This window comes from Meleagris gallopavo, chromosome 2, assembly GCF_905368555.1.
Source record: "Meleagris gallopavo chromosome 2, MGAL_WU_HG_1.1, whole genome shotgun sequence".
NCBI lineage: Eukaryota > Metazoa > Chordata > Aves > Galliformes > Phasianidae > Meleagris > Meleagris gallopavo.
This window is the reverse complement of record NC_139405.1, coordinates 22894759-22958921: the sequence shown is the minus strand read 5'-3', so window position 1 is coordinate 22958921 and position 64163 is coordinate 22894759. Positions and strand designations below refer to the sequence as shown.

The following is a 64163-nucleotide window of genomic DNA, read 5'->3' as shown; positions in this document are numbered from 1 at the left end:
GTGATGATTTCTTATGTCTTCAGTATTTTTCTGGCCCCTTTTTATCAAGAGTATTCTCTCAATTGTTTTTCCTTTTCAGTTGTGTGTGTGTAAATCATCATGGCTGGCACCTTCTTGTTGACCTTATCTGCACTAAGAAGTCTCATGCAAAGTAGTTCATGATATGGTGGCAACATCTGAACTGTATTTTACATCAGTGCTCATAAATCATCATTTGTAGCACTGTGAGTGCGCTATTGCTGGAGACAAGTACAAATTACCATGCTGGAAGGACAGCTGGTGAGATTTATGTTGTATCGATGCCTGTTCTTCCAATAGAAAGTTCTCAGTGGTAGAAGTATGTCCTCTCTGTTGAGCAATATATTACATGGACAGGCATATGGAGTCTAGCCTTTGTGCCTTTATGGTGCAATACAAAAATATGCTACAATACCTGACATAACTCCAACTGAAACAGCTCCAGAACTGGGAACAGTCTAGCTGGATCAGCACAGTGGTATGCCCAGGATAATTAAATTAGGACAGAGGCTACACTGATGCAGCTAAACTGTTCCTGAAACCAAGATAATATCTCTGAACAGAGCTGCACTGTACAGTATGGCTAGACTGATGAGAAGTGTGTGGGTATATCCTTTGAGATTCAGCGATGAACACCCATGTAATACCTTTCATCTTACTTACCTGTTTTTTAAATATTGACACTATCCTAAATGATCTTCAGTCTTCCCCAGTTTTCCTCTACATTGCAGGAGCTGCTGAACTAAAACAAAAATACATCAACCAAAAATGACTCCAGGAGAGAGTTCAGAAAAGCCCTCAGCAAGCTTTCATAACATTTACAAATACAAATTTTCCAAGCCTTTCCACTGACACCAGACATTTTCATGCATTCACTACTCTTGAAAATTTGACCATTTTTTCAAAGCTGAGCATTTTTTCAATCCATGCATTGAATAACTTTGTTCTTACACTGTAATATGTCTTTCAAAATTCTTCCTGCTCTCCTTAATTGTGTTGGCCTTAATTTTCTTTGTTTCCCTGTTCAAGTTTTTACAATGCTCTGTAAAATGTATTTCCAATGTGACTTTATCATAAACTACCTTTCTTTCTTTTCTTTCTTTTTTTTTTTTTTTTGCTATTTTTAAAAATTTAGGGCTGCCTTCTATGCTGCTGTCTCTCCTTGAGTCTCTCAGCTGCATAGAATTTTACCTAGTTCTTTTCTGCTCGTCAAGTCTTGCTGGATATTTTCAGCCTTCTGCTGCACAAAGAGTAGGCTCATGTCCTAGATGCAGATAGCTGAGCTTCTCCACTGATTTGTTGCTGGTCAGTTCTTCTTATATTGCACTGAGGCAAGTGATGCTTCCTGAATATTTTTGGTAAAGTCTAAATCAAAACTGAGAACCCTCAGTTGCTCACAGGTAGTGTTGGACCTCTCCTGTGGATCACCATAGCCACCAAGAACTGGCTTCACGGAAACTAACTCTCCCATCCACTCTGAATGTATTCATCTGAACCAAATGTCCTTTCTCTTTAGCTAGGCTCAGTAAAAACAACTAAGATATTCTGTTTTCGCCCTTTGTTGCGTGAAATGCAAAATCAAAGAAGTACTTCTAAATTCATAATCAAAACAAGTTTAGAAGAGTTGTCATCTGGAAATGGATAGTATGTAGATAGGATAAACAAGCATGAAGTGTTTGTAGTAAGTTATGATCTAATTTATTTGTCTTCACCTGCCTCCCTGTGATACTTCCATAGACAAAAATTGTGCAAATGGAATATTTCACAACAATGTGGAATGAAGGGAGAGAAATATTTTTCTAACTCAGACTCAGACTCTCTAACTCAGAGAATGAATCTTATGGAATAGCCATTTTAATAGGAGTAGTGATGCAGTTGCCTGTTCCAGAACCCCCTCAAAATTTGCAGCTGTATCCTGGCAGCACACCAGGATGCCTGAGCCATGCCTTACTCGCATGTGTATTTGCATACTTTCAGATTTAAAAATAGCACATGGAATTGTGTCTGCCTGTACTTTAATATTCTTGGTAAGGTTAGATAGTGACACCCCTTGCTTGAGAAGATAGGGGCAGAAGGCATCCAGCTCCATGTCAGATGCAGTATCAGAGTCACCAAGCACATCCCAAGTGTTACCAGCCCAGGGCTGCACACCCTCTCCCATAGGCAGTCAGCTGACAATTGCAGGATGCTCAGTGCACAGTAACAAAAGGCAGTATTCCCAGGGAAAAAAAAAACAAACAAACATACATATATGCAGCATAATGAGAATGAATTTCCTGTTGCTTGATTTGCTTTCACCATCATTACAGGGAGAGAGCTATCTTTCTCTCTGTATTGTATCTTTTATTTCTTATTCTTAAGAGAGAGAATGGTCCTTTCTATCTGATTTTCTGATTTCTTGAGTTAGTTCTGTTCTCAAATAACATAAAATCAGGCTTTTTCACCTCTTATTTTAAGGAAAGCTCAGAGGTCTGCAGAAACTTCTCTTTTATTTCAATTTTCTGCCCTCTGATTACAAGAAATATAGTTTATTAACAACAAAAACATCAGGAATAAAGAGTAACATCTCCTGTCATGCATAATAACACTTGAGGTCATTTTCAAGATAGAGTTTTTCCTTTTTTCCTTTTTTCCTTTATTCCTTTTTGCTTTGCCACTCCTTAAGGCTTTTTTTTTTTTTTTCCCCAAAATTTAATTGATTTTTTTTACTTATTTACTTCCTTTGTCTCAAACCAAGGGACATTTTTCTGATACAGATTTTCACTTAGATGAGAAAAAATACCCAAGATGCCACAAAAGAGCAGCTTTACAGCTATATTTGACCCACTCTACAGTAACTACTGCCAAAAGTAACTTCTGTTGTGCAGCCCAGTAATCACAGTCATGCTACAGTATGTTCAAATTGCCCTGCAGATGACGGGTAAAAATAAGTGAGCTAGACATAAAAGCATAGGGTGAGCGAAAGAGCAGGCAGGAGAGAGATGTCCTCAAATAGATTATACGGGTCAAGTCATGCAAGTGCTTCTATTACTGCTGATTAACTTTGTCAGCTGTTATGTTAATGTGTAACATGACTTGAGCGTGCTCAGACCAAAAAGTACAAGGAAGCTGAGGCTGTTCTCTAAATAAGGATGCAGCCCAGACTGCTTGAAATGGTGTGTGTGTGTCTGCTTCTAACAGAGTGCTGATGGATGCTAACAGGATGAAAGTGAAATCTCAACAGTTATTTTTTTGCAGTACAGATACATCTCTTTTCAAACCCAGGAAATTAAGAGGCACATTTTCTTTTGCTAGCCCCAAACCTGCAAAAATCTCAAGCTGTTCTAACATTACATATTTTTTAAAACTATATCCATGGTTTTGGTTGTCCTTTATTTTTTGGATGATCAACATTTCATTTTCAAACCACCTCTTTCTACCTCCATGAGGGCTAGAACTATACCTAGTACACAGAAAGCCCAAATCTTGCTGTGTACCAAGTGCTGAGATCTCTGAGCTTCTGAAAACAGTATGCAGGCTAATGTTTCTCTATGGTCAGACCATGCTTCTCAGAATGAGAAGTACAGTAAGAAAGAAAAAGATGCACACAAGTTTTGGCTGCCTAATTTGTGAAGACTCAGCATTCAGGAAAAAGGCATCCAAAAGACTTTGGGAGATGACTGCAACACAAATCATTTAAACAAAGAATGTATTTGAGAGAAGGTGAGGACTGTTAATGGGGTGGACAGAGCAGCGCACAGCCTCCCCTGAAGGAAAGAAATGCATGCAAACAGTGATGCGACATCTTGCTGGGATGGCTTCCTGCACAGCGTCTGGGGTGACTGGTAGTTCCACCCTTGTGAGCTGTGTCCCTTGCTGGGGAGGTGCTGGATGAGTGATGCTGAGTCCTTCTGGCATGGCGGCATCTGCCCATGGCTGTCACCCATGGCTAGTGTCACATGTGTCCTCCTTTCCTCTTGTCAGCGACAAGGCACGTACATTGCTGCTGCTGCTGGAGACCTTCCACCACTTCAAACAGTTCTTTTTTTCCTGAAGGTAGCACTCTTTCTCATCACTGAGCTGACAGCATGAAGACAGCATTAAGCACAGTTGAGTGGGCTGTGAGTTGGGCAGGCACAGGAAAGCCCCTGGTGCTTTTTCCCTGTGCTGAACTAGGTTGTGTTTCAGACCCCTGGAAACCCAGAGGAAGAGGGGTAACAGTGGGGAAAAGCCACAGAACGTGGTCCTCCCACAGGCTTCTGGGCTGGGAAACCCCCTTGTCATGCCAGCATCACCTATCTCTTGTCCCCTGGGGTGTCCCTCTTACTACAGCCTCTGAGGTGCTGGCTTCCAGAACAGGGCTCTGCTTTCCTCCAGCCTTTCCTCTGCTTTCTGCACCAGGAGACACCAGGACTACATGATACAAACACACTTGTGGTGTAAACTGTCAGATCAAATCCTGCGAGAGGATAACTTGTGCAGTGTCCCGATGAACTTCCGCAAGCAACAGAAGATCCAAGAAGTGAGGAGTGACTGGTGAACAGACATGCTGAAAATGGTTTCAGACGGTGCCTTGCAGTAGAGTCTGTGTTCCTCAAAGCTTGTTAGTTTCTTCCAAATATGCCAACTAGTCTAATAAAAGAAACTGTTTTTTCCTAGAAGCCTCATCTTGCTTACATCCGTAGCGATAATCATCTGCTAATGAGAGATACTATTGTGATGAATAATGTCGTATTATTTGAGTGTCTGCTTTGAGGGCGCCTGGTTGCTGCAGGAGACTTCTCCCCTGCTCTTAGTAGCAGTTCGCTTGGGCTCTCAGCAGAACACAGTGATGGCTTAAGGGCTTGCTTCTTTCTCAATTACTGTTTGTTTAATAAAAGATGCCTCACATCCAGCGTGTTTTTTCAGCCCAGAGAAAGGGCATCTGGTGAAGTGGTGTAGGTGGAAGTTTGGAGCATCTCAACTGCAACTAGTACAATTGTGTGCTGCTGTAGTGAGCAGAAGACAAACAGATGTCAGCTCAAAAGAACCTGTTTTCATAGCACTGGTGCTATTTAAAAGGCAACCTTTTTTTCTTTCCCTGTGGGTATAGGAAATTGTATTCTTTTCCCTATTATTTTGTATCTGTTAAAACCAAGGTCTGTTTGTGAATCAAACTAAAAATACTATTTAAAATACTGATTGCTCTAATTTTCCTTGAAGGAAGAAGAATACCAAAATGGATATACAGCAAATGTGACAATGGAAATACAGGCAATATAAAAAAGATCTATTCTTTCTGAGTTTCCTTGAGATAATCTATATTGTGTCTCAATCTCTAAATGGAATTCTTAGATGTGGGTAGTTAATTGTCTGATATTTGCAGGTAAGTTTATTCTCCATGAATCTGTCAAAGGCTATTAGGGTGGTTCCATTTCCCTCTCATTCAGGGGGATGGGAGGCTTTGAGTGGCAGGAAATGCAAAACTGGCTGAAGAGGAGAAAGAGAGACTGAAGGCTGAGAATATGGGCAGAAGGTTGAATGCTGACAAAAACTGGAAGTAACCATATGTGCTGGCAGATACTTGAAGAACTTATTTAGCAGCAGTTCTCCAAATTTTCCTAGAAATGAGAATCCATATTTGTTCAGCAGACAGGGGGAAGTGGCTCCAAATTGCTGGAGCAGGAGCAGCAGCAGCAGCATGTTATACTCACAGGGTACAGGATGGAGAGCAGAATTACAGAACAACCATGTAAAAGATAGAATTATGTAGGGAATATATCAGAAGACAGAGGGAATGAAATGACTCAGGAGACAGCCTGCTCCTCCTGCTGTCTCCCCCTGTCACGTTTACACTGCTCTGCATTCACCTCAGCAAACTTTCTGCCTTTCTGTGCCCAATGAAGGGAAAGCGAGTGGGATGAGGAAGTAGTGGGCCTGCCCAGATGAACTGTGCCCTCTCCGTCTGCATTCTGCTGCCCTGCAGCCTGTCCCCCGGCAACCTGTGCCTGTGTGGCCTGCTGCCCTATAGCCTGCTGCGCTGCGGCCACCCACTCTCCCACAGCAGCCCTATCCAGGAGCTGTGCTGCTGGCACCCAGCCTGGCACAGGAAAGTCTCACATCACTAGCACTGCTATGGGATTTGTCTGTCCCTGCATCACCTGGCTTCCCTTAATTTTGGCAAGAGATGGTCAGAGATAGCTGAATGTAAGAAATTAAAAGACATTGTACTTGTACTGCCAACAAAATCATCTCACTGCTGATCCTTTTTGTCACCCACTGATAGCATAAAAACTTTTTAACAGCCACTACGCTTTTTCAAGGTACTTGGCACCCTTCTGTGAGCATACTGTTCTGTGTTTCCTTCCTTCCCATGCCCCCTTTGTAGCTCCATTTCTAAGACAGCCAGGCTTGAGTAACCTTGATCTCATACTGTCACATGTAGGAGAAAGCCTTTAAACCTGGTCTGCTGACAGAATACATGCCCTGGCACTCAAAAATCATCTCACAATATGGACTTCGAGGCCAGCCAGTGGAAGAATTACAGAAGCAGAAGGGAAAATGGGTGCTTTAAACAAGCAGCTTTTGTGCTTTATTCCTGATGCAAAATAGAGGAATTATTACAGGAGTGAGCATGTCGAGGAATGTGACTAATTGTAAATACTGTGTACTCACAGCAAGGGGTGCTGTGGTTTATTGTCTGGACAATTCTATCTTTTTTTTTTTTTTTTTTTTTTTTTTGAACAAAAAAGTTGTACCTTGCCAGACAGCCAGGCTAGGTGATGTACAGGCAGATTTTTTTACCTAGCTATCTACTTGCTTAAATATTCTGAGATATAAAGTTTGCACCTACAGTGACACAGTCAGAAAAACATCCTGAAAATATTTGGGACCACAAACAGAAGGACTTTTTTCATGCTGCTTCAGAAACAGAAGGCCCATTACTGCTGTGCAGATTTAGCTTGTAAGTGATTGCAGTGGATCTAACACTTTGTCCGCTCAAGAAAAAAATCCTTTCAAGGTCATCTCAATGAGACTTGTTATCTCCTGCAAAGGAAAACAATATTAGTAATTACTAATGAAACTTGTGAGAGGTAATGCTGCCATGAGTCAATGTGTTGAATTTTAGAAAGTGTTCGTTTTAGGTGCACAATAGTGGAACAAAGAAGTTTGGCTCAGCAGACATCTGAAAAGGCTGCCAGTTTCTAATGTCAGGAATATGATTAATAACATAGATAAACAAAATAAATGGAGTTGATCAAAACTAACACTAATGGAATCAAGAGCAGAATATGGAATACACACACCTACAAAAAAAAGAGGCCAAATATTTTCCTTCTCCAAACAAAGAGGTAGAAGAGCAGTATCACAAAAACATTCAGTTCTTACAATGTTTTCAGTGCTCATCCTTAAAAGCTATTTAATTATATAAAGTTTTTAAAATATGTATAGAATGAAGCTACTATAACTAGATGAATACAAATCTGGGAAAGAAATCCACTGAAACTAGTGGATGGAAATTAGAGCAAAAAAAAAATGACGTGGACCATGGAGTTTTATTTTCTTTGGTCACACTGCTCCATGCTGCTTCCCGAAAAGATGATGTCCATTGACTTTCAAGGACATTTCAGAAATACATTTAGCTCACTGAATATAAACTGTAATTTAGTTTCCCTGCTAGTACAAAGGAGGAAGAGGCAAACCCTGTAGAGTAAGTGATCTTAGGTGCTGGCTGGTGGTGTTACTTACAGCTACAGTACAGACTTTTGCTTTGATTTTGTCACAGAGGCTCTATTCGTGGCAATGGCCTTTAGCAGAATATTATCATGATCATGAAACCAATTTATTTCAGTTATTTCACTGCAAAATCACACTATACTGCTGAACAGACCGACGCAAGTTTCACTTGTGGGACATTTTCTCTGATAATTCTGGTGGCTTAGCTAGTAAAAACTGAATTCTATGATATATAAGACAAAGAGAAAACACCCAGTAAGCAGACCCGATTTCTCTTTCTGTAGGATGACTTTTGTTCTTCTTGAGCCTTTGCCAATATATCAGTAGGGTTTCTTGTGAAGATTTGAATGGGAGTTTTCAGGGAAAACCCCGGGTGCTGCAAGCAGTAACCCGAGTCAGTAGATGGCATGTTTTCCTCTGAGTCAGCCCTCCATCACACCTCCAGAGAGCCTGGAGGCAGAGCCCACAGCCCTGTCTTCCCACTGGTGCTGCCACAATGCCCGACCACTTCCGACCACAGGAGCCAGGACCTGACTCACTCCTGCTGCTGGTGGGTGCATCTGTCCTATGAATATATTTTCCTGTGGAAATAAGAGATGTTAATGCTGTGCTCTAGCAAAAGATCTGATTCACCCATTGTGGTTTTCTTTGTGGAAAGATTTAGATGATGTAGTAAATTAGAGATTGGTGATTATTTTTCTATAGTGCCTACAACTATCCTTTCAAAAGTATGGGGCAATGCCTTCCCATACTATTATTATGTGGTGCTGGACTGGTTATTATGCTCTAAGCAAACAAGTGCCAGTCAAGAATTTCCATCTATTATTTTACTGAATACTTCAAGTATTTCCTTGGTATTAGCAAAGACAAAAGTTTTGGCCAAAGTTGAAAGAAATCATGTGAGATTAAGCATTGGTATCTTGAAACAATTTCTCTCCTTTTGCATCTGTGCTTGCATGTGTTTCACAAATAGAAGTTAAGAAATTTTCTAGACCTACAGGTCAAACCCAAAAAAGAATCTAAGCATTCATCACTAGTGACTGCAGTTTTGATTTTCTGAAGTTAATATGGTTCAGACAATAGATCTTTATTGAGATTTAAGCAGTGACATACAATGAGCTTGGAAAAAATAGCATAAACAAAGATCCTGATTTATGTAAGCATGGCATAAATAAATAGGCTGGAGAAGAGTTTTGGGCTATATCATTCAATAAAAATGAAAACAATAAGTTAGAAATAAGGACCAAGGCATATTTTGAATGGTAAGACCTGAGATGTTCTAAACAAACTCTGCTTAAATTCAAGACTTTATTCAACAACTTAAAATTTGAAAACTGGAATATATCATTCTTGATTTCTGCTGGAACTGACTGCTTCTTCTTCTTTTCACCTGTTGCATCTTTAACCTTCTATTAGTGGATAATTAAGACATGGTTTGTAGAAATGGAAAACAAATAAAAGGTATTCAGATGTTCAGAGTGGAGGAAACCAGAGTTCATTTGTTTCTTCTTGTAACTGCACCAAGTCTAATAAAATGCTTTGCTTTCACTTACCACCCTTGCTTCAACTACCACAGTATATGCTCTATTAACATCTTAGCCATTTCAGACTGCAATTATTGTTAAAAATGAAGATAATCTATCATTAAAGGAGGAGAAATACATACTTTTTTTGATTGTGCACGTTTTTTTTCTGGCTGGTCTTGGCATATGCACATTTGTTGAAGACTTAATGCCAGAAGTGGAGATAAATCTGAATTTTGTCACAGTGCCACGGAGGAATCAGTAAGGCAAAATGCTGAAATCAATACCACCCAGCAAGAGGCAGTTTCCCATCTGACCATTATTTATTGAGGCGCAGGCAGTTCTCCACCCTGCACGTCTCTGCATGGGCACACAAATCACCTCCTGTTGGGGACAATCAGCCCAGGCAATTGTCCTGGAGGGGAAAAATGAATTCCTCATTAGTCTGCAAGTGCTACAGAATTTCCTAAGATTCTGAGGTTTTCTTTCTGGTGCTCCTATACAAGATCTAAGTTGGGCTCAGATCTACACGTATTATCCTGTGTGATATCCCTATCCATTTTAGTAAAAGGAGAAGCTAAGGAAAACTGTACGGTGACTAAGACAAAGCTCCCCAAAAAAGATGAAGTAGTATGCAAGAGTTGTGGCAGGGGGATGATCTGCCCCCTGTGTTGTGATCAATGTACTTGTTGACATTGAAATTGTAGGAGGAGGAGGTGGCTTTGGCTCATATAAGCTTCTTTCCTTACAGCTGTGAAGTACTCAGCTGGCCATATGGGGCTAGAAGTACTGATGTGAAAAGCAATGGAGAGACCTTACTAATGAGGGAATCTCACGTGTCTACACTAAAACTGATAAAATGTTTATGGAAAACTTCTCGATTATCCACAAAATTGTTTAATGTACTTTATACATCTAGGGTTGTAACATCCAGTCTGAAAACTGACTTAATATGTGGGGTTGTGAGTCAGAGACTGTATCTTGCATAGCTGTACAGAGTGATGACTTCTATTGCCCCTTCTGGAGGGCTTGAGAGAAATGCCTTTGTACAATCCTCAAGGTTTTGTGTTCTGAGACCTTCAGAGAACAGCGCGTGCTGATATCACTCTTTTGTCAGAGAGAAAATCCACCCAGTATTGGCCATAGCTGCTGCTACAAGTCTATTTCATAAACCTGCTGTCACTAGACAGGTTTTTTTAAAAAGCAGAAGCAATCATTTTTCTGAGTGTTTAAGCTTGGGAGATTTTTGTGGTCAATGTCATCTTACGGGGGCTGAGATTTCCCGGATGTTATTACTGGAATGCTGCAGCTGCATTTTTAACTGCTGATGGTCCGGAAGCACTTAATTTTGCTGTCTTCCATTAGGTAGCTTTCACATGACACTGGATCACCAAGGTGCAGTAGAATCCTCTCACGTAAAGGAGACAGCAGAGCTTTGAAGCTCTTTACTTAAGTGCTTTGTTGGATTAAGATAATGCCTAATAACCTCTTGAAGAATTGCATCCCAGTTGCCCTTCCCAGATAATAAAAAGCAATTCAAGAAATCAAAAATTTCCACTCAGTATCAGCCTTTTAACCAACTTTGAATAGTTTCTATGCACAAATGTATTCAAGCATCGTGTAAATATCACATGTTGTGGCATCAGACCATAAGCAGTAGTGCCATAAATGCATTAGCCATTAGTCACTATGTTATCAGTTCATCATTCTTTTTCCTGAAGTCTTTAGTCATCCAACTGGGCAGCAAGGGTAGTTCAATGACAATTATTTAAGGCCTTTTTTTTTTTTCAATTGTAATTTTTCAATGACAATTATTTAAAGGAAACCCACTGAAAAGCAGCACCTGGACAAAGTGAACTGGTCTTACATTTCTTTCTCACTTTACTGCTAGATCACTGAAACAACAGTGCTGGTATTTCATTGTGTATAAACAAATATAACTTTCTGCTCATTCTTGGCACCTGGAATCGAGCCTGGGGACGAGCAGGCTCCATTTATTACACATATCTCTAAGGGAATGTTATTGGTCTTGCTTTTTATAAGCTTTAATTCACTACAGGTCTACAGAAACTGGATGATTCTTACAGAACAAGTCGATATTATTATCATTTAATTGCATCTCAGATTCTTACTTAGAAACCCAAAGCAGCAATATAAAAATATGTGAAATGTCATAGAACGGTTTGTAATTTAAAAGAAAGCCAAGCATTTCTTGTACTAGTTCTTCTTACAGCCCCTCTCACATCTTCCGTTTTTTTAGTAAGAAAAACAGATGATCTTGTTTTAAGGGCTATTCATTTAGGCTTGTCAACAAATCTGATAGTTAGAAAGTGAACTTGTATTCAATTAGAGGGGTGAATTCCAAAATGAATTAATTAAATTGAATTAAACTGCTCTGTGGACTCTGTTAAATAAATCACTGTGGTTGCCAGTGCTTATTCCATTTTGATGAGTAAAAGCATCTATGTTGGAGTTTAATTTAGTTTAACCAATCCACTTTAAAGGTTAATAAGGATTAGCTTTCCTAGGTGTCCTCATCTGTATTAGCATGCAGCCTCCTGGAGGCTAGCCCTCACTTTAACAGTGTTGGGCAGGGCTGTAGTGACTCCCTTGTTGTGGAAATACTCTTATGCTGCTCAGATCCTACCCACTCTTTTCCAGCAGGGACAAAGTCTAGACCCAGTTATGTCTAACCACTGCTAAACACAGGTAGTGTCAGAGTGTTTTCATACAAGGAGAAGTAGCAGAGGCCAAGCAGCCTGCCTCTGCTGGAGCATGATCAGGGTTCCCTGGGCAGCCCAACAGGAGCAGAGGTTGAGCTGCAGAGCCCTTCAAAAAATGAGTTTCAGTAAGCCACGAGACATCATGGAAGAATGACAGGGAGTTTGAAAACAGCCTCACTTTAAAATAAAAAACATACTTGAAATGAAAGTTGACGTGCTTGACCATCATATTGACATGTTCATCAAACCACTCAACAGACTGCAAATATCCATGCAGACTCAGTGCCAGATATCAGCACTGCCAACCAGATGTGGAGCAGACTACAGCTGGGCCTGGTTGCTTCCCCAGTAGGGAAGTGGAGAAGCTGCTGCTGCACTAGTGGGACCATGGTCCATCGGTAGTGCCTGAGCTGTCCCTAGCATGGAGATCCCAGGATCTCATCTTCTTGTGAGGTGTTTCAGGGGGTGGTTTACTCTGTCTCTTTTGGGATGGGGATTTGGCCGTTGGAAAAAAACGATAGGGAGAGAGTTGAAGTGGGAACAAGAGCGGTTTTAGAGTGGGGAGTGGCATTCTGAAATACCCATGATCTACAAATATTTATTATCACAGAAAAGCGTGAAGCCGTGAAGCTGAGCGTGTTTGCAGGATGTGAGTGCTCCAGCACATTCCTTGATCAGATGTCCTTGATCAGGGAAATGGGCTCCTAGCAAGATTTTACACAATACCAGTTCAAAAGAGTTCTATAAGAGCCACTTCAGACTTGTTTTAGTTGAAGAATATTTGTGCCAATAAATTCACTTGCGAAGAGATTGCCAGGAAGCAAAAGCAATAGCTAGTCAAGTCCCGAGCAGCCTGAAAATCTGCTACGTATGTATTTATATAATGTCTGCGTGCAGATGCCAAGACATAGCTCAGGGCACCAGCACAGGGATAATGGACTTGATTACCACAAAAGCTGCAAGCAAATATGCTTCAAAATCTTAGGAGAAAGTTTACAAAGGCCCCATTTTTCACATTTTATAAATGTAGCAGATTCTGAGGACTAAACACCCAATGCAGATTACCAGTTATCCCAGAATGCGCTGTTAATCACTCACTCCACTCAGACAGCTCTGAGCAATGCTGAAATGCTGTGACACATTCTTCAGTGGCCCAGTTAAGTAAAATAGAGGCTGATTTCAGATCAAAGGGCCTGTCAAGAAGCAATAATTTCTTGAGGACACAGTATTACAACCTGCTTAATTCTTGGGCAGCTAACGGTGCGTGAGTGATGTCATCAAGCCCCTGCTAACAGCACATGCACCAAGAGAGGGCTGTGGGAGGTGGCACTGCCAGCCAAGCAGGCAGCTGCTCCAAAAGTGCTGTTCTCATGTCCACGGCTCTGTGCATCCAATTTGTGTGAGAGCTGAACCGTGGTATGTCAGCTGCTTTCTTTGTCCATCATTTGAGAGAAAACGAGATAGGTTTGAAAAGTAAAGGGAATGGGAGCAAGCTAAAGAGAAAGGAAGAAAGAACTCAAAATGCTGATTCTAAGGGAAAAAGCAAACCTTCTCATGAACATTGATTTCATGATTAGTGAAAGGAATGCAAATAGTGTTCTGCAAGTATTAGTAAGCACTGCAATTCCAGTGATGGAATAGTCATAAGAATATATTTAATTGAATCATAGAATCATAGAATCATTTGAGTTGGAAAGGACCCTTAAAGGCCATCGAGACCAACTTCCCTGCAATGAACAGGGACATCCACAGCTCAGCAGGCTGCCCAGAGCCCCAGCCAGCCTGGCCTTGAGTGTCTCCAGGCACAGGGTATCCACCACCTCTCTGGGCAACATGTTTCAGTGCCTCTCTTTTTCTAATAGATTAGAAATACGTTCCTTACCACAGATTTATCTTACCACTCACTTAGGGAGAGGGAAGTTTGAACCAAAGTGTAAGAACTGAGTTGGAGAATTGTGATCAGTAAGCTGTGGACTTGTTCCTGGGCCACCAAATGGTGGCACAAGGGTTGGGTGACACGTGACATAGAGTCAGAGAAATGGAGTGAGGTTCCAGTGTGACTGCAGAGGGCTTTGCTCTTTCACAAGTTTCCTGTGTGATGCTGAGTGCTCTCTTTATGTCTCACTATCTCACCCTCAGCTGCTTGTATGCTTAAATTGAAAATTCTCCCATGGATCTGTATCTTTCTGTGTATGCTCTGTTAACTCCTGTCTTAGATTTATTCATCTGCTGCTAGGAATCCTTGGGTTTTGATTAACTTTGAATTTGCATAATAAAAGAAACTGAATTTTAGACTGGATATATCTCTGCCTATTAAGGGAGCTTATGGGCCTTCCTGCGGTATACAAATTCTTTTCCCTTTTTCCACACCTACTGCTGTAATACCCTAAGTGGCCTTCCCTCTTAGTCCAAGACCTTGCTGCTACGCTTTCTTGCAACAGCAGCTTTTAAGGGTCCCTTCCAGCTCAAATGATTCTATGAATATCCCATTGGGAAAAAAAGGAGTGAGATATTTGGGCTGCAGCTATTGTTCTGCTTTGACCTTTTGGCAGAAAGTTTTGCCCTGTCTCAAACGAAAAGCAATTATACATCCATCAGTCATAAACTTCTAGAATAAAGTGTGATGCACCCACCCTGCAGGCAGCACGTGGATTCAAGAGCCAGCGCGGAAGCAGCAGTGTTATTCATAGGCAATTGCAGATGTAGCACTGCTCTTTGATGAGCTTCCAGGTGGACAGCTTGTACCTCAGGGCCAAAGCACAGGGAGCAGAAGGTTTTTAGCCTTTGTGGGCTGCCCTGAGGAAGAGTTTCATGGTAATTCACAGAAGATTATAAAATATTGCCCAAAACTCTGCATGCAGTCTGTGACTAAGGTCCAGAGTGAATAAAATTTGCTCTTTCTGAAAGCTGCTGGATTTCTTCTTGCCCTTGAAGTCACGGCCTCAGACCAGCTATGAAGAAACATAACTTAATGCTTTTAATTTCTTGTGCAGTGTTATAAAGGGACAGATGAGGGTGGGTAAATTTAATAGTGGAGTGAAGAGAAGCCCTGCTGCAATGCTCTGCTCCTGCAGCCCTCTGAAATCCACCAAAGAGGTCTTTTATACTACGGCTCTTTGAAGGTTTATGGAAAAACATTCCAAAGAGGAAATGCTACTCCCTCACGTACAGTCTGTCTGTATATGGAGATGGGGGCTGAATTTTTAAAGTTAAGACAGGTTGCTCACCTCCTGATTTTTAGTGGGAATGAGATGGCAGATTACACGCTTCCCTCTGCACCCATTGCATCTTATCTACACCCTTTGTTTTTTAAAAGCCTGACCCTGGGCCCTTGCATGCTGTTTAGACTTACTTTGCTAAAGATAAAAATAGCACACAGAAGCTATTTCTGTCATTTGCAAAGCAGTTCTAGCATTTTTCTGCTTGAATCCTCTGGCGTGTGTTCTCTTCTCTCATTCTTCATCCTTCCTATCGCACAGGATCCACACTGTTAAGTCCATATTTTGCAACTGCATTTTTCTTCCTTTCAGATTACTCTTATCTGCTCTATCAAAAAAATCCCCTTAGCTGTCTTCTCCAGTCTTTAACTCTCATGTCAGTGGGCATATTTGCATAAATGTTTCTGTGGTGCTATAGGGATCTTTAGAAGGGCATTGGCTTCTGAAGGCCAGTCCATTAGTTTCAAAATTTATAGAAGATTTTACACTTCTTTGTAAATGTGTCAACAGCATAATTCACAAAGCAACATTTTAAATACAGAAGATGGTTAAGTGAAGGAAAATCAGTCCTCAGCAAAGGTGTTTATTTCTCTTTGTATTAGAGGCATAATGTATTAAAAGATATTAAAAATGAAAATAAAGCAGTATGTGCATTTGCATATACTTGATATGTATATTTGCATGAACAGTTCTAAGGTCCTTTCAGTACTATATTATCTCTCAAAAGAAAACACTGCTACTAAAATGCAAAATGTGAAGTATTGACTATAAAAAGCATGTTATGAGAAACTTGATGGGAAAAAATAATATAAAATAAAGATACCTCAAAGCTATAAAATGACAAGAAATACACTATTCCAAATTGCAAAATGAAATTTTTCTCTTCTGCTTTAGCTTTATATCCTACTCTTTTCCTGTAAGTTAGGAGCAGTAAAATGTAATGTTTTCTGTGTCCTTAATTCATTATCTCATCATATCATATCCAATAGGGAATATTCACCACCTTCTTCAGTAAATCTCTTTCTGAGCATAGCATAATGAAGACAACAGTGCAAGCTGCATGCGTAGCAGCTTAAAGCCAAGCTTGGAGGCAGGAGAGGTCATAATGCCCTTTCTTTTCTCCTGCTGAAACTTCTCTGGGGAAGCTGCTTTAAAAATAGTCAAGGAGGAGGAAAACGGAGTGCTTTATAGCACGTTTTAAAACAAAATATTTTGTATGGAACAACAACATTAAAACGTGAATCCATTTTTAAAATGCAAAAACAAATTGAAACATCTGTTTTGACTTAGCGCCATTGAATTTTGGCATTTGGAAATTTAAAGATTTCGACTTTTGGATTCCCATGCTTTTTAGAAAAACATGCTCCTCCTTTTCCTCCCCAACTCTGAAAACTCAAATCTGGAAAATATTTAAAGCCGCATATAAATATTCTCTTTTTCCCTTGCTTCCCTCCCATCCCCATTTTTCTGCTGCTTTCTAACCATTTTCAGTTGCCAGGAAGATGTGCTGCTAGGCAGAGTGGGAAGAAAAATCACTTTATGAAATAAACCCAAAAGAACATACAGGTGTTTGGGCTGTATGTATCTACAAGGGACATCTTCTTTAATCTTCACGTGTCCTGTAGAGACGCAACCTGAACGGTTCAAGGCTTGTGTTTCTCTCTCTGGTGTATGTTGGTTAAAATGCATCTCTGGGCTGATCCTCTTCATAGCTAGAGCTGAACTGAGAAATGTTACTGCTGCCTGGGGAGACTGTGTGGTGTAGTAACTAAATCTGTGAACTGGGAACCTTCTACTTCAAATAGGAATAGAAATATTTCTCTTCCTTTGTAGAGTACTTTGAGATTCACAGAGGAAACAGAGACATAGAGCATGATTACAGGACATATTTGCTTTGCAATTACTGACACATTGTACAAAGAGTTTAATGCCATCATAACCAGGTGCAAAGAAAGAATAAGTGCAACAGTATGGGTATTTCTTTCCAAGTGTGATTGTTTCTGAAGTCCTATCACTGTTCCTCATTTGCTATGACATTCTGCCTGGTGAGTTAAAATATTTTTCCTCAAACTCTCCTGGCTTTCATTTGTTCACCTGAGCAAGTTTGGTTTTTCACAAGGAAAACATTGCTGGGTACTGCAATGGACAAAGATGTGTCATGGATATGAAGGTGCCAGCAGCCTCTGGATGATTTGGACACCATCAGACTACAAAGTCTGAGCGTAGGGGGGGTCAGATCCTGGCCTTCATGTCATGCCTACTTCTGAAATGCCCTGACAGGATTTTGAAGTGAGTTTGGTTAAAACGCAGGACAGTATACAGCTTTCTTTCATAATCATCTCATTCCACAAAAGACTGATCACTTGTTAATGAGTACGTGTTTTTGATTACTCATAGTTTTCTGGTTATCTTCTTACTGTCTCTAAGCCAGGAAACCTGTTGCCAGTTGCCTATGTTGGCATCAGAGCTCTTAACATGCCTTTCATGGGATCTGGATGGACACTATCTCCCATTTAGGTTTGCCATTTCTGCATCCCTGGAGAAGTTTCCTTTGAGTATCCCTGAGGCTGGATGACTGGCAAATCAAAGGGAATCACAGTGCTGTCTGGAGTACTTCAAGGCAATTTCTAGCTGAGATTGCTGTCTGTTTTTTGGCCAGAGAAATTGCCAGCATCTTCTTCCAGGAAAGAGATTGCTCTTAGAAGCCACAGAGTAAAAGTAAATTTATGTTGCACTAAAAATTTCCTGTTGAGAAAAGACCTTGAAAAGTTAGACTCTTAGTTTGCTTCTCGGTCATTACCATGTGGATCCTCATATTACGTATAAGATTCTAGAAAATGAGGACAAAATGCCTGGAGAGCATTTTATAATAACATTCCTGGGCTCTGTTTGTCTTGAAGTGTTCTTGGGGATACTTATCATACTTCTTGCTTCAAAGTTAAAATTATCCCTCTGTGCCACCAAACATCTTGTGACTGGTGGATTGCAGGGTGACATTAATCATATTTTTTTTTTCTTTTATGAGATCCACAGGGCTGAAAAAGGAAAATGTGAGACATGGCTTACAGTGACAGCTCAGGTTGTCACTGTATAAGTTGTTTCTTTGCTTTACTTTTATGCAGACTTCATGGTCAGTTTCCACCGGAGTGGTATTTCAGAGTTAATTGTTTTTCATTCAGAGTAAGTTTATTGCGCTGTGACAGCCATTCATTAGCTGTCTAAGACAGATTGCTATACTAATGGCTATCTTGCTCCAGGGAAGCTTGTATCTTACAGGTAAATTCAGTGAGCCAAGATTCAATCTGCTATTATATGAGTATTCATAACAGTGTGGACTCTGCAAAGACACTAAAAAGAAAACCTGCACCCTAATGACTGTTAAACAGATAATACAGTGGAAACAGTCATTTCTCTCTGCAAGTTATTGCCAGGTAGTAATGACATGTATTGGTTGTAACTTCCCTTTGAAAGTTGAAATGTTGTCTGATGCTGGTTGACACCAACATCTAAAGCAGGAGTGTCAGCCTACCTCACCGTTTAATACTTCTAAATATATTAAAAATAATAGTAAAACATCAATTTGATATAAACTGTCTTTAACATTCTGTCCACTGAAATGACAGTATTTCAGTGAGAGAGGGAGGTTAGGATTTTGCCTACAGTCATTATTTACCCTCAGAAATCACTTATTACTCTCAGTGAGCAACAGTAAAGGCTGCAGCTGGACTAGATCTATGTTTGATAAGACTACCAGAGTAGACAAGGACAAATTATTCCAGAAACAGTAGTTAGAACTTTCTCCACGGTTTTTCTGGTTGTATGGTGCAACCCAGCCCTGGGCAAGTCTCTTGTCTCACTGGTGTTTTTCCAGTTGGCAGTTCTCATATAGGTATGTTCCAGCTTTGAACAGAGAACAAAAATGGGAAATATTATAGCACAAGTACATCTCCAAATATGAAAAGGTAATTCTACTGGATTGGTAGCCTAATGTAGAATAAGATAGAACATTTTTTTAATGTTCTAATTTATAATACAATAAGTGTGGTAGATCTAATTTGAATAGATAAAGGTTTATTTTCAAGGCAATTATAATTAACAGAAATTGAAAAAAAAAAAAAAAGTTTCTGGTTTAAGGTATGAACTTAAATATATTCCACACTCAGAACCTTGCTACAGTCAGATACACAACAGTCATGGAAATGAGAGTAACAGTGCTTGGTGAACTGAAATAACCTATTCAGTTAATAGACCACTGTTTATGCCCATCTTCATAGCATTTGAGAGTTTGCTTTGTGAAAGTTAGAAATGAGTATTAAAAAAATGTGGAGAGCATGTACTTTCTATTCAAAAGATTTTTAAAGTCTGAATGCTTGAACTCTTGCAAAGCCGAGGCTGGAATCTCAGGTATTCCTTCTTGTGCCATTGGTGTGTTTGAAAATATGAGTTCTCAGGCTGTGTGAGCAACTGGGTGCTTGTCTGGTTGCAATGCAATTTCCCCATTACAGTTTTTTTTCTTTGTGTGTGCACTAAAACTTTAATTGACTTGTTTCTAATCAAATATGAAACCAACTTTTAAAATAACTATCTAATTCTAGATCATTTTTCTTTGTTAGGCTTGTATCAAATCGCTATGGAGCCATTGTTTCAATGAAGAAACTAAAAAATAAATAACCACTGAAATAAAGTCCAAGTTATCATCAGGTCTAAGTAAATCTGTTGACTACCTCAGTTTCAGAAATATCAACTTTAAAGGCTTAATCAAGCACAGATTTGTTTGCTTAACTCTCATTATCAGCTCTGTGTCAGGCACTGAATGGAACTGCTCGTTGCAGTGAAATCAGGCAGTCCTTCAGGGGCTTGCAGGAGCCTGTAGGATCAGAGTCTCAAATGTGAGGTGTTATATTTGGTTTCAAGGAGAGCCACGTGAATAAACTGTAACCACCTAAGCAGTTAATTTGCTTCCTTTGGCATGCAGACAAGAGCCTAGATGTTTCATAGTTCTTGATTATTAAACTTCTGTCAGTTTGGCTGAGTGGATGATCTATAATGATGCTGTTATATCTGGGGTACACGGTGTACAGGGGTGTATATGAGGATGGTACATGCCTGACAGCCCGCAGGCTGGGACATAGAACTTATACTGATTTCAGACTCACTGTACTTAGTAATTCGTTAGGTTTATGATCAAAACCCAGTCCCTCTCAGGTAAAAAGTCAAGAGAGAAGACAAAATAAACTTCATCACCTCATGGTTCTGTTTTTCACTACTCACAGGCAAAAACTGCTCAGTAATGAACAGTGCAGCGGGTAAACGAAATGAGTAACAAAAAGAACTTCACATATATTCTCAAGAATTAAAAAAAAATCCTCAAGGTTTAGTAGTGAGATTTCACAAGTGAGCACTGACTTTACTTACCTGTGAAGTGATTCTTTATGTGCCTCCATGAACACATTTTTTACACTTTCTACAACAGAATTGGGAATTAAATCACTTTGGAAAGCAATTTATGGGGTTTTGTGAATGTCAGCATCGAAGATCCTTGCTGTTCCTGTGCTTGACCAAAAAAATTATCGGCAATGCCTGAATAGAAGCAACAGAGGAAATTAAGAAAATCCTGCTGAAACCTTTTCAGGGTATGTTACTTAAGCTGTGAATCAGATGAGGAACTTGTCTAAACAGATTAATTTCAACAGTATACAGTTTGTACAAAGTCATTATGATGTACATATACTGTACCACAGCCAAAGTGTTTTTGTTCTTTGAAAGGCTCTATTAGAGGTAAAAATCTGTAGAGACAAGTTGGGTAGCAGCTTGATTAGCGCCCAGGAGACTGCAAGAACTGCAGACTGCTGTTACTGACATATGAATCCCACACTTTGCTGCATTTGCTGGCGAAAGACACAGCCTCTTGTCAAAACATCTCATCAGAAAGGAGAAAGTTCTTGCTTACTTCTTTTGATGGAGATTTGGATGATTCAAACTCCAGACATTTGAAGAAAATAAAAACGTTTGAATGCCTGATGAATGAGTCACAATGTAATTTTGGATCTGTCTGTTGGCATTACAAAGTATCTATTGTAGAGAAGGATTTCCTGATCTTAAAAATGCTACCGAACCGTTGGCTTCTAACAGAAAATTTTTTTTGCAAAATCTCTGCCATTAAAAATGTCTTTTTAAGCTTTCCATTTGAGTCACACCTTGTTTTTCTGTCAGGTGTTCTCAGGAGAATTTACTCTGCATTTTCACTGTTGGAAGTTCTTATTGTCAGGGCAGCTCTGTAAGGGGAAAGAAGTAACAACTAACTTCTCATGGAGTGCAGGCAGAATGATTTGGAACTTGCCACCTGGAGATCATTACTCCAAGCCTCTTGAATTTCTGACTTAAATTCACATTCAAATAGGTCTTCTTTAAACTCAGGGATTTTGTTTTTACAGTAGTCTACATTTCTTAGTTTTAACAAAAGAAAAGATCAAAAAGTAGAATGCTTACCTATTAATAAAGGCATTGTAAAGCTAATAAAAGGAAGCAATAATAATCAAGTAGCTGGAACAAAAATTCATGAAATGTTGCCCATATATTCTAACACAAATGAAAAACATCAGGGATCTTGGTGTTCCTTATAAAACTGCTTGATGGCTGCTCAGTGTCCTGTTTTATTTTGCACTTTGTTTTTATACTTAATATCTATTTATTTATGCATATGTGTATTTTAATTCTGACACTCTGATATTTGGTATGTTCAAAACATTAGCACTGGATAATCTTAAAAATGTCTTTCTTGTCTGTTTTTCATTCTCAAGAGAGAACAAGGAAAAAAGGAGAAAAAAATTCTGTTTGGCTTTTCCACCATAAAAATCACTGATGTCTACTCAGATGAAAATTGAATTATACCCCACCCTCCAGGTTTACTACTTTAAAAGACATTGAAGCCAATATGCAATGTTTGCATAACATTTTAAACATTAACTGCACTTGATTTCTGTGATTAGTTCAAACTTGTGATGTTATCTGTTTTTCTTTTTATGCTTATAACATATATTTTTGCTTATAACAAGTATTTGTATTTTGTTTAAATTGTAATATCTGCCTTCATACATATAGCATCATAATTATTTGACTTATTTATGACATAGAAAATAAGCCTCTTGGGGTCAAAACTTGGAGTTTGAGAAATTTGAGCAATATTTGAATCTGTTGATGTCAGCAGAAATTTGCTCCCTCACTGCAATAGCAGAGATGGCTGAATATTTCTTGTTGAGGAAAAAGATACCAAGCAGTATATGAACTTTAAAATGCTATCACAGTTAGCCATACTTACTAACTAAACAGATATTCTATATAAAAATTTCCAAGTTTGAATTAATTTCCATTTCAAGATTATTAAAAAAAGAGTGTTTTTGTGAGATCTATAGCTCAGTCATAGCTCATAAACACATCCACAGACTGCCTTTTCAAATACATAAAATACAATGATCAAGTTGAGATGTATTTATCTTACAACACACTTTCAGTTTTAAAAAAGTGTGCCATGAACACAGGAATTTTAATAAGAGTCAATGCTGTCATTTCATTAAAAAATGAATTGGTGAGGAGAAAGAAAAAGGGAGAAATATTTCTTCTTGACATGAATTCAGTATATACCATATTCATCCATGAAAAGAGTTTGAAAATGATATTACTTCTCTTTCATACATCAAAGGAAGAATATTCAAGTAAGCTTTTCTTTAAATCAGTGGAAACATGACACAAAAGTATTTCATCTTTTCCTCCCCAAATAATTATAACTCTGAGCATCTTAAGGGCTTGGAGAGGCTACAGCAATTCTTCAGAAAAGAGGATTTTTTTAGACAGAGTGAAAGGGAAAATAACCTTTATCTAAGCTCAGTGAAATTCTATACCTAAAACAGCCTTTTCTTCACTTTATCTTTCAACACTCTCAGTAATGCAGGCAGCTCCTAGGGATGGGAGCAGTCTTCATTAAGGAAGTGACATGGTTCATGAGTGCTACCAGGCAGGCTGCCGGGACTGACTCCATCCCAATGTCAGCCAGGTTTGTGATCTCTACTTGGGACTGTCTTGACTGTAAAGATGTGATCTCACTCATTCGACAAGGGGAGGGCACATAAATTGATGTTGGTACTGAATGAATCCATCCCAGGGAAGAAAAAGTGTAGGCAACCTCAGGTATACACTGAGGACGCCACACAGAGTCTATCAGCTCTAAGAACTGCCTATTGCTGCTTCCTCCCTCAGCAAAAGGCAAAAGGCATCAACCAGAAAAATACCAAGTCAGACAGCCTTCGGAAGGTGGTGATTTGTCCACTCCCTGAAGATGCTAGGAGGTTTAGTAGAGCTGTGACCCCGTGGGCATGTTTTTCATGGAGTTGACCATATTCAGTGAGCATGCCAGTTCTAACTGGCTTGAGGAAGGCCAGCTCAAATTCCACACATTTCTCAGAGGTTCTCAGTTGATATTTTGTGGTAAACTGTTGAAAGCAGTGGGGCAACTTGATCACAAACTGTTTGTTTTAACCACATGCATAGAGATGCAAGGGCAAAGGTCATTCAACTAGCTCAGGTTCGGTACTGCACAAGAAGTTGCTGAGATTGAAACTGTGAGTCTATCCTTAGGTGTGGGGGAACACTGGCACACACACACACACACACACACACACACAAAGCAGTGTAGGTTTTCTGTATGTCAAAGGTAAAATACAAAACTTGAAAGATATCCTATCTTAAGAGCTTAATGAATGGTGACAATAGAGCCCGTCAGGCTCAGGAGGCTTGTGGTGGGCAGGTCACTCGCTGGGCTAGGCAGGCCCTGTGTGCACTGAGGCTATCTAGAAAATCTATCCATATACATGGCTCAGGTATAACGTTACTGAACAACATGTACAGTATTTTGTGCCTGTAAAAGTCAGAACAACAGAATTAACTATGGGGCAAGTGCTGTGCACGGCTTATGTTTCCTGGTGATATTTGCATTGGCAATGCTGTTTGGAATCCAGAGTGTTTTAGTCAGAGTGTTTACCCTTCCACCTATAAAAAAGTAGCCATTACATTGGTTTCCAGTGAAGGTGGAATATGGTATTTTGCAATCCAACATTTTAAACAGCTTTTTCCTTATTTATTTATTTTTTTCTTTCCCATTTTCTTTCAGCAATTTCCCCTTAATTTATTTTTCTTTTCCCAAACTTTTCTTTCATATACTTTTTCCCACTGCATACTTCTGCAAAAGCTTCATTTATTTCTGTGCATTTCAATTTGCTTTCTTTACCTTAGGCATTATAATGTGCTCTTGCCAAAACTTGTAGTGTTGTCTATATAATTGTTCACATAAAGATTATTTGCCTTTATATTATTTTATTTTTTATTCCATTTTAAATAATTAGATAACTGCAAGCTTCATTAGATTAACAACAGAAAGATGAGTGAGCCACTGAATTTTGAAAGTGATGCATTTAACATTTGTTTTCCATACTATTTCTCAGTTACAACTGTTTTTTATTCTAATGACAAAACCACAGCTATCATTTCTTTTCAGTCTGAGTGTTAATTACTGAAGGAACAGGGAAAAGAAACAGCAGTTGTTATCAGCAGGTATTTCAAATTCCTAACAAGAGATCTGGAAACACTTCCCCCATTTTAGAATTTTTGTTATTGTACTGATGAACAGAGAATAACTGACACGTCAGTCCTTTCTCCATTCAGAATATGTGAAATGCATGATTTTACAGTGTCAGATAAGCTGTTGTGTTGATGAATATAAAGCTGACATCCTCATTTTTTTCTAGCATTCCAAGCACTTTCCTTTCCAGGCAGCAATATTACCCCAACGTCTTCAGACTGGCTCCTGAGATGAAGATCTTCCATCCTCTAAAAATAAAGCTTTTATGAGTTGTCTAATGGATATTAAAGCATTCCAGTGGTGATACAATAAAAATACTACTAATTAATATACTGTGATGAATGCTAGGATTTCCATACTAATTATAACAAAATAATAGGTTTCGGGGCCTTAGAATTTCTCCTGTGATATGAGCTCCATTCTGTATCCCTTGGGGTTTCATTAGTCAAGACACACATCCAGAGCTGCACATTCTATAAGTTTTTCAAAGACTTTTTTTCTTGCTCAAGGGAGAAAAAAAGTACTTTCAGTATGTCATTGCTTGAAGAAATTATTTGAAAGCATTTGTTGAAAGCCCTCCAGATTTTAGTAAGTTGTATATGAGATGTTATGAAAAACGAACACATGAGGACAGCTCCAAAAGTAAAGCCTCCAATGTTATGATGCTGGCCTACGACATCAGATGTGGATGTTGGTGGTATGGCAGTAGAGCCTGAACCTTCCCACTAATAATCTTTTCCATTTTGTTGCTGTGACAGATGACAGCAGAGGAACAGTCTGACAAAAAGGCATCTGACATGGAAGTGCGTATAGAGCAATGGTGTGTCACTGAATTCCTCCACGTGGAAAAAAATGGCACCCACTGACATTCATCCATACTTGCTGAACGTTTATGGAGACCTAGAAGTGGATATAAGCACAGTGAGGTGGTGGGTAGTCCATTTCAGTAGTGGTGATATCAACAGTGGGTTACGCCTGTGGTTGCAGGTTGATACAAGTGAGGTCTGCAGGCTCTTCTTCATCACTGATGAAAATGCATAGCTAGTGGTAGAGACTGTGTTGAAGAATAGTGTCCTCTATTAAATAGCATAATTGTGCTCTTTGCTGTAGTTTCCATAGAAAAAAAAAAATTAAGAGGTATTACTTTCAGACCAACCTATTTATATGAGACATTGCTGAACCTTCTTAACACACTTTCTGTAAAACGACTTAAAACCCCAAAACTTTGAATTCTGTAAGTATTCTGTCTACCACTGAACCATGTGACAGAAGTAACATTTCAAATCTGCTGAGTGTGCTTTCACCTTTCAGTTAATGCTACTGGGTGCATCATTGTGTCCCTGTGAGTCCTGTGTACCATTCCTTGCCACATTTTTTGTCTTAGTTCAGTTGGGCTGGTCCCAAATGACGCTCATTGATTTGATACTCTCTCTTCACAAGTATTTTATTTTTCTTTTCTATTACTTATTGTTAGGTACTGCTGCTATTGCAGTCTTATGACAGAAAATATTGATTGGCTTTGCTTGAACACCCTCTGCTCCCTGTGTAAAGTTTATTAGCAATGGTGTGTGAGGGGAATTATTTGATTAAGTACTGATACAAGCACTTCAGTTTACATTAGAAGTAAATTACTGAGAAGAAGAAAACAGCAAATGTTTGCTCATTCTGCGTATAGTTCCTACAAAACTAGGCCTTGTAGCTCCGACAAAACCTGACTTTTCCTTATGTTTTATAGCAAACTTGCACTATCTCACAGCCAGTTCCCAACTGAAGAGTTACGCATACAAGGCAAAAATGTTTGGGTTGTTGCTCTAACTTCTGCCAAGGATGTGCACAGTATTTCCTACAAATCAGAAACATTAAAGGAGAATGAAGTGTATGTTCCCTCCAACAATTCTGCCAAACTACGTCATTAGCATGAAGACTGAGTGGGTATCCTAATAACTAAACTGTCCCTCTTGAAGGAAGAAAAACAAAACAGAACATTGTTGAGACGGAGAGGAAGGGCAGAAGCTGTATGTAATTTTTTAAAGTGAATTAGTGAGCAATGCAGGGTGAGCTGAAGTACAGCCTAATGTCTCAATGTGAACCACTTCTAATTCCTAAGTACTGCATTTTTTCTTCACCTTAGGGGAACTCAAAATGCTCTTGAGCATGATTTCCAAGATTTTATTAATCAAGGGAAAAGAAACTGTGCTCCTTGGACTGTATCCTCTTCTGCAACGTAATTAGGCTAAGTGGTGCTCTGAGTTCACAGTGAGCATTTTGACAGTCCAAAAAAATGGATCAGTCATTCTGCATTAGCTCAGTTTCTAGAGGAGTGGGAAAACATGCAATTTGTTTACATGATATGGGAATATATGCCTATGCACTGTCCACATGTTACAAGAAGCATTGTGGACTTCATTTTCCAAGGCATTCTTCTAAAACCCTGAATGAATTTCATTTGGGAAAATCATTGCATGATTTTCAAAGATGTGGTCCTGGTAGGTCTCCTAAAGCTTCTCATTATTAAATCTACAATGTGATGAAGATTTTTTTCTCTGACTATTTCTCTCCATATTATATAATTTTCTCTGCTTTACCCAAATCCTTTTATTAATTAAACCTGAAAAAAGGGATTTATGAAACTAATTCTCACAATAACCCACAAGAATCAGATGCCACCCTCCTATGGCACAGAACATGAAGTGCAGCTCCCTTCTTGTGTTAGTTCCGTCCCTGTGCTGCTACAGAGAATTCAAGACTGTCTTGTGTCCACTTCACTGCGTGCAGAATAGAGCAGTTATATAACCAGTCAACTACCCTTAAGTTATCTATCACACTAACTTCAAGGGATATGACCAAGGAGAGACTAACTATACCCAGTAAAGCTGGATTTTGCATCTCATTCATGTTTATGCGATAGATTGTAATAGTTCTTGGGAAAAGACATGGGGCAGTTTTAAACTATCAGAATAATTGGCAAAGTTGCCAGCTAATTAAAGATACTCTGCTTGTGCACCCAGGTAGCTAACATAGCTGTAGTGCTGCTAGGCTCAGTTTTGTTGCAGAGTTGCAGTGTACATGACTTCATCTGGAGCACCATATCAGGTGTATTTTCAGTAAAGAGAAAAAAATATTGCAGTACAAAATATATGTTTATGAATGTGTATTTTGAATTTGCTGTGCCTACACAGCAGAATGCTGTGTGCTGGTAAGGTAGCAAGGGAATTATTTACCCACTGCTTGATTACAGAAGTCTGTGTAAATACACATATATTTGACACAGCTTGAGTTGTAGGATTAAGTTAATACCATAATGACTAATGTTTATAAAAAACAAAGCTGTTTTATTTTTTTCTCTCTGCCGAATATGAAACCTAGAAACCTGTTGCATGCTTCAGCTCACGGTATTCTAGTTAAACTGTCAACATGAAGCATATTTTCCAGACGTGAGAACATGAAGGGAGCTGTAAAATATACTAGACAACATTTTATGTAATCTTGGTGTGTTCCCTCATGCAGAATGCAGCTGCTTTTCTCTATCACCTGTGCAACTAAAGACCTCATTAACACTGGTCTAATTTGAAAGTTAAAAAAGCCCAAAACTCAGGAACTTGGTGTGTTGGTCCTTTTCAAAACTCAGACAAGCAAGGCTGAGATATAAATCATTCATAAGCTTAAGTCAGGTTGGGTTCAAGGCTTTTTAGGGGCCTTGTTTGGAGTTTTGACCTGATCAGGATTTTGCAGAGTAATACAGACACAAGTATACTGAACCAGGTTTAAGAATGCATTTTCTATCCACCTGTTCTGGTGAAATAACATAAATGCTGTTGATATTGAAATCTCTGAAATATTATGATGTAGTCAGCAGCAAGTCCAGGACAGCCTTCAACACTATTTACTTATACACTTCATTTGCAATGTATTTTCCTTATGGAGCAGGCTGGCCCTTCACACGGTTCCTTTTGCAACATTCACAGTGAGTTTGGCCTGAAATACAAATCCTTTAAGCTTTGGTATTTAAATTTTACTTAGCAGGTGGAAACAAAACAAAACAAACAAAAAACAGGGAAAAAATGAATTGATACAACTTTCCCACATTCTAATATACCATTCTAACAACAAACCAAAAACAAGCATTCTAATATTTTTTCATTGACTTAATATTAAGGAAGAGTATAAAGGTACTATTATCCAGAAATATACAGGATTTTCATCTCTTTCACAGTGTTCCTTATGAGAACTGATCTACACTTCTGCTCTTCTTATCAAAGGCTGAAGCTGGCAACACTGTGGATGGGAGAGATAAGACTCATTACATCATCTCTGCCACTTAACAGAGAAGGAACATTGCACTAAGCAGTAACAGTGGGAGACAGGGATGGACGGGAGGACAACTGCACCAGTCTTCCATCCTTTGAAAATCTACACCTGGTAAAGAAGTAATATTATGTTAATATTTAATATATAATAATATTTGGAACTGGTTAAGATTAGTATCAGTTCTGTCACCAAATTCAGAACTTCATTTTGTTTGCACCGGGCCCCAAAGTGACTCTCGAAAAATTTTCCAAGATATTTACTTTAAACTTTATCTGAGTATTTCCCCTTGAATAAGAATTACAGATTTTCAACTCAATTCATGTAGCAGGCTGAAGTTAATATTTTGATAATACATCTTTCACAGGAAAAGTGGAAAAATTAATAAATCCCTGTGAAATATTTCCCATAACGCTCTCAGCCATGTGGATACACAGCACATTTAACAGTTCTCACTGCACCTCACTGTCATGACAAAAATAAAAATATTAAAAGAAAATGAGCTACTCATATACTAAGACCTTTCACTATTTTTATTATTAAAAAAAAGAAAAAAGAAAAAAAAAAAAAAGCCTAATGTTGAGGGACTCAATGTCTTTGACCTACCAATTTCCCCGATGAAGAAAATGAATCTTAGCCATCTGTTTTTAGTTATCTGGCACAAGTACGTATTTCTTGTAGTTTAATCTTTGATTAAGCTGAGAAGGGAAATGAATAATTTAATTGAATTGCATTTCCATTTGGAAGATTTATTTGCAGGATTAGAAGTTGCCTACTCGCCCATATCACAAATAGAAATGAATCCCATGCCCTTAGTCTACTCCTCTGTGGATGCTTGCCTACATCATGAACAATGCACACAATCTAATACCACTGATGGCACTACATTAGCAAAAGGATCAGGGTTGGAAAAGCTTAGAGAGCAAAACGTACTCAGAGCTGCATGAGATACTCAAAGATAACTTGCTTACTTGTAGTTCAGTCTGGCTCTATCTTTGTGTGACTCCTCTTTTTCAAGCTCACTGAATTTTTTGCTACATTCAAGAAAGCAGAAAATTTACTCTTCATCTTCTGACAATTCTAAAGCTGCTGGAAGGCTGCAGAGCTATCTCAAGTAACCAAGGACACATGAAAAATTCTAGATATGTCAAAACACTCCCAATAAAATAAATTATTTGAGATTTTGCTAAAGATAATGCCGATAATTTTTTTATTATTTTTTTAAATGTAACTGTATTTACTCACTGTTGCTTCAAGAAAATTGAAAATCATCTCTAGACCATGTCTAAACCTTTAAGCATTAAATCTTTTTCTTCTTCATAGCACATTACAGAAGAATTTATCTGGAAACACTCCAAATCATTCAAATCATGTCATTTCCTCAGCTTTTAGGGAAGAACAGCAGAGTATTGTTTTAATCTTTCCAGGTAATACAGTTATGCAACTTCAGATTTTGTGAACCTAAATTCCTTCCAACTGAAAGTACAATTTAATTAAACTTAGAAGAGGGCTGATAACATTAATCAAGGGTACATGAAAATTACTCATTCGTCCTTGTTTCCTAAGTAATAACTCAGATGAACAGATGAAGAATGCCACCTACAGTTAGGGTCAGGAATCTTTGTCTCTCCTGAGGTACCTGTTCTGGGTTTCTACACCATGTCTAGAAAAAGAACAAAGAGTTGCTAAGCCATAAAGTCTGCATCATACTGAGCAGGGTAATTAAGGTGCTGTTATTGCAAAAAATACAATACAATATAATACACGCACACAAAAAAGAACTTTCTGAGTGTCATTGTCCTGTAAACATGGGCACTTGTTACTCCCTTCAAAAGAATATGCAGCTTTTTCTGTGAGCATGTGTGATATTTTTAAAAACCCCATGTCCAGGCCCCAGACTGGTCACATGGAAATTTACAGTAGAAAGAATAAAGAGCTGAAATACTGAGAAGTGTGAGACAGTCCTTTCTACCATTACGCTACAATGCAGTGAAAGACCATCAAGAGGAAAGTAATCTAAAGTGAATACTGTATGCTAGTAGCCAGAGAATTATCAAGGTGTCTTAATGCAAAGCATCTTATTACCTTGAGATACTTTGCAGTAGTGATAATTGCTGAATGTACAGTTTGGGTGTCGATCAGGATATTGGAATTAGAAAAAAGAAACACTGTGCCTGAATGAGATCTAGAGGAGTCTACTCATCTCTCTCACCTTAAGAAGAGCTCCAGGTGGAACAGCTGTCTTTCAACTTCATTCTTCAATCACAATTTTGTCTGATTCTGACTTCTTGACCTTCTTACATGATCCCTTTCAGCTCTTTGTGGCTCTGCTTTGCTTTCCAGGCAGAATGACATGTGTGCTACTTCTAAAAGAGGAATCACACAATGTGTATCCAACAGTGTGCTCTGGACAAATTAACCATACATAGTCTGTATGGTATTTTCTAGCTTTTGGCAGCAAAACCTCTCTAGGCACAGCTTGCACATATAATACATTCTTAAATGTTAAAGCTGACCAAACTGAGTTCATTGCACATTATTAAGGTGATTGAACTTGTGATATACACTAGCACCAGATTGATGCTGCCTTTCTGAAACAGCTGATGTTAATGAGAGAGCAATTTTACTTTCCATTCAGATTATAACTTTGTTTTTAGTACACATGTAGTTTGCCTTTTTCAAATTTCATAGGAAACTGTGACTTCTTAGCAGTTTCCAACTCAACCTTGAAATGCTGCCTTCCAAGAATTCCCGGTGGACCACTGCTCACCAAGATCATCCCTGCCTGGGGCTGTGGGCGACTCAGTGAACTCCAGAATACTGATGACGGCTCAGACATTGACTTCCTGGCCTGGCTTGAGCAATATGGCTTACTTCTCTCTTACTCTAACCAGAGGTAATGTTTGCTCAGAGAACATTGTGAGGTTTCAAGTTTATAAAGTGATATGCCTAAGGATGAGGAAGTGTTAATGTAATGATTTAGCAGACTTGCCTATAATCCTTAAGATTCCTTGAAATTAAATCTGTTCCAAATGATAAAAGTAAGGTATAATGCAAAAAGATCGTAAAGAAACAGTAGAGATTTTGGGGGACATTGATACATCTTTTTAAGAGAGGGCTTCCAATGACTTCTGTTCAACAGTCCTTTGCAAATGCTTTCAGTGCAGTCAGGTAGCCAGTCCAAAGCAAAAGCTTCCTGTTTTGTTTTGAAAGGCTGGCTTTGAGTAATCTGGGTGTTACTAAACCATCTATTTTCTTTTGTGAGTTTTTACAAGACAACTCAGCAGATACTGCAAGACTATTACACAGCAGACAGCTCTCTCAGTCTCATTGTGAAATTTGTGACTATTTTTTTCTTTGAAACTCCATTTTCTGGAGTTTTTGAATGAAGTCTCTTTCTTTTACCACAACAGATAAACTCATATTTGCTTTAATGTCTCTACAGGAAAGCTAGAAAGAACAGGAATGGCTTCAAGAGCAAGGGCAAATAGAGCCTTGCATGTGTTTTGTGTTTTGACAACAAAATACTTCTGAGCAGAGCCTGTACAAACAGCAATCCCTTAAATCCTAAAGCTGATTTGACTATCAATTCCACAAAGAAATTAGGAAAAGCCTTGTGTTTGCATTTGCTCTCTTCAAAGCCCAAAGGAACAGGATGGGGCAAGTACAACGGGGAAAGGACGTATTCTTATGTTGGAAATCATGGGCACTTCTTGCTGGCTGGCATCCACTAGCAGGTACAAGTATCTGTTGGCTTCCAAGCTGGAGGTGGATCAACAGCTCTGTCTGCCTTGCAAAATTTTTTTTTTTTTTTTTTTTTTTTTTCCCTTCACAGTTCTGTACAGCAGTTACATTCAAGATCAGGCCCCACATCTTTATGATTCACTGAAGTCAGGAGTAGTGGCGGAAGGTTGCCAGCCACGACAGTCCCCTAGGCTTGTCTGGCTTCTGTTTCCTTTCATACAAAAATCGAGAAGAAAGAAAGTAACATCAGCTAAGTGTTCAGCATTTCCTGTTTAAAAAGACAGCTGCTGGTTTGTCTGTGACCTTGCCCCTTTCATAGGCAAGGTCATTTCCTTCCTCAAAACGCCAACCCCACTAACATCTGCTCGCACGAGACGCTCTTTGTACAGGAGCTGTGGGCTGTCAATGGTTGCAGTGAGTGAGTTGTGCTCTTCTTGGAAGCCGCAGGAGAAGAACATTTCCTACTGAGCTGTCAGCATGGTATACATCTGTTATCTTGATAAGAAGTGAGTCATACTTCAGTAGACAATTATAATGCCAAGGCGTCAGGATTTCCCCTCTTCTTAGTTCCTTTAACAGGTTTTCTATAATGCAAAATTTATGTTCTGTTTTAAGCAGGGCAAGAATTCTAGGGAAAGGTAGCAGCATCTCTGGGACTTTCTTGTCTCGTTTCAAGCCAAAAGCAAAACACCCACGCTTTGAATTCAGTCTAAGAACAGATACTAAGGATTCATCTGTGGTTCTTGAGAAGGAGAGAGAGATGAGGTTTCCGAAATGAGAAGGAAAACAACATTATCTTTTGGCAAAAAATTCATGTTGTTACTACAGATGTATGTTCCCAACTGAAATATTCAGAGACAGTTAAAAAAAAAAAAAAAAAAAAAAAAAAAAAGTATAAATTTATCTATAACAACATAGGAAATACAGGTTGACATTTCTTATACTCATTTTTACCCCATGTCAGTTCTCATTTAGTTAGGGCTGTGCTCTAACACATATTGGAATGCACCTTTAAGAGACATTTCAAAAAGAGAAGTTATTTTTTATTTGTTTTAAAATTGATTTTATTATTCCAGAAAAAAAAAAACCTTGAGCTGGTGAATAAATGCATTCGGTTCATAATTTTCCTGTGAAAAGCAGTGAGCTTACATTGAGGAAAACAAGAGTTAAATGTGGAAGTGATTAGTATAAGACCATTGGAGAACTCATGCCTCTGGAAAACCATGTGGCCATTTGCATTTACATCTCCTCTAACACATTCATTGTTGAAGCCTAGAATCTGTCAACAGCATAAATCAACCCCCAGCACATATCACTAAGTTCAAGTTGATTATGCCATCAAGGTGGAGCTCAGCTATCCTTGCTGTCATGCTGCTTTAAATAAGCAAATAGATGAAGCTAATTTAAATATCATCTGGTTTGGGAGAGGACTGTGCTCTGTGCTCAGTTACATTGCAGAGAATTTATGTTGGATATGAAATAACAGAGCTGACTGGGGAAATTTTTAAGGCAGGCAGAACTGAAGAGGAGTGAAAGCTGATATTGACTTTTTATATAACGCATCAAAGCTTTGGCATGGTTATTGGCTTTATAAGTGCGTAACTCTATCTCCTAATATGAATTAGTTTCACCCGCATGACAGAGTAGCAAGTATTCTGCTGCAGAGCTAGGTATTATCTTCCAGGCCCTGATGTAACGAGCCCAAACTGATACGACAGAAACAATTCCTCTTCACAGATTGTTTTGCTTATTCTTTTCCAATATGAGAGGACAAGCCAGGTATTCCTCTTGTGTTTAGATTATATGAAAAACATTAAAAGTCTTAAGTAAGGAAAAAATTAATGGAATTTTATAATTTCTTTAGTACAGTTCATAATTCCCTCTATGTCCCTTAGAAACTTCCCAACATTTTGGAGTTCTCAAAAAAATGTCAGCCTGGTGATAGATCCTCAATACTCTTAGCTATATTTTAGATTGAAGGACTGAAAATCAGACTGTAGCCCCATGTACAGGACCTGAACTTGGAAGACTTCAATCCCCCAGTTTGTATCTAAAAATTGTCTTACAAATGAAAAAATACTCAGTAAAGAAATTAATTCACTACAGACTGACATAGGCAAGGGAGAGATGCATTTCTCTCCCAGATGAGACATCCAAGTTTGATATCCTGTTCAGAAACTTTTGGTGGGAGACTTTAGCTGAGATTTCCCACAGATAGTTGATAGCTATAGCCATTCAAGACCTGTTGGCTGAAGCAGGAGGAATGGGGAAAACACCTCCTCTTTCTCTCCCAAATGTATGCTGTGTTCACTGTGTGTTCTCAGGGCACAAAAAGGAAGGAAAAAAGGCATAATCTTCCTGGTGGGAAATCCCAAAGTCATTTGGAAGTGTAACGGGGCTTCAACAAGGTAATGAATCTGACCTTGAACACTGCAGTCAGGAACTGAATGCTGAGGAAATATGGATATTTGTTGAGTTTACGAAGCAAGAGAAAATAGATCTCAGAGGATCAGAAATATTGGATTTTGGCATCTGAACTCAAACCCAAACGTCTAAGTGCTTTTAAGGGACATGGCTCTGGTAATGAGGGTAGGAATTGTGCAGCAATGACGTATTCCTCGCTGTCACCAAAAAGGGGTTTACTATGCTTAGTATCCAGTGTCCCATTGCTTGACAAATTCTGTAGTAGGAAAAGCTCATCATGAGCACTATCAAAAGATTTAAAGGCAAGCTGCAGATTAGCTGAGGGGATAGATGCACAGTGATACATCTTAATTTTGTTTGCACTGCACATCTTCTCTCTGACCTCTGTAACCAGGAGGTGGTCAGTGATGGAAATGGTGCTGGGCTGACTGGCTCAGCTGACTTCCAAGCTGCTTATGCTTTGTGTAGGATGGGCTCAAGCTGTACCTACCCCTGCACACAGAGGAACAATGCTCCCGACCTGCATGCAACCTGCAGTATTAATCACTTCTTAATGCAGTCTGTTTTCTTAAATTAGTACCAAAAATAAAGACGAGACAATGACTGATTGAAAAAGGATTTTCTTTTTCCCTAATGGCCTGTATGGAAGGAAATCTCCTGAATAATTTATCAACTGGGTAATGACTGGATGTAGCTTTTATAATGCTGATAAAATTGTGCTAAATTCATCCCCAGTATACTCTATGGAATTGTAACAGGGAACAATTTGGCCCAGTCAATTTATTTCAGATATTTTTAACTGTTTCATTATCAAAGGATCAGTGAATTGGTAGTAGTAACAGATGCAGTGTGAAGAGCTCTTCAAGTCATTTAAATTATGTGAGGTTCTTTTGTTTTTACTTAGTTGTGATGTTGGATCTGCAGTGGTTACTATATAAACTAGAAGCCACTCATTTAAAATTACTATATGCAGTACTCTGTTCCACATAAACTGCAGTCAGAGTGAAAAAATAACCAACAAATCTAAAAAATAATAATCACACTTTTAAGTTTATCTCGAAGTATAGCTCTTTCCTGTTGAATTAACTTTATCTTGTGAAAATAATTACTTATTACTCATTTCCTTTTCAAGCACAGGGAAAACATCTTGTCATCTATTAGAAACCATGTATAAAAGGAATTATTTTGTTGATTATGAACTTGAGAGAAAGGACACTAAACTTTTCTGCTGTAATGAAAGAAAATGGAATAAGAAGCAATACTCTTTCCCAATTTTTATCTGCTCACAAGATCCTGGTCTAACTCTTTTAGTATCTTTTCTGAACGAAGAGAAATTGTTTTTGAAGAAAGTAAGGGGCTCTAAGAAAAAAAAGTAATAATAAGTGGAATCAAATCCCTTGTTGCTTTTTAACATTGCAGGAGAAAGAGGCATGCAGAGTTTAAAAACCGTGGTTTTGTCTGTACAAGAAAAAACGGCAGTGGGAAAGGGAGCTAGCAGGGGAACAGTGAAAACTCGGGTGGCTGGGTGTTGCAGCAATAGGTATTGAGTGCACAGTAAATCTAAATATAAAATTAATTTCCTGATACTTTGTTCGTAATAAATACAAGAGTCACAGCATGGGAAAAAAGAGAGAGAGGCCAAACTTCATCTTCCAAGGGATTAGAATGTTTCCATCACTATTGTGTCACATCGTTTGTGTCTTGAAATGTTGCCATACATCAAACACAAATTCTGGAAGCAAACCGAGTGCTTCAGAATGTGGTGGGTGTTTCTGCTGTAAACTTTCATTGCCACAGTATGTCTGTCTAGTTATCAGAGTGTGCTAAAAATAAAGGCAGAATTTAATGCTGTACAAAAATAGCAGGACTTCAGAGTTCTGAGTGAACAGAGCAAACCGCCGTAGCGTTACCGGGTTTTGCAATCACTTTGGAACTGGCATTTATGGGTTCAGAAATAATGCTTAGCACATAAATCACATGTGAAACAGACAGCAGGTCTAGCTCACCAAACATTTGGTTTATTAAAACTCTAAATCCTCGGAGTTTACAAGGATAGTTAATTCCTAAAATATACTAGTTACTAATCTGCGGAATTACACATTTAAAACTTTTGTTTCCCCATGGATATTCTCCTGTGAACATAAATCTGTGTGTGCCGTGGTTATGTTTCTCACCACAACCTTTCCTGGCTGTATATGCAAATGTAAAGCAACAGCAGATGCTCCAGGAGCACAATGCTTTTTATTCTAGCCAGTATGGCTTTAGAATGACACAGGAGCAATGCGACTGGAGATACTGCATTGACTTCCACTACTCCTACGCCTTTCACTGCATCTAGTTTACATTTTAGGGGGAAAAAAGAAAAAGAAGAAGAAAAAGAAGAAGAAGAAGAAGAAGGAGAAGAAGAAAAAGAAGAAGAATAAAAAGGAAAAGAAGAAGAAAAAGGAAAAGAAAAAGAAAAAGGAAAAGAAAAAGAAAAAGGAAAAGAAAAAGAAGAAGAAAAAGAAAAAGAAAAGAAAAGAAAAAGAAAAAGAAAAAGAAAAAGAAAAAGAAAATTAAAAAGAAAAAGGAAAAGAAAAAGAAAAAGAAAAAGGAAAAAAAAAAAAAGACCTTCTGCTAAAGAGAAGGAGGCACGGAGCCCGTCCGCTCCAGCACCCGCGCAGTACCCGGGTGGCACGTCCGGCCCACAGCACGCCGAGCCCCGGCTTGGATACTGGCGCCAGACCCGCCCAGGCCTCGGGCCCTGCCTGCTCGGCGCGGCGCGGCGCGGCGCTGCCCCCTTGTGGCCAATAGGCACGGCCTCCGGCGAGGCCCTGCCTGCGAGCCTTCGGGTGGACGGGGAAGATTTGTCCTACCATCCCGGATCTACAGCAGAACGGATGAATGGCCGTTTTGCTTCGAGGAGCGCCGCCCCGCCAGCCGCGGGCCCTCACACTTTCCAGAGCTTCGCTGGAGAGAGTCCTGTGTCATGTATTTGTCTCCTGTTTTGAGTGCGAAAGGAGGCAGACAGCGTCTGTCTTGTTAATGTTGCCCTGGATGCCGGATGAAAATGATGTGGAAGTGATGTTAATGCAACTGTGTAAACACTGATACTGTTAGTGGCAGGCACTGGCATTTCAGCTCTGTTTATGCATAGAGCAATTGGAACTGGAAAAAAAAAAAAAAAAAAAAAAAAAAAAAAAAAGGATTAAAAGGATTCATAGATTCACAAACTGAATTTTGAGAGACCATTAGATCATCTGGTCTAATCTTCTGAATAATACAGGCTGCATTTCACTCCTGCACCGAGCTTCTAATTTGCTTGATGAAAACATCTTCTCTAGAAAAGCACCTACCCCTGCTATAAGAAACAGTGACATGCAGAGAGCTCACACTTTCTTTGGATTTTACCCCAGTGGTTAATCATGATTGCAATTAAAAAGTGCTCCTGTAGTCTAATTTGATTTTGTTTGGCTAGATACAGACCTTACACGTTCTGGCCTTAGAGTGAAGACTTGAATCCCCCGTGTTTTCTTTTCTGACCGTTTTCATGTGATGAACAGCTTGTCTTTCACTTTCATGTTTGATAAACTGTATAGATTGGACCCAACAGCTATTGTTTTGTGTTTTCCTGAGCACTCCAATCACTTTTACAGCCTCTCCAATTTATCAGTGTGTTTTTGAAACTGTCTCTCCTATGCCATGAATATGCAGACCATGGAGGAAAGGAACATTGCTGCTACTGCTGTTATCAAGACACATGTAAGGAGCTGAAATTTGTTTACCACATGCTGCTGTTCACAGCATCATGGGCTATGACGAGGCTGCTAGTAGTTCCCTCAAACTTTACAGCCTGTATGTTTGAAAACCAGCCTGTAGGAGAAAAACACTTCCAGCCAACATTGGAGAGCCCTGAAGATGTCTGAACAACTCGTGGATGAGATACTGTTTTTCAGTGACCATGGGCTTCAGAATACACTTTCTCTTCGGACTGGCTACTTTTGCCTGAAATATATCAAAGTGGATGTCTGGTATGCTCTGGAAGGCACATTTTTATGAGTGTGAGAAGAACTAGCAAATCGTGCACTTGGAATCAGGAGATTAAGCAATTCTCTTCAAGCTGTTTTTACTGGTTTGGGTCAGTATATGAAGGGGGAAACACCTGAGTACCTGCTCATTTCTGGTCTCACCCAAAGATTTGTAAAGACAAGCGACAAATCCCCTCCCATGTGCAGCAGTAAAAGTCAGATGATAATGTGATTCCAGTTAAAATACCTGCCTAGATAACTGCCTGATAACACCTAACTGGTTGTTGGTTTCAGCCAGAGCTGACTTGTTGGTTTCAGCAGTGCTTTCTGACATGACAGTATTTGTGCCTAATTACACATTGGTTTGTGGCTTGAATCCAAGCTCTCCCACCATCTTCACTTCCTACTATTGGATCATATTGCGTCTTGGCCTCAGGCAAATCAACTGTGTTTTCTCAGGCAAGAAAAATCAAGCTCCATGTGGGGAGCTGCTTGACCTTGGACTATGCCCCATCAAGTAGTAGGAACTCAAGGCAGCTTGGGTAAGTAACTCAAGCCAATGCTTCACCATGGCTGAAGAAGGTAATCTGGAACAGTTTTGCTGTTTCTACAAGAGTTTCCAAGGTTTAGATATTCTTTTCTACATTGGAAAAATGCAGTGGAGCAGGGAATGGAAAGTCATACTTTCGTAGTCTTCTTACATTTTCATAATCTACTACTTTTTATACCACTTCAGAGAATTCACTCATCTAGCATTTCAGTGAAACAGAAAAACAAATTGAATAGCATCACATTTCAGGTGATAAATAATGGAGTCATAACTTTTATAATGCAATACATGAGGTCTACAGATTGTTTTTATATCAGGAGACACATAATACTTTCTGCCTACCAGTTGTTAATAACTCCTCTAAGTGTGTTTGAAACTAAATATAATGAGCAGAAATGCAAGTCCATCTAGTCCATGAGAGCCATGGACAAGGTCTAGAGATTTTGTATATGTGGGCTCTCCCATGGGGCAAAAGAGATTGTAGTGGACTGTGTAGTGGTCATACAAAGAAGAGTAGGAGTGGATGTTGTGCTTGCTGGTTGCACAGCAGCCTTATTGTAGTGCTAGCTATTTCTTACTGAAGAAGACAGGAGCCTGTTTCTTGGTCTTTGCCTTTTAGCCCTGGTTTGGTGCTAAGGAGATGTATGTTGAAGTATGCCAGCACTTCAACTGAAGTGTGCTCCAGCCAGAAGCAGAGAGCCAGATAATAAATAATGGTAGAGTTATTTTACTGAGAATCTCCACAGTTTTGGATTCGAGGTGGACAGCAACAAGTTTCCTGAAGTTACAGTTCCTGCACCTGAGGGGAGGTGCAGGGCAGTAGTGAGAGTCAGGAGATGGAGAAGGAAGTTAGAGAGTATAAGGCTGACAGGAAGATCAAAAGTACTGATTCAGACTTCTACTTGCTGACCATGCTTATATCTCCATGCTTATAAGAGTGACAGCAAGATGGAATTACATTCACAGTAAGTTCACAGAACAAAAATTGATGTCAAATTGAAGGAGTGTTTGAATGTCCCATGCTTTTCCATGTTTACCTGGTAAACTGCTTGTACTCCCGGTAGGTTTCTAGAATAACTAACTTCTCACCCTCTCATTTCTCTTCCACCTATGCGCAATGGTTGCAAATTCTCTGGGATGAGCACCTGTTTGTTCTGAACACTGAATCAGACTGTCATATGGCTGGACACTGAAAGGATTTTCAAAATACTGGTAACTTGGTCTTGATTGAATTAAAAATAAGTGACAGTCAGATAAATGTACACAAAAAGTTAGCTGAACTTTCAGACACAAGAAAATACTTCAACAGAGTCAAGCAATCCAATGCTGTATTACTAGCTAAATGCAGAATCAGTGGTTATTTGAAAGAGCAAAAATATTTTTAGAAAGGGAGACTGATAATATTTGATAGAGCAAAAATATATTTAGAAAGGGAGGCTGATAATAAAGCCAGATCACTCAAAACCCAAAACCATCAAAAAAGAAAATGACAAAGCCCAAGAAAGAGCTGGCTGAGGCAGCTAGGCCCCAAGGCAAGCTGCAGTTATTTCCCCTTTTCTGGATATAGAAATACCTAAGTCTCAGAGGAAATGGAGCAGACATTCTTTTTAGCTGATTTCCTTCTGACTTCCTCTGTGCTAGAGATGCCTATTTTCCTAGAGCTTTTTTAGAAACTAGATCTTTCTGCTGTGAGTTCACACTTCAGCAACTTAAGACCAGCTAGTTTTCAGTGATATCAAATTTTGCTTATGTTCACAAGATATATATATATATATATATACATATATACACACAAAAATTCCATGTTGCTTTCCCCAGCAGACTACTTTATCCACGTCGGGATATCCATGCAGTCCAGCTTGTACTTTCCTTGATGATCCAGCTGAGTACTTAGGTTGATGGTGGCGAAGTTCATATTTGCATTGTTTTCTCCACTGTTTAGTCTGGCATCTGTTTCAATATCACTGCTTTGCACTAGAATTGGGCAGGGAAAAAGAAGCATATTTTTGCAGTACAATAAGTTTTCATAATCATTCCCAGATGTCAGATTCCATTCTTCCTTTTCTTGTGATTCACTGAAACTCAAAACACTGTGTGAGGTGTTCTAAAGGTAAAGAAACAGGAATAAAATCATCTCAGAGAAAAGTTGATGCGACTTGCTTTGTGTTATGTATGTCAAAGAAAAAGAAACTTAAAAAATAGCAACTGAATTGATAGTCACTGGGGAAGGAATTTGCTAATCTCATTCAGTGCAGAAAATGACTTGGTAAGCAATATAATGATAAGGTCATCATCACAGTGTGACAAAAATTATCTAAATCCATCATCTTTTCTTCAGTTTCATCAGTCCTTGCCCAGATAAACCATTCAAAATCAAATGTTTTAACACCGTTGTCCAATATAATTTTCTCTCTGTTAAGGTACATACCAAATTTGTTGAACTTACTGAAAAATATTCAATAGAACTGAGTTAGCTTGCCTAGACAGCAGCAGCTACTGCTGTAAGATCCTGAGAGAACAGCTCTTTTCCTATGCGTAGGGTCTCATTCCCAACACGCTGTTTCTGTGTGCTCTTGTGGTCCACAACTTTTCACTAGACTCATAGTTGCCTCAGTGAGGATTTGATAGAAAAATCCCAATCCGGGTATGAGAGATGCTAAGATTTCCTGCTTTCTGCCCTGTTTCCCAAGGACTGCCCACCAACATTTCTAACAAGTCTGTTCCCTGGCAGTTTTAAGGAATAGATGGCTACCTCTTTTTGAGAGCAGGAAGGTATAAGTTCTGGAACAGCATGACCAAGATTGTAAAACTGTGTATATATTCCTCTGCTAGAGGAATTTAGCAGAGTGGGGCATCTGGATTGAAAGAGGGGCACAAGTGAAAATCTGCCTGATAAAATTATTCAAGAGAAAGTGTAATTCCTTCCTTCTGGATGTTAAAGAAATACTGTATCTGGGCTGTTCTTGTAGCTTTTGGCCTCTGACATTTGTGCATTGATAGCATGATCTCATTTGTACTGGCCAATATAGCACCAAGAAATCAAGCTGATCGGTTTACGAGATGATGAAATGACACATGGTTGCCGTCCTACTTCCCACAGAGTTTGGCTGATGCTGTGAAGAGGGAACATGTATTTATTTCTTCATGTGAGATTTATTTATCCCCTTTCACTTCCATCTTCCATTCATTTATCAGTCCAGGAAAGGAGCGTGTCAGTTTAAAACAAACAAAATACCCAACATCTGGGTGGCTCCAGATTCACCACAGATCAGTACAAATGCTTTCATTGTGAAATACGCATGTTTGAATGTGGTTGAAGCTGAGTGTATCGTGGATTCCTGCTCCCCTCTATTTGGGTGGCAATGCTTTGCCCTTTAATTGACCAGCATGATTCAGTGCATTTTGGTTTCTGTTTGTTTCTTTTGTGCCTCCCATATCCTCAGCAGTGTGATCCTCTTCTAGTATAAAAGTTCCTCCAGTCAAGCCTGATCTACTTCACTTCATTGTCAGTGGAGTAGTAGAGAAATTAAAGGAAATGTTTTTAACTATTTTATAATCCTGCTTCTGCACAAGTCATATCAAAAAGAGCTCCATATGTCTGCTGCAGTTTACTTGATTGATAGTTTCAAAGAAAAAATAAACTCCGCTCACAAAGTTCGATTTGCAGACTTTGTGGCTGATGGTGAACAGCCCATTTGCAGGGCACAAACAGAACTACATGCTGGGAAAGAAAAAACAAAAAACAAAAAGAAATGCAAAATGTCATTTTGTTGTGGAAGAGATGAGTTACAACACAGATATAATTGTCACCCAAGAAAGACTGACTGTTTCTAACTTTTTAAAAGATACTTGGGCTTGATAAAATTGAGGGCTGTGTGTGGGCTCTTATCCTCCTTTTCTTTTTTCTTTTTCCTGGCACAGATCCTGTTAAATACACAGAGGGTCAAGTTCTTCTCTTGGTTTTACTCCACAGAGGCCAGCTGGAGAGCTTTAGCGTAACAAAGTGCATTTTTGCCTTCTGCCATTTACGTCTGTGTGAACTGACAGTGGGCACTGGAGACCTGATCTTGTTCTTGCTGAGTGCAAACTATATCTCTCACATTCAACGTACTGCCAAATGGATGCCTCTCTGAATGAGAGATGATAAATGTGTCTTCTTTCTTTTCTTTTTTTTCTGTAATTATTTTCATGTCTATGATATAAAGCACTGCTGTCTTTGGTTGCTATTTCATATTATGCTACTGTTGTATATTTTGGAACAGGCTGCCAGGGGAGGTGGTGGAGTCACTGTCCCTGGAGGTATTAAAGAAACATAAGGGATGTGGTTTAGTGAACAATGTGGATGGTTGGACTGAGTGATCTTAGAGGTTTTTCCAACCTTAATGATTTTATAATTTTGAATAGATGAGCTAGTAGAATAATTCAGTGAAAGGAAGCTTTTTCTGAAACAGGTTCCTATCTGAAAAAGGTTCCTATCCATTAGCAATTTTTGGATGTTCTGGGATATGTGTGGCAATATGTGAAAGTAGAGGGAGAAATAAGGGGAGAAGAAGAGAGCACTTTTGTGAGAGCATGGTTCAACTGGGGAGATGCTACTGAATGGTTTACAGTGACTGACCATCACTGGATTCTACCCTAGTGTAATCTGAGGGTGTAGCTGCAAGAAAGTGTCTTTCCATGACTGTACTTTTTGCTAGCAACAGTGAATTTTCCTCAGGAATACAAAATATGTGTAAAAATGCAGGCAAAGACGGGCTTTAGCAAAATGGTGAATGTGCTGAAAATTGGTTCATACAAACACTGGGATTTGTGTTGTCTGTTCTCGTCTTGTGGGAACACGCACCCATCCATTTCAGCTGTTTGTGATTTTTTAAAAATGATGAATAGCCATTGACAGCTAGCCAGATTCTTAGTATCCATCTTTCAAATTAAAAATTACAGCAGGAATTAAAGAATTAGCCCTAGAATGTGTTTGTTTCGATTCATGCTGATCTCAACAGCTTTCACAAAGAAAGAGGATAATTTCCTAGTGCTGCCTGTATAGACACATTCCAAAAAGCTGTTGAACAAGCACACTGGCTCCTTGGGGCACGCCTGGGGTGAATTGTGTTGAAACAGAAGAATCTGAGATCTTTTACTGCAGGAGATTCTTGTTACTTTTTCATCAGAAAAATCTTTGAACCACAAATTCAAACCCTTGTGATGGAAGGCAGAAGAAATGTAAATATTCGCTCTTAAATAAAGAATTCCCTGAAGCCTGCTGTGAATAACATCCATGTAGGAAGAGACAAGCAAGTGTGAGAAGGATAAGTGTTTCTGAAGAAACCAGAGGGCTTTTCAGTTTGAGACTATTTCAATAATAAATATGCAATCAGTTCAAATTATATGGCAAACTCTTAAATAACATCAGTGTATTTTGGCATGGTGGTTGCATTTAAATGCATTAAGCTTTTCAATGAGTAGTAATAATATGGCATTACAGCATTAAGAATTGGAAGAGCTTTGCCAAACCTCTGCTTTTGCTCTGTGCCTGAAGGCATGTTTAAAAGGTAATTTCAGCATGGTTTTAACTGGCTGCAGAACTAACCCAGGAAGGGCGAGGGAAAATCTGGCAAGGACTTACGAAGTTTTGAGGTCTTAGATTTTTGGATTAATGTCATAGTGGGATGCAGCTGGATTATTATATGAGCAGAGCTTTGTTGAAGCCTGCATGGCTCTAAAGTTTCACAAGCAAAGAAAAGGAAACAAAATAATATATAGTACCAGTATATATATGCATGAGCCAGGACCTTTTATAGCATCAAATGACAGCTCAAGAGCCTTGTGCTCTGGTAGTGTTAATGCTCTGGACTGTGCCTCTGCCACACAAGGCCCTCCTCATTATCAGAAAAAAATCTTTTAATCATGAGTGTCAAGTGGATCCCAATAAGCTCTGGATCTGATAGGAAGATAACAGCTATCAGATGGTAATACACATAATCTGCAGTGAACAGAGTCCAAATGAGACAGAAGAAGTGGCTGTAGAGGGGGAAGAAAGTCTGACCATCTTTGTGCTGTCTCTGGTCAGCACTGGAAGATGGGAGTTTCTGAAGATGTTTCGGAACCTAGCAGAATTTGAGGCTGAGACATGGATTGAAGATGACCAGAACTAGCATTGGGAATGACCCCTTAGAAATTACTTCAGTTGGAAAACGAAACTCCCAAATGTTTCAGCTGTAAAAGTGATTGTTCTTTTCTTTTCTTTTCTTTTCTTTTCTTTTCTTTTCTTTTCTTTTCTTTTCTTTCTTTTCTTTTCTTTTCTTTTCCTTTCCTTTCTTTCTTTCCTTTCCTTTCTTTTCCTTTCCTTTCCTTTCCTTTCCTTTCCTTTCCTTTCCTTTCCTTTCCTTTCCTTTCCTTTCCTTTCCTTTCCTTTCCTTTCCTTCCTTTCCTTTCCTTTCCTTTCCTTTCCTTTCCTTTCCTTTCCTTTCCTTTCCTTTCCTTTCCTTTCCTTTCCTTTCTTTTCCTCTTCTTTTTACTCTCCTCTCCTCTCCTCCCTTCCCCCTTCCCCCCCCCCCCCTTGCTTTTCACCAGATTCCGATGGCTGCCACAGAAGTGACATAAGAGTGATTGCATCTGCTTTCATGCAAAATTTCAAATCGAGGTTCTACATTTTAAAATATAATCAGATTTAGGCAGCACGTTGATTGATTTGCAGAATCATTCTACTAAATTAATTAATGCAAATTAATTTTACTAAAAAAAAAAATCTCTTTTCAGGATCATTTTGCCTGTTAACAAATGTTATTTTTAACACAACACCTGGGTAGAAATCTTTGCTAGAAATGGGTTATTTTTTGAAAAAATTTGCTTTGTTCTGTTGGAAACAGAAGGGACAAGGACTCTTATCTCCTTCAGTGTGTCCTTTCACAGTGGGGCTCTGTTCACTGTTGGTCATCTTTTGTTTTGACTACATCCAGCCCTCCGATTAAGTATGGCATCTGTATGAAGTTTGTCATGCTGTAATATAGAGCTAAGATAGCCAATCCCAAAAGAAATATGTGAAATGAGCTGACTTTTACACTTTTGACATTTATTCTTTCTCACATGCTTGCTTTCATCTAAAATAAGTAATTTGAATAAAAGTGCATGGTGTTCTTGTGGGCCTTTTGAGTGTACAGAGAAAAAGGTGACTTTCTGAATTTTAACTTAAGAGAGCAGATATTTTTGTTTCCTTTTTGGAAGTAAAATCCTTTAATGACCTGGAAACTGTTGGACAGGTGAAATAACCCATCGGAATGGTCTGTGAGGTTCATCATTATGATGGCCAAAACAGAAAATTATGGCAAACCCAGGGTATCTGTAAAAAATGTGGAAAGTTCCAGATTTTCCATAACAACTTTCTCCTTATGATCAAGTCATACAAAGCAAATGCTCTTTAAAATAATTTTTTTCTCCGGTATTCTCTTTAGCTGGTCATCATCAATTATTGCCCTCTTTTCCTTTATTTATCTGAATTCATTCAAGGTGGTTTCTTTCTAGACTATCTGAATCCATACTTTCTCCTCAGGAGAAACAACTTTTCATAGCTTGCTACTCAAGTTTTGGCAAAAGGTAAAATTGCAGTCATGTGAACAGTTTTGTGCTTTTTTCCCTTCCATTTTATTCAAGTTAAGTGCTTCCTGCTGTAGGACACTTGCAGAGATTACTTAACAGCAAATGGTGGATCAGCTAATCTGAACATAGAGATACCATACACGAGGCAAAAGTTTTTGTAAACAGATGATATTTGGTTAGTACTGTGTGGTACGTAACAGATAAGAAGTCAAAACAGACATTAAGGAAATTTCAGCAACACTCAAACTCAACCAACTGGAATAGTGACTGCAGCAAGCAGCCAAGTTCAAGGCAAAGGAGAAAGATAAACAATGACCTGGTGGTGATGAGTGAACTTCAGTGAAGATAGTGTGATGCCTATTTACAATAATATGCCATTAAAGAGAGTTTAAGTAAGAAAGGAAACAAACTTTAAAAGTAAGACTGCTATGAAATTTTGAAATACTCCTCTTTAAATGCCCCATTTCTCTTCCTGGATTTTCTCAGCTTCCATTGTAGGTGATGGTAATGATTGCAAAATACCAGAAGAGCAAGAAATCCTTATCTTCTATACAGCATTGTTGTGTTCTTCTTCTCCTTATGTTACTTCCAATACGAGAGAAGCCAGTTCCCCTTCTGAAAGCATTGACAGAAATTTCTTTTCTCCCATTCCTTCCAATATGAATCGTCTCTGAACATAAAAAGAATTAAGTTCTAGGGGAGAGAGGATAGAGGAAGAAATGAAAATGCACATTTGGAAAATTCTTCCTAGTTTTCACGAGGTTATTCTTAAAAAAAGACAAAGTAATGAAAGATAAAAGAGTGAGAATGTGATGTGGACTTGAAGCAAGCAATATTCAGACTCATTCCTTAGTGGAATTTCCAGGTGGATGTTGAAGCTCTGCATGATACAGAAGATATCTGCAAGTGATTTGATACCTAAGTATGCAGAATTGTATTTTAATCCACTCAGTGATGTATGGATGAGAACACCTGGTCAACATCTGGAAAAACTTACAGCAGGAGGGGGTCCAGTGCATTATTTCAAATAGTTTTTGCCTATTACTTTTCCCCAGAAATTGTTTCCTGTGTGTGCTTCATTTTAAAGTGCAGGAAAACAACAATTCGCTTTCCAGATCTCTATTTTGGCAGTTCAGAAAGAGATAAAAGATGTACGGGTGTAGATGAATAAGAGCCATCTCTGATTTTTCCCTTCAGAATTTCATAACTGCTTAGTAAATCACAATGACATGAGTTGATAAGATGGCATGAATGAAGGATACTGGCACTAACAAAACCAAGGCAACTGTCCCATTAGGATTAGATGAGGTTGTGTTAGGAGTGTATCAATGTGTCTTACTTACGACAAAGCAATAAATAGCTACGAAGTATACAGACTTATGTTCAAATAGAAGTAATATATGAGAGTTTGGGAAAGCCATTTTTTAACGTGGCCAGTGAGATTTTTTAAAGATACTAAGTTTCCTGTTGCAAGGAAGCAGAGAGGAAATTAATCTCTCCAAGCAGTATTCAGGAAAGCTTGCTTCTGGTGATACTGCTGCCTCTGAACCAGGAGCTGCTGAAGCAGTGGAAGGGCAGGATGGTGAAAAATGTATGTGAAAAGGCACAAGAGAGAAAAGCTCTTTTTTTAGTGTTGAGATTTTCAAGGCTATCCATTCTTCAGCTGACCAAATTGGGTAAAGACAAGCACAGAACTTTGTCCAAAAAAAAAAAAACAGACTAAGACACAGAGGTGGCTTTTGTATTGGCAGTACATGGGTTGTAAGAACAAAAATACTGTTGTATGATAATACTTTTTTCAATTATATCAGATCTCTGAAGCCCTCCTTTTGTAATTGACTGGCAAGAACATCTCTGCCCCAAATCTTTCCACTGCTCTGATGTGAGTGATAAGTGACCCACTTCTAACAGACGTATCTTTCATTCAGTTTTTAGGGATCCCTCTCATTTTAAGTAGAGCAATCTGTCTTTAATAACATTATTACACAGAGAAGTAGTGGGAACAAAATGATTTTTGTTTTGTGGCCACAGTAACATGACACAAGCCCTGAGGTTACTGCCGCCTACACTTTCTCCAGTGGCTTTTTTTGTTATTGTTATGAAGCTATATCTTTGTTATCATCAGAATGTTCTTGAATTAATTTTTTCTCACAGTGTTGCGTATTATGGAATTTAAGACACATTTTGGGAATTACTTCAGCACATGTAGAAAATCTTCTGACAGCTTTGCCATATTCAAGTTGAACACATTGCCAATGTTAGAAAGAAAAAGAGTGAAAGAAGAGAGAATTCAGTGCACGTTTGCAAACCAAACAATCTATGCATGTTTACAGAGTGTAAAACAAAATTCTATCTATTTTACTAGGCCATATTTACAAGTCCCCAGGCACTTTGTTTTCTCCTGGGAGTTTGGAGATAGTCTTCAAATGATCCTTGGCTTTACAAGGCATTAAAATAAATTTGGAGCTAAAACAGGCAGATTCTTGGCAGAGGTTTTCTTTCTCTCTGCCTTACACAACTATCAGTGCAAACCAGGTCCAATGTCTTTGGCTGCGAAAAAGAAAGAGCCTATAAAAATAGTACCACAGTCTTTTGTGCAGGGTGTGTGGCCATAGTCATGTTACAAGAATGACATGAGTACTATTGTAATAAGCTCTCTATACAAAGAATCTACTGAAATCGAATGATGGATTTTTAGGAGTAAGCATTTATATCAAGACTGGTCTATATGTAGCACTAGCTTTGAAAATGAAAGATCAACCTTTTCTAACAACTTCTGAAATGTTACAGTGAAATTCCTTTTTTGTGTGTGTATGAACAGGTTCTGATAGAAGATAGATTGCTCCTTTTCAGTTATAGGGTAATAGCAGAGATGTTTCCTGGAAACTAAGCATTCTCCAACCTGTAGGTGGCTGAACTTCCATGTTTCAGGTTTGGCAGGCACATCCTTATAGCCACACCCTTGACAGTCTTCTTTCCCAAGGGCCTGCTGCAATGAGATGGTGCAAGGCTGAGTTGCATCCTTACAAAAAGCAACGAGAAAAGAAGTGAGAAATAAGAGGTCTCATAGATCTTGTCTCATTCTTGGTAAATAAATTGCAGCTGCTTATTTATCTTCAGGACGTTCTTTGGCTGGCAGCAGTTTGAGTAAAGAACTTGCTCTTCCATGATTAATCAAGCTCTATAAACCATGCATTTAAAAGTCAGGTGATTAACGCTTATTTTATAGCAGCAGGCATATAAGGAAAAACAGAAATTGCGCAAAAAGTTTAACTTTAGAATGACTGTGCAGGGATAATGAAGAATCAGAAAATGGCCCAGCAGAACCTACAACCACCAGTAGTGAAAAACACAGTTTATTTTCTATCACAAAGATATCCTGAAACAAGAAATATTGCCTCCTGAAATAACAATTTGTTATAGTAGAGTAGAAGTTACACACACATTTCAAGAAATGTCTCAGTGGTTTGCGCCGCAAATTATTTGCCAGGGTGAGTAATAAAATATTATGCTACTTCTCAACATGTCTGAATATTTTTTGACCTTTCTGAACGCTCTCCTTAATTCCTCTTAGAAGCATCTTATTTTTACTCAATATGAATTTTTTTTTTATGCAACATAGTTCCTTGTAGCACAAGAAATTTATTTTAAAGAATAATTAATGAAATTGAACATTTCAATTTTCCTAAACAGCAAAAGGCAACACTCAAATGCACTTGAACATGTGCAGGATCAGATAGTGAGTAATTTCTGCAGTTTTACTTATCCTGGGCTGGATACTGCTATACCAAGGCAGGAAGATAATGTGAATTAGACACTTCTCATCCTCATCCTGAGGACAGACACACCAAATCTTTCCTAAAACACATGACATTCACGTATCTGGGTTTTGGCCATGCTAGCTTGATCATGAAGTCTAGAATGGTTTTCCCTTTTCAAGGACTATTACCAGCTTCCTTTTGAGAATGAGACTTCACAGAAGAACATCAACCTAACCCACAGATGTGTTTTGTGTAACTTACAATCATGGAATCACGGAATGTTTTATGTTGGAAGGGAAGTTACAGATCATCTAGTTCCAGCCCACTTGCCATGAGTAGGGTCACCTATCCCTAGGCTACCTAAAGTCTCATTCAATCTGGCCTTGAACACTTCCAGGGCTTGGACATACAAAGTGCCTCATCACACTCACAGTGAAGAATTTCTTCCTAATCTAAGTCTCCCCTCTCTTAGTTTACAGCCTGCACCCTGATAAAGAATCCTTTCCTGTCTTTCTTGTAGGTCTACTTGTAGATACTGAAAGGCCTTTATAAGGTCTCCCCAGAGTCTCCTCCACACTTAACCCCAACTCTCTCAGCAACTGAGGAAGGTCTGATAAAATTATTCATGAGATCTTGCTCTCAAGGCATTGTACCAAATTTATCTTAATCCACAACTCTGCCATAAAGATCCTGGTAGGACCAATAACATTTGTTTGACCAAATGCATGATTATCAGAGAAAAAGATTCAGAATTTGTTACTTCTTGAAATAAACCAAGAATTTTTCCTCCTTACTAAAAAACAATCAAACAAACCAACCAAAACACAGAACAAAACAACAACACTGAAGTTCTTTGAGATGGAGCTTTCAAGAGTTTTTTTTTTTTTTTTTTTTTTCTTCAGATTTTCTTCTATTGACTCATTTGAAGGCAGTGTTTCAGTTAGTTTGAATGTACTGAGTACTTGCATAGTTATGAGCCAAATGCCAAGATGTTTTAAAGACTGACAGCAATTAGAGAGAAAATTAGAGACTGCAAAAAAGCATTACGCTTCTTCAGCCTTTTGCATGAGTATATAATCAATGAATATACAGATGGTATAATATATCCAGAAGCTCAGCTAAAGTAATTGTTATACTACAGTAAGAAAAGAAAGACACTCACCCTATCCTAGGTTTGCAAAATAGACTCCAGTAGAGCAGATCTCCAGAGAGATCCTTCCCCACTGGCAGTCAGCTCTTAAATGGGTCTAGGAGAGGAGGAGCCAGGCTCCACCCCTTCCTGCAGCACAGGTGAATTGCCTTCACCTGTGCTCCTGTGGCTGACTCATTGCTTGCCTCAGGTGATCAATCAGAGGTTCAGGCCGTGATTCAGCAGCCCCATACACATGCGGTACAACAAATTTAGAATGGCAAATACATGTAGAGACTATTTATTTAAAAGCTTACAGTGAATAATAAATAGAAAAATCATGATTTACTTAAAGAAAAGAGGCAAAATAGGGAGATAAATTGCCACTCAGTATCTACTTGTACACTGTGCTATCTATTCAGTGGAAATTGTTTCTATCTGCAGTAAGCATTAGGTATAATTAGAAACTAATCTCTTGAGATCGTCTGAGTTCTGGCTTATTAAAAAAAAAACAGAGATGTTTTTGGCACCTGCAGGTGTTCTCAGTGCAGAAGAATCCTATCCTGATTAGTCTCTGCCCTGGTACCAGATGCCTTTCATCAAACCAGCAATATTCTTAAAGAAATTACATGTTCTGAGGGCCAATCAACAAGTTCACAAAGATAAGCGTGTGTGAAATAAGTTGTGTGGTGCTAGATTCATAGTGGTCAACTGCCTAAAGTCTGCAGGATTAACACAATGTGTTATTGTGAAAAAGGTGAGCAAGACGCTCTTTGCACAATTGTCCAGAGCAAAAGCAGTTGCTCTAGCTGCTAAAATCCTATATTTTGATTTAGGCTCAGATTTTCTGGAGAAAAAAATGGTGTGCACCCCATCCCACAATTGATTCTACAGATCTAAAAAAATCTAAAAGTGTCCTGGAAAATGTTGTCTATCTCATTAAGGATGCAAAATTGATTAAGGAGCTACTGGGATTGTTATTCCTCACCTCTGCTGAGATCAAGTTGGCATTTCAGCAGCCTCACATCCAGCTGGGTGCCTACTGCTTTACCTGGAGAAAGGCTGCACCTAGTCAATGGCTCCTTAAATATTAATATATACAAATGTTGCAAAATGCAAAGGGAAAAAATGCAACACGCTCAAAACAACCTTTTTAAATTTTCAACTCAATGGTCATTCATTCAGAAAACAGTTGATTTGTGTGCTTGCTGCATTCCCTTTCTGTAGTGGTTTGTGCACCAAGGGACCGAGCGCAGTCCCAGAAGTAAAGGGATGCACACACTTATAGTTGTTCTAACAGAATGGGTACAACTGGGAAAATAGCAAGAGAGAAGTAAGAGGGAATGAAAAGCCAGGAAAATATATACTAGTGCTAACCATTCACTCTCTTCTACCTGGCCTGATTGTGAAACTACAGTCTAAAAAAAAAGATACTATGAAACATTTAAAAATGAAAGTTACAAAGTGATTCTGTTTACAATTCTTAACTTAGCAAAATAACTTTTTCTGCATTTTCACAGGCTTTTGTTTTTTAAAGGAGGTATTACTGAAATATATTAGGAAAAAAAAGGACCCCTTATGTTGTATTTTTCTTGCTAATATGGACCTTTTCCAATGCTGTTCAAGTCAATGGAAGGAGTATCTCAGTAACATGCCTGGTCTGGACCCACAGGAAAATACAAAAAGAGCTGGCAAGGTGACAGAGGAACTGTGCTTAATAAGGTCATTTGTAATGTCTCCAGAATGTTAACAGCTGTGTAGTATATCTGTTGCAGAATTAAATCTATAAACCAGGCACTGTAAATCATAGAATCATAGAATCATTAAGGTTGGAAAAGATCTTTAAGATCATCCAGTCCGACTGCCAGCCTATCACCACCATACCAAAGAACTATGTCTCTGAGTGCAATGGCTACGTGTTTCTTGAACACCTCCGGGGACGGTGACTTCACCACCTCCCCAGGCAGCCTGTTCAGTGCCTTCCCACTCTTTCTGAGAAGTATTTCTTAATATCCAACCTGAAATAAGTACTCTGTTATGCCATTTTGGCAAGATCTTTTTTGAATTTCTGGATTTGATAATTGGTAACACTTATCATGATTGTGCTTTATTTAAAAAAAAAAAAAAAAAGCCAGAACATTTAAACTGTGAATTTGTATATAACATATATTTTGGCCATCAATTGAAACCTCAGTGTTTTCTTGTGAAGTGCTGAAATGCAGCAGTTGGTCTCTGATAAGATCCAGCTTTCTTGACTGTTCTTTTTCCTTGACTAAGCCTTCAGGCAGCTTCTGTTGAAAATAAAGCTTTGTTACCATTTCCACTGTGAGTAGAGCTCGCTAATTACTGAGGAGGCATAGTACGAATTGTCTAGAAAATGAAAATCAAAAGTGAATATTTTTATCATGTTGACAGTCTGCTTCTGAAAACGTAGCCTTTTGTGAAGAGGAGGTACTTCATAAAAATAAGCACATACACCACGAACTATCGTTGCCAGCATTTAATAAATGATGCAGTTTAAGTGTGGAACACATGTTTTGTTGAATGATTTTCCTTTAGGACTGACTAAACAATGCTATTTCTTATGAACTTTCAATAAAAAATCCCCAAAGGGTTAAAACTTTTGATTGATTGCTATCCTTTCTTTCTGCTTTCCCTGCAGAGTATGCTTCAGAATTCAGGATTTTATTCCCTAAGAAAGTAATGGGAAAAAAGCTTTTTTGTTACAAGTGTTTTGTAGCACAAGTATTCACACAAAATAAGTATCAACCGAAAGAACTGGGAAATTTTACCCAAAACTTTGCTGAGAGGTAAGCAATAGTAATCAACTAGCACATTATCTGAAAAGTAAATTATGCATCCAGGCAGACTAGCTATGCGAAAATGAGTGGCAGAAGATGTCAAGATTTTTTTCTTTATGACCTTCATTGGTATGCGTTGATTTTTTTGGCACTGCCCCAAGCCCCAAGTGTATACAGTTGAACAAGGGGAAAAGGCAGCAGATTTTATTGATTCATAATATGGCTTGCTGTAATGTTCTGAGAGAAAACAAAGGACTTATTTTAGCCATGAGGTACTGTAATATATATTTAACTGATATAAATTATAAGGTTGTCTCTCCTTAAGAGTATAAAATATAAGGTTTCTTCAGAGAGATCTTGAAGTAAAAAATGATTAAAGCACTTACCAAAGTAGACAAATTCTTCAAACAAACTCAGTTATTAAAAGAACACAAATTTCTGCATGAATTATTTGCTCCTGCTCAGTTTTACCGAATGCTGCTAACCACTCCTAACTCTAGATGAAGGGTGAGTTTATACTGAAGACAGCACCATGGCACATGATGTATTGCAGCATGGATCAAGTAACTTGACTCAGTTTTTCTCTTTGCTGCCAGTTCCAGCCGAACATCTTAAGAATGTGAAATATCATTTTCTCTGAAATTTGGATTTCTTTTCAGTTTCATTCAGTGTGGGGTTTGTATAGAGCCAAATAACTTCCACAGATCCCTGTCTGTCTCTGTCTCTGAAATATATCTATTGATGTCCTTGAGCACCAGCAGAGCACAATGCAACAAATGCACGGAACTGTCACAGTGCATGATGAAGTTAGTTGTATATGGGCAGCCCAGTGTGGCAGATCTATTTTTGACATTGATCAGAATGTAAAATCCTTGTCAGAAGGAAGTTATAGCAATATTTCAGGGTTTAAACATTTCTCTACCATGCCTCCAGAGAAACAGGCAGCAAATGCGGAAGGCTGAAGTTGGCACTGCTGTATAGTATCCAGGATCTCTGCATTTCAGGGACTTGCTATGTACGGGGGATCAATGGATTGCTCTGGGGCAGGCTTAGAGTAACAGACTACACAGGACAAATTGAGTGTGGGTGCCAACATACTGAATTGTTGATAGCCGTCTCCAGTATTTCTTAGGAAAAACTAATTTGTCACATGCACTATTAATTTGGGGACTGGATTTGGTATGCGATCAAAGTGAAAGAACTCCTAACACAGTCAATTGAAAATAAATCCCAAAGTTATACACACAGCACGAGGCACTGTAGAATTTGCCAAACAAGCTATCTAAAATGTAGCTTAAAAGGATCGTGAATATCTCGGGTGAATTCTGGCTCACTGAAAAGAGTGGAATTTTTGCCATTGATCTGAAGAAGGCTAGAATTTCTCTCTCATTATAGTACCTCCCCTGCATCTTTTCATTTTATTAGCCATTCTGCTTGCTGTTTGCACGCATTTTTGTTTTACATGAAAAGATTATATTATGTCAGAATATTATATTTCACAGTTGGCAGGACCGCCCCCTGTCCTGCAACTGAAGTTGTAGTTGCCTGGGGGGAAGCAGTATGTGGCTGATGGCCAGCAGTACTGAGGAGCAGTTACAAAGGAAGTGGAGTAGCTATGGAGCAGAGAGGAAAAGGGGGCCCTGCCTTGCATTCTTCTCAGCGGGAGTCGGGGAGAAGCTGCAGCCATCTGTGCTCGTAAATGCTGCCTTTATCTGTTTTGCAATGGTAAAGCTGGCTGACGCTGTGGTCATTCAGGCTCCTTTTATGCAGTTGATACCAGCATGAGCTGCAGCCATGTGAATCTTCCTCCAGCCTACTCATGGCGTGTGGTGACTGTGGAGCTGGAGAGCCTGCAGCTGCTAAAGCTGGGAGATCCTTGGTCTGTGCTGCTTCTGCTGAGGTTGCTTACAGGGATGTTTCACACACAGTAGCTGATACTGCACTGGTAACCAGGGAAACACAAGTAGCTGCACACAAAGCACTACTTCCTTGAACCAAGATCAGCTTTCTAGCTTATGGAAGGACTCCATCTCTTCCTCTGGCAAATCTTCCAACACATCCATTCCAATTTTTATTTCTTTACGAGGGAAAAGTTGCCTCTACTAACAACTCTACTAACTGCTCTGAAAAAGTACACTCCGTATTTGCCGCTTTTGTTAATGGTTTCAAAGAAGCTTTCTAAGACTTTGAATGCGTCAGCTTTCTGGGGCCAGGCTGACCTTTCAAAGGCACTGCCTAGAACGATTTTTTCACCCCCTTGCTCACAGCAGTGGTCCCAACAAAGCTACGGTCCTCTGTGGCATTCCACTGTATCATGTTATATTTGCAGTCCTTCTGGAAAGTTTTTTTCCATATACTTTATCCAGAGTTTAGTCATATATTATCTGTCTGACAACTCAACACCTATAAAAATTTATGAATTTGTATTAAAACCAATACTTGATTATGTCAGTGTTTATGAGGCTTCCCATGAGCCCTATATTCTTCTGTTGAATCTAGCTATAGCCCCTCATAATAATAATAAAACAGACTATATTTCACCATTTCTCTGTTAGTGTAACTCACTGCTAGCAATTACAGTAGCTACCAACTCACACTTCTGTTGATTTTAAGGATTTGCTGCCTCGTAAGGGTCTTTGCTGATCTAAACACATATAGACACGTATTCAGTGGGCCTCCGTAACCATGCTCAAAATAGCTGTGGGAGCATTTTTCAGAGAATGACATTAAGCTCTTCACTCAAATTGTGCACTAACTCATAGGAATGCATAATTGTGGGTTTATGTACTGACAATAAGAAGAAAATCGACAGTATGAGGTCTATTGCATTTGTAAATGCTGCAAGAATAAAGACTGAACAAAAGAAAACACAAATACTATTCCTCTTCCTATAATAACCCTCTTCTTATTTTCATTCCTTACCTCCCTGGCTTATTCTTAAATACTTCATTTGGGCTTGATAGAAAACTGGTGTGGTGCACCAGCTGCAGCCCATAAACTTAAGTAAGATGTGGGTTGGCTTCTGCTTAGGAGAGTGTTTCAGCAACAGTTAATACTTCATAGTTTAACTTTGCTATTGTGTAAGTATTATATTGTTGCTATTGAGTTTGTTAAGTCAAAATAATGTATACAATAAAGTCCTAAAATTGAAGTAAAAACCAAGCAGAAGATGATGTGTTTAAGGAATGGCTGTGAAGTTTTAATACTACCAATGGTAAATTACTACTGCTGTTATTGTAATGGCAGGATGTATAGCATGGCTGCAATATAAGTGTGAATAATATTCATTCTAAGAATGAAAAAAGGTGTTCTGAAAAGTTATTCAGGTAAATAAACTATCATATGTATAAATTTATATCTATTGTATAAAATATCCTAATTTAGGAGACTACTGCAGAGGAAGAACACAGACAGTATCAAATAGTGTATGTGAAACATAGGAGCAGCTTTCTTTTAATTTCCATTTCTTTACTTCCTACAACACCTAGCTATAACATTTCTGTAATACAAGAACTCCACAGGGATAGGTTTTGCTGGTTTGAAGGATGAGCTTGATAGAAACTGGCTCCGCATTTTGTAGCTGCACATAAATTTACAGCTTCTAGCCATGAGTGTGCAGCATATACAAAACTTTTAGCCAGCAGTTATACAGTATTGTAACATACTTAATGAAGAAGTAGATTTATGATGATTCTTGAATATTTTGGCTCCTTCTGTGTCACACTGTGAGGCACACATTTCCAGGCAAAGAACAGATAACTTATGTATCAGTTTAAATGATTTTGAAGTTTTTACTTCAACAGATGTAGATAACACCAGTACTACTCCCCGAAGACTTCTTTGTGTCTCAAAATACCTCATCTGACTTAACTGTCTCAAGATAATGGTGAAAACACCCTTCAGAATGATAGGTCATACTTTTCCAAATCAGATCAAGTTTCACTCACATAGAAAATATTTATTCCATTTGCAAATCTTGAGACTGCTGGTGTTGCAAATTAATTTTTGCGTGATTTTACTTAGCAGCAATTTGGCTTTGTTAATAATTTGCTGTAAATCACAAAATTAGATTGTGTGCTATTTAGTAGCACTTTATCATCTAATTAACAAAGTGATTCAATGGATTTTGCTACAGTGAGCCAGGTGCAAGACCTAGCACTTGGATTTGTTGAAGCTCATGAGATTCTCCTGGGCTCACTGCTTGAGCCTGTCTAGGTCTCTCTGGATGGCATCCTGTCCCTTGGATGTGTTAAGTACGTCACAGCTTAGTGTCATCCACAAACTTGCTGAAGGTGCACTCAGTCCCACTGTTGATATAACTGATGAGGATATTAAAGAGAGAAGATCCTAGTACTGACTCCTGAGGGACACCACTTGTCACTGATCTCCATTTGGACGCTGAGCTATCTCTGGGTATATTCTCACAACCAGTTCCTAATCCACTGAATAGTCCATCCATCAAATATACACCTTTCCAATTTGGAGAGAAGGATGTTATGGGAAACTGTGTTAAAGACCATACTGAAATCAGGATAGATGATGTCAGTGGTTCTTTCCTACTGTACTGATACAGTTATGCAGTCATAAACAGTGACAAGTTTGATCATGGCTTTGGTAAAGCCATCTGATTATCTCGTATCAACTCCTCTTCTACGTGCCTTAGCATAGCTTCCAGGAGGTACTGCTCCCTGGTCTTCCCTGGCACTGAGGTTAGGCTAACAGATTCATAATTCCCTGGATCATCCTTTCTACCCTTCTTAAAAATAGGTGCTATACTGCCTTTTTTTTCAGTCACGAAGGGTCTTCACCTGACTTTTCAAATATCATTGAGAGTGGCTTGGTGACTACGTCAGTCAATTCCCTCAGGAAACTGGGATGCATGTCCCTGGGACTCATAGACTTCTGGCTGTTCAGGTTCCAAAGCAGTTCCAAACCTGATCTTCACTTACAGTGAGAGGGGCGTTGCTCCTCAGTTTCCACATTTTGAACCATCCACTCAAGGGCTGTGTGTAGAGCAGTTGCTAGAGAAGACTGAGGCAAAAAAGTTGTTAAATACCTTGGCCTTTTCCTTGTCTGTTGATTCTAGCCTGTCAGCGTGGTTCACTAAGTAGGACACACTCCTTTTCTGGTTTATGTACCTATAGAAGCCTCTCTTATTTTTCTCTGTTCCTCTTGCCAAGTCCAGCTCCAGTTTGGCTTTGGCCTTCCTGACCCCATCCCTACACAGCCTACCAGTATCTCTATATTCCTCCCAGGTTATCTGCCTGTTTCTACTCGTACAGATGTATTATAAAGATGTAGCCACCTGATTTGAAATATAGCACGCTCTAGCTTGTGCTTTTGTCCTCTTTCTATAGTCTTTAACCTCCTACGATTCAAGTCAAGGTAGTTTCTGCAATGCACTGTGAAAATCTAAAGGGATATGAATAATTGCAAGGGTGACTTGCAGTCTAGCTATATAACTTGCAAATACAGTTTCACTAACATAAATCATATTCCTGTCTAGAAAGTAATAATTAAGTTAGTATCATTAAATTTTATAAAATCTGAAGGACTAATTCCAAGGTCAAGATACAAACAGCAGACAAAAGCCTTCTTCTTAATTATTTTACTCTTACATACTCATTTTGCTTTTATCACGCCATAACTGTTAACTAGAGACAGCTTTAATTTAAAATGTGATCCAATTTCCCTAGATGAAAACTGGAAAAAACAGTATGATCCACTATACTTTATGTTTGCTAGTAAGAGCTTGTAACGTCTCCACCTTGTGGTTATTTTTCTGCATAACGAGCCTAGACTGCTGCATCTGAAAGGATAAGATATTTTGGGTCTGGGACTGTAGCTTCTCTGAAAAATACGGTACATTGAGGGACTTTAGCTAAGAGATTTTTGTATTTAAAAAATGCCCTTAGCACTTATCTTAGATTAAAATTAGATTTTGCTTTATATGCTTTTATCAGACATTATTTACATTTTATACTTTTATCCGAAAATGCCTTTTAGAAGGTCACAGAGTGAGACAGTGATGAAAAAGAGGAGTAATGCAGACTTTCTGTTTTACAGTGTTTGGCATTTTACTGTAAAATGTTCCATATTTCATCTTGATTTAGCATATTACAATACCAGGAAATTGCCTACTCAATTCTAACAAACCTCAGCTCTTTAGGATTGTCTCAGCACTAGTTGCAAAAGTGTAGCTGTTTTTTTCTTTCTTTGCATTTTCAACCTGCAAATGTTGGAGAAAAAATTCCCATGATGTTTCTGGTATTTCCCTGATTATAATCAGACAGAAAAAAATAGGACATGAGCTCTTTCATAGTCTTTTGGCACTTCCTGCGCATGCCAGATTTTGCAAATGCCAGAACAGGCAAATGTATGTATGTGTATTTATGTTGTCTAGGCTTTCTAAACTGCATGAAATATTTTCTCTCAATGTTTTTTTAAATGAAGGAGTTGCCACCTGTTTTCCCGCATTCCTGTTTTCATTTTAAGCACTATTTTATATTGACTTTATTTATTATTTATGGCTCTTTCACCTTTCTCCAGAGAAATCTTTCCTGATTTTACTCTAGTCATTGCAATTAGTTTTATGTTGTGTAATTTGCAAAAATCCACTCAGCAGTATTTTGTAAGGCAAAATGCAGGGTGTTATAATAATATAATTTGACACAATGGTATGAATAGAAGCAACACCACTCCCTTGTCCATTTGAAGAGAAACGTCATTGCTAGAAAAGCTATATTAACTCTGGTCACTGACCTTTGTTTTTGTTGTGTTGTTTTTTTTTTTTTAAATTCTCCTCACTCCACTAAAAGTAGCACTTTTATTTAAATTGTAAGTGCAGATCCTGTAAGTGTAATGGTAGGATCTGAGACCCACAGTTGCCCTTGGCACACTGCTGATGTTCCTTTCCATCTTCCTGACTAATTCTAAGACTGACACAGTGGTATCCAAAGATACCCTTTCTCTTTTCCAAGCTGAGTCCAGATTCTGAACTTAGAGAAACCATGAGTGAAAACAAGTATTTTTCTATTAGTAGAAAGAATGAAATGAGTGAGTTGTCTTCTTTTTCTTTTTTTTTTATCCGACAGTGATCTTTTTTTTCTGTTATAGTAGTCCTATTGTATATTTACCCAAACAAGATCTGTGCTCAAATTCAGCTCTTCTAACTCCATGACCGTTAACAAAGGACTAGGAAATGAGATTTTCCTTATTTAAATAACCTTCTATATGCACTAAAACTTATGTGGTGTTATTCTTTGTGGCACCTTTGGAAAAGCATCTGTTTTGGTATAAACACTGTTGTATATTGTGAGATTTTATAGTGGACCTTATAGTCAGTACAGAAAAGCAGATGATTTGAGGGCATGGATAATGACTTCATGAGGTAGTCATGTTTTGTAGATCACATATTACGAATCATGCTTAAAAGTTCACCTTTCCTCTACTGACTACTACAAAGTACACAGAATATAGATTGATAGCTCAGATAGAGCATTTGAAAAGTGGTCTGCAATTTAAACTAAAGAAAGCATGTCCCAGGAGACTCATCTCAGAGGATCCAAGTTATGCTCTATTCTCACTAGTGAAGAAGATGTGATAAATGCTGAAAGATTTCAGCTCCAGATCTGCTGTGCCGTATTCCCTGGCCACATTTGTCCCCATGTCCTGGCTCCATGCTCTAACTGTGGTGTCTAGAGCAGTCCAGGCCAGCCAGTAGTCTTCTCAGGATTGGGTGCTGATGATAGGAGACTAAACTCAATTGCACAGTTTGATTTCTTAAGCAGAAATTGTGGTTCTGCTGTGTATTTCTTCATGCACTGTAGAGTTTTGATCACCATATGGTGACTATACTCTACTGCCTTGCTTCCTCTGCATGGTTTCAGAGCTCTGCTGCATTAAGTAACCATGGAGCTTTGAAGAGCTTATCAGTTGAGGGATAGGTGGGCAAACTTTAAAAGGCTGAAGAAGTTTGCTCAAATAACACGTTCAGATACTTAGTGGGAAACATTTGGTCTGGAAACCAAACTTCAATGCCTCCTTGTCTCAGAAGTTAGAAATGCTGAGGGAAAACCACACCTTTCAAACTTGTGTTCTACTGAAGTTCAGTGAAGAGCTTTTGAAATGTTAAACTCTTCAGCATTTTTTTCCAAGAGGGAAAATTTCTCTCCATTATTTTGGAAAAAGAAAGCCTACCTGTGACTAATTAAAAGCAGTGTGCAGCACACGTTGCTGCAGAGCAATTGTTGCCAAGCCCCTAGGCGGTCCTGAAGACCTCAGGCATCTCATGGGCTCTGGTGAGCGAGGGCTCGTGGTGTTGCTTTATGAGCAAGAGCGCCCTAGCAAGTCTGACTCAGGATGCGCCACAGGTGAAGCCAGCTTGAGTGTTCCACAGCGAAGGCGGCAGAGCTTGGTCCCAAATACTTCCAAACAGGAAAGATGCTTCAGCACAACAGGCTGTCACTCCCATATCTACTTGATATTGACAATATCAGTGTTCATCAACTGCCACGGCAAGAGCTAAATTTGACTTTAGCACTGACTCTACTTGTTTAGCCACACCCTGCTCAAGTCTTACTCATCATGTAGACCAAGAAACGTTTGGAATGGTCAAAACTTGAAATATTTTTTTCTAGTCAGTGACAGCATCTCAGTTTTTACTGGGCGAAGGGCTGTGTGGAAACAAAGCACTTTATTATGCAGAGTATCAGATAAGGAAATAAAAGTGTCTCTAGTGTTCAGTATGATCTGACAGAGAGCATAAAGGCATATAGCTTGTTCTCTGATGTATTTCAGACATCTGTATAGTAATAACACCAACATTTCCCTTCCAGGCTGTAATAAAGTTTAGCTGATCACCTTCTGTAGCGCAGCTTGCAGTACTCGTGGTGGGTGACATAAACTCCAGTAGTTCAATATCACTGCAAAAATTTGAAAGCAAACTTTTCCTTTGGAATTGGAAAGAAGTTCTCCTTGAAACAATTGCTAGAATGACATGCAATTGTACTGATTACAGAGATTGAAATCTATTATCTCAG

The 64163-nt window shown here is 38.8% G+C and overlaps 1 long non-coding RNA gene across 1 annotated transcript; it reads left to right on the top strand.

The window, feature by feature from the left end:
* The first annotated feature begins 8136 nt into the window (after positions 1-8136).
* On the top strand, positions 8137-29261 carry LOC146544902 (uncharacterized). The gene is made up of 3 exons (XR_014881752.1): positions 8137-8263; positions 25567-25737; positions 29068-29261. It is a non-coding gene; the product is annotated as an uncharacterized LOC146544902 (long non-coding RNA).
* Positions 29262-64163: the final 34902 nt, after the last annotated feature.